The sequence below is a fragment of the Amblyomma americanum genome, chromosome 10 (assembly GCF_052857255.1).
Source record: "Amblyomma americanum isolate KBUSLIRL-KWMA chromosome 10, ASM5285725v1, whole genome shotgun sequence".
Taxonomy (NCBI): domain Eukaryota; kingdom Metazoa; phylum Arthropoda; class Arachnida; order Ixodida; family Ixodidae; genus Amblyomma; species Amblyomma americanum.
The window spans coordinates 101,296,063-101,366,887 of NC_135506.1; the positions used below are offsets into that span (position 1 = coordinate 101,296,063).

Here is a 70,825-nt window from a genome sequence, read left to right on the forward strand (position 1 = left end):
CGTCTACGATCGTTGACTCATCCCCACTGAGCGATGAGGTCTCGCTGGACGGGTGGTCGTCTCCATCATAACGCTTAAAGTTATGATTTCTTGACATCTTACGAGCTGAGCACCCGTTATCAGCCAAAAAGCGGTAGCATGTCGTTTCTGCATCTGAATGCTCGATCAGCACGAAACAAAAGCGATGATATATGTGCTTTTCTTTCCAGCTTTAGCTTTACATTTGACGTTGTCATGATCTCTGAGACATAGTACGAAAGCCACTCTGCTGTTCTTAATCTACCTGAATACTCCACATTTTGGAGCTCTAAGAGAGGTGTGGGTTGCGATGCTGTCTAAAACGTTTTTAAAATGTGAAATACTTGACAATTTCTGTTTTGTAACCGATGACTACGAGGTACTTACCCTAAAATCTAATTCCTTGCTTTTTACTGTCACATACTGCCCACCCAGAGGAAGCAGTAACAAATTCGTCCATTTTATAGACGAGTACTTCAGCTGGGTAAATGATCATAAATACACACTTATATTAGGCGGGGACTTGAACATAAACTTGCTTGAAAATTCAACACTTCAACAAGAGTTCTACACTACACTAGAGACCAACGCATTCTTCAATATCATAAATCAACCAACACGCACTACGCCCGAAATATTAACGTTACTAGACACCTTCATTACTAATGCATGTGATGGATTGTCAATATCCGGTGCACTGGCAGCTGATCAACAATTTATTTAATTACAAATCTCACAGTCCCCCCTAACAAACCTGCAAAAAGGTTTGCTATGCATGTTCAAGACATAACCCCGACTACTTTACGAACGTTTTATGATAAACTGTCGCAAGTAAACTGGAGCAGCGTCTATGAGGAAACCAATGTTGATGACGCTTATGGTATTTTCATTTTCACCTACAAGCAGCTCTATTGTGAGTCTTTTCCATACAAAACAAGAGTCCGAGCTTCGAAGGTGCGTGAGCCGTGGATAACTAAGGAATGCCTAAAGGCGATACGAATTAAAAACACACTTTTTAAGCGCTTTCTTAAAACAAAAGATATTGACGATCTGAAGAAGTTTAAGGCTGCGAGAAATAAAGCTAACAGTATCAATCGGCAAGCCAAAAGAAACTACATGAGTAACCAATTTAACGACGAAGTAATGAAGCACTCAGATATTGTTTGGGGGAGGCTCAATAATTTGCTGAACCTAAAAAAGAAGACTGTAGTAGATGAAATAGTCACACATGGCACTCATTTGTCCGGTTCTCAACTAGCAGATGCTTTCAATAATTTCTTCGTGTCCATTGCAGAGGGCACTCAGCCCAACCAATACCTCAACAGCATGAGTCAAAAGGTTAGCGAAACCGCATTTTTAACCCCTGTTACAACTAACGAAATTCTGTCGGTCCTACAGTCGCTGAAAAATAGTAAAAGTAAGAACATTGACGACCTCCAAATATTGCCAGCGAAGTACAAATCCCACATGCTTGCACCGATATTAGAATACATAAAAAACTTGGCATTTTCCTCAGGAACTTTCCCCAAAAAGCTACAGACTGCCAAGATTACCATAATTTTTAAAGTAGGAGACGAAAACAATTTCTCCAACTACCGACCTATATCGATCTTGCCAGTTTTTTCGAAATGTTTTGAAAAGCTTCTACAAGTGCGCATTACAAGCTTTATTAACAAACACAAAGTCATATCAGCTTCCCTGTTTGCTTTTGTCACAAGAAAATCAACAGAAACAGCATTATTAACCATGAAGGAAATTATACTAGAGTCATTTGAAGAAAAAGAACTTACTGTCGGGGTTTTCGTGGATTTTTCCAAAGCATTCGACTCCATAAATCACAAAATATTATTCCTTAAACTTGAGCACTATGGATTTTCGTGGCACATTCCTTCAGCTTTTAATAACATATTTAGAGCACTGCCAGCAACGGGTTGTAATTAACAATTCTTCATCGCACTTAAGATCCATTCATTCCGGCGTGCTGCAAGGCAGTATTCTTGGACCTACACTGTCTAACATCTATATTAACGACATTGTGAACATTGACAACAGCGCTAAATGTATTATGTACGCAGATAACGTCAGTATATTTTTTAGGGCTAAAACAGTTAATGACTTGAAATTAAATGCTAGTGAATATCTGCACAAATTGGTCGAATGGAGTGCTGAATATTTATTGAAAATTAACGCTACCAAAACTAAAGCTGTACTTTTTAGACCTAAAAATAAACCACTAGAACATTTACCTACACTAACGCTTGGTTCTCAAAGCATTGAAATAGCGGCGTCAGTAAAGTGTCTAGGTGTGACACTGCAGTGTAATCTTTCCTGGGACGTACACATCTACAATCTGGCTAAAAAACTTGCAAAATGCGTAGGCATGTTATACAAAGTACGCTCTTTACTACCTCTGAGTGTTAGACTTCTAGCTTATAATGCACTATTTTTACCTAACCTTACATATTGTCATCTGGTGTGGGGTACAACATGGTCAAATACATATAGGTTACAGAAAATACAGAAAAAGGTCATTCGTATCATTGCAAATGCCCCGTTTACTGCTCACACTCAACCTCTTTTCACATCATTAAAAGTAACTCCAATTAATGACCTATATAATTTATTGCTAAGTAAATGATATGAAAGAAAACAGAAAAATCATGATGCATTCTTTGATGGCATAGCTAACTTACGGCCCAAAGCTAATTACTACCCAACACGTAACGACGACGTCTCGTATGTGCGAACCTTTCGTACTAATTACGATCGTCAAATGCTCCGACATAATTCCAACATTTCTTAACCGGCGCAATGAGCCCTGAGGACCTGATGATACGTTTTTTTTTCTTGCTGCTAGTTTTCTCCTCCTTTCTCCCCTTTTCTTTTCTTTTTGTTATTCTTCGTTTTGCATTCTTCAGTGCTCCTGAGCGTTTCGTGTTAATTCTGCCGACTTCACTTATTTATTATTGCAAGAGGATGTTCACTAATTTCTTATTGAATATGATGTTTACCTATGCACTGTAGTCTTTTTTTTATTGTTCTGTTCGTGTTCTATTGCTGCCGGTTTTTGTGTACGGGGGTGCACCCCTCTGTCAAGCCAGTCATAGGCTTTTTGGGTGCACCCCTAACATCCCTGATGTTGAAATAAAGGTATTTGTATTTGTGTTTGTATGTTCTGGTCCCTCCACGGCCTGGCAAGCCATGGCCGCCTCTTCCGAGCCAGCCTCCTTAGATTGCCGCAGTCCCGTTAGACATACCGGCGTCGGAGCTGCCGTACTCTTCGCATAGGGACAGTACTGCTTTGAAGAAGCAGCCATCCTCGAATATTCAAATAAAACTAGGTAAAGTAGACAAAATTAGGTAATGAACCAGAGCTGAGGCGACAGTAGGTCGATCAACGTCTTCGTCTTCCCTCGTAAATGAGGGGCTCGTAATGACATACATACAAGAATGCCAGTCACTGAAACCAAGGAGCTCAAGGTGATGCTTCTGTCTCTTATTTTTAATTGTGGCATTTATCAATGGTAAACTATACTACCGCTGAAAGATAATTGATTAGAAAGCAGAAGGAAGAGCAACCACAAGATGCCGGTGGGATCCAAACCCATATCACCTCCGAATTTCTCGTCTGGTGCTCTTGGTTGGTAGTTGGTAGAGCACCAGACGCCAAATTCGGAGGTCGTGGGTTCGGATCCCACCGGTGGCATGTCTTTTTTCTGCTTTCTAATAAATTATCTTTCAGTGATAATATAGTTACACTATTAATTTACCATTGAATACAATTAAAAAAGAAACATTCCCTTGGATTCCTTGATTTCAATGCCTGTTGGCATTCTTCAAATATACATTTTGTCACAAGGAAAACAATGCCTTTGAATCTAAATGCATGCCTTTACATAGATGCAATTCTCTGCTGTAATATTGTGAATCTGTGCCCTGATAGTGCAACAGAATAGATCCCAAAGGAAGGGAAATTCATGAATGGCAGGCAGTCAGTTAAGGACAACATTACTTCCATTGGTTAATGATACAAGATAAGGAAATTTGATAGGATAGTGTGTGGTCGTGACAAATGCAAGAGAGGGCTTACTGGATATCAATGGAACAGGCACTTTTCTCCTGCAGTGGACGAAGCCTCAGTGGTGTTTTAAATTACCTAAGCTCCTGTGCAGAAGTATGAGGCTATACACACACCATTCCTCGTTTCTGTCATAGTCGGTACGTGCTGCTTTGGGTGGGTTCAATTAATGAGCAACAAAATGCAGGATGCTTGCATAGAGAGGTAGACCATCACAACTATAGTCAGATACAAATTAAGAACGAAGCGAATTTTCTCTGTCAAAGGAACCCCTTGCAGCCAATGGCATCAGCCGATTCTCAGGAGCCTGCTAACGGGACAATGCAGGGAGTGGCAGATGAAAGGGGATAATCCTCTCCCTGCATTGTCACACCAGCAGGTTCGTGAGAATCGGGAGATGCCATTGGCTGCAAGGGGGGTCCTTTGACGGGGGGGTGGGGGTGGGGGAATCTGTTTCGTTCTCGAGTTGTAAACGACTGTAGCATTCTACACTTTCTGCATAAACTCTACTTGCATAATTGTTCTAAATAAAAACCCTCAATTCAAAAAAACACTCTTCTTCATATCTTATACTTCAGGCATCCACATGCCCCTGGCAATGCCCTTGCACACACATAGGTTACCTGGTATAAAGCCTGGCTCAAAGTGTTTGGAAGAGTTTGTACTTGGTAGTGAAGCTGCACAGTGTATGAGAAAAGGCACAAACAGACTAGATATAAAAAAAGTTCACTCTAAATACTGAGACTGGGGAGCGCTACAATCAAGACAAGGGGACAACACCACATAAGAACACCAGGATACATGAGCGCAAAACTTTCAACTGAGTTTATTTTCGACATGGCACATAATTATACGCATCTAATCATGGGACACACAAACATAAAAGCGTTAGAGCCAGCCAAGATATCAAAGCAATCACCTTCACCATGCGAGATATAAGCTATCCTCGCAAGTCATGAATGTCACACATGACCGGCTAAAACAATTTTTCTTTTTTTGTTAAAACCACAGACGGGTCGCTAACGAACCCAGCACCTTCCTTTTCCGAAGCCATGCAAAATGCTTCCCACAATTCCCTTGTGGTCTTGTCCTTTGATTTTAGAAGTACAGTTGTTTTATCCAGAAGAGGTTTGCACTTGTGCTCAGCGCAGTGTGCTGAGAGGTTGCCAGGGCCACTTACCAGAGAGTTGTTGTAATTGTGCTCCCGCAACCTCTCATTTAAGCACCTTACTGTCTGGCCGACATAGGCCTTGCTGCAAGACAGCGGTATTTTATACACCACACCCTCAACACATGCCACAAACGATGTCCTGTGCCTCACGTCACAAGACCATGTGACGTGCTCTTCTTCTTGGCCGGAATTGATTTTCGCACACATGCTTTTGAGTTTCTGAGGCGCGGAAAATACGAGAACTCCTTACTTTTTTGCCACTTTTTTTAGCCTGTGCGACAAGGCATGCACATATGGCAAAACAACAGGTCTCTTATCTTTTTCGTTCGCATTTGCAGGCTTCCCCTTAATGAATGTCTTCAAAACTTTTTCCGCGACCGAGACCAGCAACAGTTTTGGGTATCCAGCAGCCTTCAGTCTTGCAGCCTGTAAGTTAACACTGTCAAGCATCTTGTGATGGCAACTTTTTTAGCGCATGCTTGAAACATGCATCAGCTATGTTCCGCTTTATCAGCTTAGAATGCGCGGAGCCGTAAGGAAGCAAGCCCTTTTCGCTCCTTGTTCTGTACTGCCAGCAAGCGTAGGGGCCGATTTCAATGGCCAAGTCTAGAAATTGTAGGCGGTTGTCCGAGGGGGTTTCATATGTGAATGAGAGTCCTGGATGAGCTATCTGGAATTCGACCAGCGTTTTTTCCACCAAATCATTCATTGCACATCCCACTTCGGCACATATCAGAAAATCATCGTGATGAATGATTTGTTGGAAAAAAACGATCGAATTACAGATAGCTCATCCCGGACTCTCATTCACATATGAAACCCCCTCGGACAACCGCCTCTAATTTCTAGACTTAGCCATTGAAATCGGCCCCCACGCTTGCCGTCAGTACAGAACAAAGAGCGAAAAGGGCTAATAATAATAATAATAATTGGTTTTTGGAGGAAAGGAAATGGCGCAGTATCTGTCTCATATACCATTGGACACCTGAACCGCCTGAACCACGAAGGGAAGGGATAAAGGAGGGAGTGAAAGACGAAAGGAAGAAGAGGTGCCGTAGTGGAGGGCTCCAGAATAATTTCGACCATCTGGGGATCTTTAACGTGCACTGACATCGCACAGCACACGGGCGCCTTAGCGTTTTTCCTCCATAAAAACGCAGCCGCCGCGGTCGGGTTCGAACCCGGGAACTCCGGATCAGTAGTCGAGCGCCCTAACCACTGAGCCACCGCGGCGGGTTCGAAAAGGGCTTGCTTCCTTACGACTCTGCGTACTCCAAGCAGATAAAGCGGAACATAGCTGATGTATGTTTCAAGCATGCGCTAAAAAGACTTGCCATTCACAAGATGCTTGACAGTGTTAACTTACAGGCTGCAAGACTGAAGGCTGCTGGATACCCAAAACTGTTGCTGGTCTCGGTCGCGGAAAAAGTTTTGAAGACATTTATTAAGAGGAAGCCTGCAAATGCGAACGAAAAAGATAAGAGACCTGTTGTTTTGCCATATGTGCATGCCTTGTTGCACAGGCTAAGAAAAGTGGCAAAAAGTATGGAGTTCCCATTGTATTTTCCACGCCTCAGAAACTCAAAAGCATGTGCGCGAAAATCAATTCCAGACAAGAAGAAGAGCACGACGCATGGTCTTGTGGCGTGAGGCACAGGACATCATTTGTGGCACGTGTTGAGGGCGTGGTGTATAAAATACCACTGTCTTGCAGCAAGGCCTATGCCGGCCAGACAGGAAGGTGCTTAAATGAGAGGTTGCGGGAGCACAATTACAACAACTCTCTGGTCAGTGCCCCTGGCAACCTCGCAGCACACTGCACTGAGCACAAGTGCGAACCTCTACTGGATAAAACAACTGTACTTCTAAAATCAAAGGACAAGACCACAAGAGAATTGGGGGAAGCATTCTGCATGGCTTCGGAAAAGGAAGGTTCTGGGTTCATTAACGACCCGACTGTGGTTTTAACAAAAAAAAAAAATTGTTTTAGTCGGTCATTTTTGAAATGCATGACTTGCGAGGACAGCTTATATCTCACATGGTGAAGGTGATTGTTTTGATATCTTGGCTGGCTCTAACGCTTTTATGTGTGTGTGTCCCATGATTAGATGCGTATAAATGCCGAAAATAAACTCAATCAAAAGTTTGCGCTCGTGTCTGGTGGTGTTGTCCCCTTGTCTTGATTGTTGCGCTCCCAAGTCTCAGTATGTACAACCAACTAACTAGCCCCCTACAAAGCTTCACTCTGAATGTGGAGCAAGTACTGATTTCCGTGCCACTTTTCATGTGCCGTACAGGTTGGGCTTTTACACTTTTATGTATAACATCTCATTCAGTACGAGACCCATACTGAGCAACACGACAACTTCAAAGCACACTAATGAAGGAATGACATAGTTTCCTAACAATGGTTCGGTTTATGGGGGTTTAACGTCCAAAAGTGACTCAGGCTATGAGAGATGCCATGGTGAAGGGCTCTGGAAATTTTGATCACCAGGGGTTTTTAATGTGCACTGACATCGTACAGTACACGAGCCTCTAGAATTTCGCCTCCATCGAAACTTGACCGCCGCAGCCGGGATCGAACCCGAGTCTTTCAGGTCAGCGGCCGAGCGTCATAACCCCTGAGCCACCGCGGCGACTGCTTCCCAACAATGATCACAAAAGTTTTACCACCAATATGTGAAGGGGCATATTGAAAATTTCAGAATACACACAAAGAGAAAATTTCAAACAAGTTCATAGTGATGTTATTGCTAGCTTGTGCACATATCAACTGTCAAGACATGTGCATCTAAACAGAAACACTGCAGAAAACTGTATCTGCACGCTGCTAAAAATCCCTTTGTACTTCATTGCCCTAGGACAAATGCAACTCTTAAAACACCCATGCAAGAAGTAAAACTGGGTAGTTATTACAGGTTTAATCGATTTAAACCAATACAGCATCTGTTCAATGGCAAAAACTCATTGGGAGGTCTAATTACATCATGTGTTGGCAATGTGATCGCATTAATAACTGCTCATGCTTTTACTGGAAATCAGCAAATTTTATGACACGACTTTTTTTTTTCTCCTATGAGGCTTCCACTGTTACCACATTAAAACTTTTCATTCATTGTATTAGGCATGTGTACACAGCAGAAAGGGCTCTCCTGGCACAGTAAACCAAACACAATAGTATCCTTATGAACTCTACCACCTTAAATTCACGCACACACAAAGCCAGAGGGGGCCCCACGTACTCCACCCTAAAACAATAAATTACCTCCCCCCACAAGGGAAAAAAAGTTCTGGCTATGTGCCAGCACCCATAAGCTTGTCTTCGCATTATAATGTGTAGAGCTAAGAAAAAGCCATAAATGAAATGGCTGCAAAAAATGGTTACATCTGGGTGAACAGCCAATAATAAAATGGCATGACAAGCTTTAAGAAACAAAAGGAAGCGCACCTGTACTTGCGTTTCCTGCTGCTTCTAGCAAGACAAATTTGCATCCATAACAATGAGATACACTATGCATAGTAGCTGAATCCAAGAATGTGCATCTCTTACAGAAGTGAAACGAGAGGGTAAAACTGGATAATTCATGCATACCTACTTTCCAAAATGCACACCATAAATGATGCCAACAGAACGGCAATGAAACATGGCATCACCACAGTTTTGACGCCTGAAAGAGGTCACCTGTGTACATTTCAGTGAAACTGTCGCTTTGTAGAATGCATTTCCTTACCTCATGTCCTCGCACCGCAACCCATCCCCCACTTCTTCCCCTCTCACATCACCTCTTCCCTTGCCTCTAGTGCACAGCACCTAACAGGAGCACTCTTCTGGTAAACCTCTCTGCCATCCTCCCTTCGAGTTAGACGCTCCCCTACCACTTCCTTATTTCCAGCCAAAACGGCAAGCACTGGTAAGCGTTAGACGCTCCCCTACCACTTCCATATTTCCGGCCAAAACAACAAGAAGTGGTAAGCACAGTCGCTCGATTAAAAATAATACATAACGACAACTACAGAAATACACTCTAGCTGTGCATCTAAGCCACACAAAAATTGGCAGTTTACCCTCCCTTTCGCTCTAATCACCTCTGGAAAAATTTTCAGGTGGAGCTCTTCTCTAAAAGAATGTTTAACCCCTGAATTACACTTGCTGAAAAATGACCAAACGTGCATCAGTGGCATTTTCCAACTAAAACAATTTGGCTGTGCACACTGTGTTGTGTTTATTTAGTGGTGGCTAGCACACTTGCAAATGCTCTTTCCAATTCAAAAGTTAGCAGTACTGCATTTTGCACATTTCTAGGGACGCACATTCAGACTGTTGCAAGCCTGCTTTTTTGCTGCATGCTCATGATAAACTTGCACAAAGCATCTCCCTTCTCACATTCATCCATCCCTCCTGCTAAGGTAGGCTATACATGCATACAAGAAACAGTACATAGACTATTCAGGTTCCAGTTTGGCAACTCCACAACACTGTTTCCTGGGGTGTCTCGGGCAACTTGGCTGGGTAATAACTAGCAGAGTTTCCTTCTGTGCTCCTCAGAACATCAGACACAAACCATGAAAGTGTCCTCAAATATTGTACGCTCAAAGAACTCCACTCACAACCCTCACATTGCACAACAGCTTCCACAAGTCACAGTAGCTGCTCAACAGTCAATGAAGAAAAAGAGATTTCGATGAAAACGCCTTTTCATCCCTTTCGGATCAGCAGAGCAATGATGTGCATCCAGGACTCTGCACAGGCACCATCACTGGTAAACGGGAGACATGCACAGGCACAGTAAAAGCCATAAAGCTTAAGAAAAGAGATATCCCTTGAGATTCAGCCCTTGTTTTAAAGGAACATGTCTGCCAGGTAGGTATCAAACTCCTCCTCCTGGCTCTTCTCTTCATCAGCAGTGCTCGGCTTGCTCCAGACTGACCCTTCATCTTCTTTTGCAGCCTCTCTTTCATTGCCGGCCGGCTCCTTGTTAGTCTTCTCATCGCTGGCATCTTCAAACTTCGACTTCTTCTCGGAACTGCCCTCAAGCTTAGACGATGATGATGCCCTCTTCGCAGCCTTCTTCGTGAGCTCCTTCCTCTGAAACCGGAAGTTGAGCTTAAATGAGCACTCAGAGCAGAGTCTCAGTTTGACTAAAGCGTTCTTCTTCTCGTCTTTCTCGAAGTAAGCAAAGTTCACCTCCCAGGTACGCAAGCCCGAGCTCTCCTTGCAGTGTCTGTCACCACAACTGAACTGCCCCTTGCCCGAGATCACCTCCTGCTCCGTACGCCAACGCATTGCGATCTTATTCGCCTTGTAGAAGGTCAAGTCACAGATGCAGTACTCCTTGAACAGCTTGTCATAGTACCGCTTGGCCAGCTGTTTCTCCCAAGTCGGGGGTTCCTCGTCGTCAGACTCGTCCCAGAGGAACTGGTGGTTCTCGCGAATGATGTCGAGGTCGGTGCGGTCACGGCTCGTGTCGCGCTTCAGCTTGGACGTGGCACCGGAGTAGCAAAGCAGGTAGTCGTTGATGAGCTTCTTGTGCCTGGTGTAGGCGTCCAAAGCCAAGAAGCAGTTTCGCTCACGGCGCTTTTCCTCGAGGCTGTACTCGGATGCCACCACATCCCAATGGGCCTTGGGCTCGCGCGGCCTAGGAGCTGGTGCGACCAAATCTTTCTGAATGCGCTCGTTGACCACCGACTCGGAGTCCGTTTCGAAGTTGGAGTCATACTCGTTGCTCCCATGATGCCGCGCAAAGTCCACGACGCTGTCGGCGTCCTCTTCGCGTCCGTCCTTCTCCATATGGCCGAGTTAGAAAACGCAAAAGCACAGATTTATGAAATGCACCGGGCAACAGCGCATCGCACGACGCGACGCCAAACGTCAGCGAGACGCGACGCTTACTTCAGCAAGCTGCTCGAAACCTCAGGTCAGCGGCAAACACAAGTGCCCACGACGCTAAGCGCACGTTAATGTCCCAGCAGCCAGCACGACGTGCCTTGAACAGTGGCTTGCGAATCTGTAGCTTTGGGCTTAGATGACGAGCATCAACTAGCCCAAACGCGTTCGCTTTCAACCCAAAGCGTCTCACGTGAGCTGCACCCAAAACACTGAGTCACATCTAATAAACGCTGCCCACATGAGAGGCAAACAGCGGCACGCTGCAGGTAACTAGTTAGTAGATCTATTTGGCAACACTCTGAGCACCGGTCACACTATATTCAAGCGACTTAAGAGGCAACAAGACCCATTCTCCAAGGTAGGTACTTGGCAAACGCGCAGCTAGCGCAGCCCGTGCCGCACACTGGGTGGCCCGATTACTGGCTTGGCTTTGTCTACTATCAGCTATTGCTGTTGGCTGCTCCCGTGTCTGTTAATTGAAATAATAAAAACAAACGAATATGTAAAGCTATTTAGTGAAAGTCTAACAAAGGAATCAAATTAGATTACAGCGTTCGCTTAGAGACTTGCCGATAAGGCTTATTAATAAGTTAGAAGGGACTGACTACCACAAGCGCGCGAAATTCAAACGTTTTGAAATCAACAAACGGTAGTTGCATATTGACTTCCCGGCTCGAGCCATTGCTGAATTGTGCAGCAGTACGTTTTGTTAGCTGAAGAAGTAGCGAAAGAGCTACGCTTCCGGCTGGTAGGGCTCGCCCACACCCACCCATACACGTGTGTTCTCCGCGAAGGACTACGGCGAAACGAAGGAAATCCAGCAGCGGCTGCATTTCGATGGAAACCAGCGTCCTGTGCGACGTCATAGCACGTTAAAGAACCACAGGAGGTCCAAATTAATCAGTAACATCCACTACGGCGTCTTACATAGCGTAAGTAAACTCGTACGCAAATAAACCCGACATACCGTAACATGCTAATTTATTCCTGAACTTTTGCACCCGTCACTCGGATATCATAGGTCCCTTATCACCTTGTCACGCGTCTATAGGTTCTTTCTGCTACCGGCGCCCCGCCTTCCGTTTCACCTCTCATTGTTTCTGCCCCCTTTTCCACAACCGTTCTTAACTCAGAAAAATTACCTCTCACCACGCGTGCTTCAAATGTTGACAGCCTCACATACGTATAACCTTGGATTGGTACATTATACCGTATTTCTAAATGCCATGCGCACTGCAGTTAGTCTGCCAATTGCATTCTGCTTTAAATATGTCAAGCATGATATCTGTGTCAGGCCCCATGCGCACAGCACAGTTTAAAAACGGTTACAAACATATTGGGTCGTTTCCAGGTTTCCAGACAGGAAGCGGGCAGAGTGCGTCAGGGAACTAACGCGGGTTAATGATATCCTAGCCGAAATCAAGAAGAAATGGGCTTGGGCAGGGCATGTAATGTGAAGGCAAGATAACCGATATAGTCGTTAAGGGTAACGGAGTGGATTCCAAAAGGAGTCAAGCGTAGCGCGGGACGCCAGAAAGTACTTTAAGTGGGCGGATGAGATTAAGTTTGCGGATATAAGGTGGCTGCAGCTGGCACAGGACAGGGTTAATTGGAGAGGTACTGGTGAAGCTTTTGTCCTACAGTGGACGTAGTCATTGGCTGATGATGATGATCGATGGTTTATTTTATCGAATTTCACGCCTGCGATTGTTGTAGTTGTTGCTGTTGCAATGGCGCATGCCCTCAGGTGGAACGATATTCTGTAACGATCCATTTCCTTTCCATTCCATTGATCCTCTCCTCCCCTTGCCATAGGGCTCTAGAGCAGACATCACGCTGGTCGTGACAGAAGCATACCCATATAATGCCACATGCTCGCGTAAACGCGTATCGTGCCCATGTCGCGCCGACGCCCACGACGACGCGTTTGACACGCATGATGAGCATATCGCCGCTCATTCAGTCTCGCCGAAGAAACGGCGTCGCTTGGACGGCGAATAGGCGCACCATATGCGTAGCATGGTCCGTGTGACTCAGCCGGACTGTATACGGCGGCACGAGGCTGGCTAGCTGCCCTGTGTATGCGATTAGCCGTTTGCTTTCCTACCTAATATTGCTACTTTCGTCACACTGACGTCACGGCCAAATGTAATAGAAAATAGAATGGACCATCACAGATTACGGCCACTGCAGCCTCTTTCTCGCCAATCGCTTCTTTTTCACTTCTTACTTCATCTCCTTATCTCACATGTCGTCCTTTGCATCATTTATCTATGTAATGATATTGTCACGTAGTGGTGACGGCAGTCGAAGCAGCGATGAAGACGGACGAAAGGGTCTTCTAAAAGAACTGTTTATTGGGCTGACTTGCACCCAAAATGCACTGAATCACTCGGCGGCGGCGAAGCGACAAGCGTGCTCGGCGGTCGTCGAACAGAATGCCGGCCACTGTTGGCCGTGCTCAATTTAAAGTTGATAGCGAACTTTCGAGATAAAGAGCGCAAAGTTACCAGAACATTCCGGAACAACGTAGAATCAGCTCTGCCTGGATGCGATCAATCGAGATAAATCTAGTCGCGTCTTGCGTCGCAAACAAAGCGATAAAGTGATGTGGCGGCAGATTTGAAAAACGAACTCACTGCAAATATTCGCGGCATTACTCCCCTCTCAAAGAAGCATCGACCCGATGCATTAAAACAAATAATGCGACTAGTAAGGAAAAAAAACGGATCTTGTAAAAATAGAGCATGGAAATGCAGCGGCCTTTAGCGCGCATAATACGGATGACTGGATGACTTCGTAATCCAGTTCACCCAGCCGACGAAGAACCTTGCACGGGCCGAAATAGCGGCGCAAAAGCTTTTCACTCAATCCACGGCGGCGAATGGGCGTCCACACCCAGACTTGGTCTCCTGGCTTGTATTCCGCGTTGCGTCTTCGCAGGTTGTTGCGTCTGGCGTCGGACCACTGCTGATCTTTGATCCGTAATCGGGCAAGCCTTCGAGCTTCTTCTGCGCGTTGAAGGTAGGCGGCAACGTCGACGTTCTCTTCTTCTGTGACGTTGGGCAGCATGGCGTCTAGCGTGGTCGTGGCCTCCCTGCCATGGACGAGCCTAAAACGCGTCATTTGGGTGGTCTCCTGCACTGCGGTGTTGTAGGCGAAGACGACCTAAGGCAGGATGACATTCCAGGTTTTGTGTTCGGCATCGACATACATAGCGAGCATATCGGCGATGGTTTTGTTCAGGCGCTCGGTCAGTCCGTTGGTCTGTGGATGGTATGCAGTTGTCCTCCGGTGGCTGGTTTGGCTGTAGCGCAGGATGGCTTGCGTTAATTCCGCCGTGAATGCTGTTCCTCTGTCCGTGATGAGCACATCGGGGGCGCCGTGTCGAAGAAGAATGCACTCCACGGAAAATTTGGCGACTTCTGCTGCTGTTCCGTTCGGTAGGGCTTTCGCCTCGGCGTAGCGGGTCAGGTAGTCGGTCGCTATGATGATCTACTTATTTCCAGATGTTGACGTTGGAAAAGGGCCAAGCAAGTCCATGCCAATCTGCTGAAAGGGCCTTGAAGGAGGTTCAATGGGGCTCAGAAATCCTGCTGGTCGTGTGGGAGGAGTCTTTCGTCGCTGACAATCTCGGCATGTTTTCACATAGTGTGCGACATCGGCAGACAGTCGGGGCCAGTAATACTTGTCTTGAATGCGGCGGAGGGTGCGAGTAAACCCGAGATGTCCAGCTTCAGCTCGTCGTGTGAAGCCTGTAGAACTTCTTCGCGGAGACAAGTAGGTACAACAAGGAGGTAGGCTGTTTTATTCGCTGTAAAGTTGTTCTTCACAAGGACCTCATTCTGCACACAGAAGGAAGACAGTCCTCGCTTGAATGAAGCGGGGGGTGAAGAAACCTTGCCATCCAGGTACTCGATGAGGCCTCTTACGTCGGGGTCCGAGCGTTGCTGCTGAGCAAAAGAACTGGGGCTGATGGGTCCCAGGAAGGCGTCCTCATCGTCGTCCGGCGGCGGTGTATCTAAAGGGGCTTGTGAGAGGCGATCGGCGTCAGAGTGCTTGCGTCCGGACTTGTAAACGACGGTGACGTCAAACTCCTGGAGACGCAGACTCCATCGAGCGAGTCGGCCAGAGGGGTCCTTCAAATTGGCAAGCCAGCAGAGCGCGGGGTGGTCGCTGACCACCTTGAACGGCCGTCCGTAGAGGTAGGGGCGGAATTTTGACGTAGCCCAGATGATGGCAAGGCACTCCTTCTCAGTTTTCGAATAGTTAGCCTCGGCCTTGGAAAGGAAACGGCTAGCGTATGCGATGACTTTCTCCAGCCTGTCGCTTTTTTGAACGAGGACGGCGCCTAGTCCCACGCTGCTTGCATCGGTATGAACTTCAGTATCTGCGTTTTCATCAAAATGCGCAAGGATCGGTGATGACTGTAATCGACGCTGAAGTTCCTTGAAGGCTTCTGCTTGCGGCGCTTCCCATTTAAACGGCACGTCTCCCTTCGTCAGTTGGGTCAGGGGCTCGGCGATGCGCGAAAAGTTTTTCACAAATCGTCGGTAGTATGCGCACAGTCCGAGATCTGCGCACTGCTTTCTTACCGGCCGGCGGTGGAAACTGTTCAATAGCAGCTGTTTTCTGCGGGTCTGGGCGTACTCCTTCCTTGCTAACGATGTGGCCTAGAAACAGCAGCTCTTCGTAAGCGAAGTGGCATTTCTCTGCTTTCAAGGTTAGGCCAGACGACTTGATTGCGTCTAGTACTGTTCGAAGTCTTTTGAGGTGCTCTTCAAAGTTCGAGGCGAAGACAACGACGTCATCTAAATATACCAGACAAATTTGCCACTTCAGGCCTGCCAGCACTGTATCCATTACTCGCTGAAACGTCGCTGGTGCGGAACAGAGACCAAATGGCATCACCTTGAACTCAAACAGCCCATCCGGAGTTATGAATGCTGTCTTCTCGCGATCTCTTTCGACGACCTAAATTTGCCAGTAGCTGCTCTTGAGGTCCATCGATGAGAAATATTTGGCGTTGCAGAGGCGGTCCAGTGTGTCGCCGATGCGGGGGAGGGGGTAGACGTCCTTCTTTGTTATGTTGTTCAAGCGGCGGTAATCCACGCAGAATCGAAGTGAGCCGTCTTTCTTTCTCACTAGAACAACCGGTGCCGCCCATGGGCTGTTTGAAGGCTGGATGACGTCGTCGCGAAGCATTTTTTCGAACTGGTCCCGGATGGCTTGTCGTTCTCGCGGTGACACACGGTAGGGGCTTTGACGGAGAGGTCGGACGTGTTGATTCGTTATAATGCGATGCTTGGCAATCGGCGTCTGTCGCACCTTCGGCTATGTCGAAAAACACTCACTGTAGCTTTGAAGCAGATTGCGGATCTGGTCTTGTCTGTTCCGGTGCAGGGCTGGGTTGATGTCGAAGCAGCGATGAAGACGGACGAAAGGGTCTTCTAAAAGAACAGTTTATTGAGCTGACTTGCACCCAAAATGGACTGAATCACTCGGCGGCGGCGAAGCGACAAGCGTGCTCGGCGGTCGTCGAACAGAATGCCGGCCGCTGTCGGCCGTGCTCAATTTAAAGCTGATAGCGAACTTTCGAGATAAAGAGTGCAAAGTTACTAGAACATTCCGGAACAACGTAGAATCAGCTCTGCCTGGCTGCGATCAATCGAGATAAATCTAGTCGCGTCTTGCGTCGCAAACAAAGCGATAAAGTGATGTGGCGGCAGATTTGAAAAACGAACACACTGCAAATATTCGCGGCATTATGGTTGCCTTCAAATTTTGTATTTCAGTCATGCTCACCTCGTCACCTCGGGCTCTTATCTTCCACTTAGCAGTGAACTATTATGCAAGATTTTTCGAATGGTATATTGATCGTAAAGCATTTTCAGAAAGACCTTGGTGTTAAGAGGTCGCAGGGGTCGAGAGTACATATATAGCCCTCGACGACTTTGTCAGCGCACTCCATTGCTAGAACTTGCGTTCTGGGGTCAGAGCTCGCCAGCACGGTCTCCCATCGCTCGAGAGAAGTATCGGTAAATAGGTCACGCGGAAGTGGCTCTATTTTGCAATTCCATATAGGATGTGAATAGTAGTTGGCTCGTTGGTAAATTTGTGAGAACCATTTTGCATTTGAATTACTCGCGCTCGAGGACATCGCAATAGCATCTGCCTTATTTAACCTTACGTGTGACGTCACTGTGACATCATAAAATTTTACTCCATTGGCTCGTTGCGCCGATCAGTTTGCTTGCGTGCTGCTTGCGCCTTGCGCCGCCTGAGCGGGTCTCTCTGCTTCAGACATGGCGGGCGCGGCGGACGACGTGATAGCTCAGGTCAACGAGTCGCTTCAAGAAGCTCTCAAAAATGAAACAGCCAAGTTCCAACCGACTCCCGCTGGTCAAGCGGTCGCCTACACAAGCATCATGCTCATGGCTTTCTTCCCGATCGTCTTTGGTTCCTTCAAATCTGTCACGCACCAACGGAAACAAAAGGCCAGTATACTTGCTCCTTGCTCGCCGCAACATATGTCAGCGTCGAGTTACACGTAAGCAACGAAACTAGCGTCATTTGACGCTCGCAGCCGGTACAGCGGGCGCCTGAACTTGGCACGTTTTCGCTCGCATGGCAGTGAAACCGGTCAAATCTTTCGATTGTCGACAGCGCCGTAGACCGGAGTCCGCACCGTGATGTTAAGGAGACGTGTCATATAGCCTCACAATTCGCACCACTTATTCTCCAGTCTTTTCGCTCGTTTACTCGAGTTACCCGTTCTGTGCATGCCGGTGGAAAACTTTAGCGACGCAGTGCTTTTTTTTCTAGTGCCTGGTTTCGTCTCGGGCCCCATTGAACGGTGCCATGTGCTATAGCGGATTCATATGCTTATAGCGGTTAACTACACATGTGCCCCCTTGGAGTCAAGAAACTAAGACCTAAAACATGTGCCCAAGATCAACACGCATAAAATTGCATGCGGCAATTTTAGGCGCAAGCAATGGCTGAGGAGAAAGTTCGGCGCCGGCGAGAATGTACTACTTTCTTGGTGAATTCAGTCAGCTTTACGTCAAAAAGCGCCTCAAACTTTAAGGTCAGTATATCAATGCGCGTATTGTCGAAGCCGTCGTTATAAGTGTTCAGATGCTGACGCGAACTCGTCCCTTTTGCAGGAGTCGGGTGAAAAACCCGAAACCATGACAAGGAAAGACGCTGCCATGTTCCCTGTCATAGCCAGCGGCGCGCTGTTTGGGTTGTACATTTTTTTCAAGGTAAGCTGTAAAAGTTCTGCAACGCCGGTCCATATGTCACTTTTAGGCCTGCAACAGTGTAGTGCAATGTGCGTGTAACGCTGGAGGTGTGTGTGTGATATTAAACCTCCTCAGTGCACTCGAATGACTTGTTTCAAATTACTGTGTTTTCAGAGCACAACAGAACAAACGTATGCGGTTAGTCCATGCACGCCTTGAGGTGTTCTTTTTAATTGGTATTTCATTTATTTGCACACTCCAGGATAAGATGCTCACATATTACACCGAACCACATGAAACCTTGAGAACAAACATTGTTTATCTGCGATGTGTTTAGGTTGGATTCCGAGAGAAGGCAGGTGTAGCAGGGGGCAGCTGTCATAAAGTTTGTGGGGTTACGGTGGCTGCAGCTAGCAAAGAGCAGGGTTAATTGGAGAGACGTGGGGGGGGCCTTTGCCCTGCAGTGGGTGTAGTCAGGCTGATGATGATCATGATGTTAGGTACCCTTGAGCTACGGGTGGGCTCCTGTCTCATAAGCAAATTGCTTCATACTGTTTCCATCTGTATTTTGCAAGTCAGTTATCAGTAACATTCATTATTGCTGTGAACTACTTTTTTTGAAATTGATAGTTTCAGACTAAATAGTCGATAACAGTCTTGTGTTCATATCATTATGTGCAGCTCTTCTCGAAGGAATATATCAACCTGCTCCTCACTGGGTATTTCTTTTTGCTTGGAGTTTTAGCATTGGCTCACATATTAAGGTGAGTTGACTTGATTTTTTTTACTTTCAAGTGCAGTTCCTGGTTCTGCGAGTAGCATTTTTGTTGTATAAACTATTATGCACCTTTCATCTGTACACAAATGTCTGCAATATGGCTTGGCATAATTGCTGGTAAAGCTAAAAGTGTTTCTTGTCGTCATTGGTTGGTGCAAAAAATGTGGAACATTTTTAACCATAACCACTCTGACTATACATGGGCATACCCTGTAACTCTAAACCCTAAATGTTTTTCAATAGTGAATTTGGTTCATTTGCAGTGCACTGCTTGGAGAAACATTAGACTCGCTCTTCGCTCTTGTTCGGCATGCTTTTTAAGCGATTCTGAAAGCTTCCATTGACTTCCAATATTTGCTTCCATTTACGTGCAATATTTTGTGAGAAAAACATCGTTAGTGAGGCCTATTGCATTTCCTTTGCACTCTGCTCATAATGACATCTCTAATGTCTTTAAGAACGCTCTTTTGGAACAATTTCAATGGGAATTAGTTCTGTGACTGAAATGGTATGCAAGCTATTGCTACGTTATACACTGAAGTTAATGTAAGCATCAGTACACTCAATGTTGTGCACTTTGGAAGCGAATTCAAATTCTGGGAGCACTACCAAGGGCTCTGAGAGGGTCGTGTACAGCTTGGAAAGCAACATGCAACCACAAAATTTTAGTCCTTTTAAGTGCACATATAAATTGTGAGCCGTGGCATTCTTGGCAATATTTCTGGGCAGCAGCTTTCTTCCGTTCCATTCTTTTCTTTCTATCCTCCCAGCTGCATTTATTCATTGTTCATATAATCAATCTCTTTTTCGATTCATTCTTAGCAGTTTACCTTTTGTGTAGGGTTAATGCTCTGATTTAAGCTTTGTTGCTGCGATGTTTACTTTGTGTAGGCTTAATGCTCTGATTTAAGCTTTGTTGCTGCGATGAATTGATTTCACAATGCCTTCTCTCCACTTATGATGACTTCTTGCAGTGTGGTTTAGTAAGTGTTGATACTGCACGAGTGGGCATAAAAAATGTCAGCTATACATTATTTACTGCAGTTGGTTCTGGGGATTACAAGTTCTTCTCAAGCCAATTTGAGTGACAATACTAGGACGATGACTTGACAATGTCAGAATGGAAATTTGCTTTGATGGGTTCATGTTCATTGGGCAGATTTAATGGATAGATAATTTAAGCAAATTTGACAGATTTCATGTTCAGCAAGCGTTCAGGCAGTGCAGCATGGCGCAAGGTATGGGCATGAGTAATGCCTAAATGCCACTCATCGTGGCATGAATGATGGCTGCCCTTGGTGACAATTTTGAGAAGCTGCAATGCGCTGAAAAGGACAGAATAATTGCCGCAATCTAAACCTTGGTCTGCATCTGTCCTGGCGCTAAAGTTTTCCTCTGACAGAGTTGTACCGTGCTTTGTTTACACTTTTTATCCTCCTTTGCAGTCCGTCGTTCAGCCGCGTCATGCGATGTCTGCTGCCCAGCCATTTCTACCGCTGGGAGTACAGGATCTCTTTCCAACGGTGGTCAACAACACAGAGTGACGAATGTGAAGGTGACTACAGACAGTGCACTAAAAAGCTTTGCAGAGAACTCTGGCTGCAGGGCATAGGGCCTTCCTTCGTGAGAAATAAAAAAAGGGCTGTGGGGGGTGTCCGGGAGAGGTGGCTGGGGGTGGTTTTAATAGCCCTGAGATGAACTTTCTTGTTTCTCATTCTTCCATAGAGTACACTTAAGTTTCATGAAATTTCTTTCCTAGAAACACTTACAAATGATGCCTTTAGGTGTAATCGGAGTGCTTCAATACTGTTTTAACTGTGCTTGAAGCTTCAAGCGTGTTTGATTCTGGAGGCAAAAGTCACCTCTAGGGGTGGCACTGCTGAATGAAGGGCTATGTATGAGTGGTAGCCTATATAGGCAATGTGTGGTATCGGTTGTGCAGCGAAAATTCGCTTCAACCCCTGTGTTGTTTTTTTTCTGTGTCTCGGCTACAGTTTTATTACAGTAGCTCGCTATTTGCATACAGCAGGAACGAATGGTGACACGGCTTTGTTATACCTGTGTATGCCTGGCCGTTGTGTGGAGAGGCCTGTCTGGCTTAATGCAGTCATCGAAAAGCTCATAAAGCACGCAGTATGCTCATTAACATATAGAGTTTTGCAAAATCACCAAGAGAGAAAAGAGCTGCTGCTGTTTTTATCCACTGCAAGAATGCTGGGAAATGTACGCTCCACATCCAGCTTCGTTAGTAGTCGGCCACAAATGTGGATTTAGTTGCAAAAATACAAAATTTCCTTGAAGCAAACTGCTCAGAAATGCTTTGCTAATATTGATATATGGCTAATACCAAACACATACTTGCAATAGTTTTATTAACATGCTGAAAATTGCGCTACTAAAGGGATTTAATCTGTGGGAACTGCAGAGCATTGTGGAGAGGCTGTCTTTTAGATGCTGCATCTACATCTTTAGCCACACCCTAGCTAATCCATGTGCACAAAGTTTGCAATTCCTAACATTCCTGTGGTAGACGAAGCACTCTTTGAGGAACTCTGATGCATAGATTCCGGTGCCTCATTTCCCTCTAGGTATTTTTTTTAATCTATGCATAACGGAAAGTACGCATTTTGTACTAAAGTATTGGGCGTTAAGTTGTGTCAATAGATGGCATGTGGGTCGTTTTTGTTGTGATTTTTCACTGTCCTTAGTTTGAGATGCTTGCAGTTTTGACACACTCCTTCCTTCACTGTTAGTTGCATAGCACTGGGGGGCTATTATTTTTTATCGACTGAGAGATGCATGGCTGATCACCCATGGCAGAGCAGAGGTGGCAGGCGGCGAGCACGCCAATATGTTGTGCCCTCAACTGCTGTGTACACTATCGCTTCGTTAACCTTTGGACAACACTGTGTCTGTGGCTTTCAGTTCTGGTAGCCATGGGTACTTTCATATTGCATGACATTGTATGTGTTCTCATTAGTAGTGGCTAATGCTTATGGTTGCGGTACAGGTGAAATTGATGTCTTGTTTGCTGTTCTGCAGAATACTTCGACTACCGCTTCAGCTACGATGATGTAGCCTGCTGGATCTGCTGTTGCCTGTTTGGCGTCTGGTACCTCTGGAAAAAGGTACGCACCATTCCTTTTCAAGAATAAAGAATGGTAATTCGTTAAATTAACATTATAATCTTCAAGAGACATGATGAGAACTTAGCAAAGCCCCCCCGTATGTTTGAAAGACTAACTGATGGTGTCTTTCGACCATATAAACGAGTGATCAAGGGAGATACACACTCTGGGATTCATCTATGGAGTACACTGGTCTTAAATGGTAGAACTACCATTTAATGTACATTGTGATGCTCGCATTGTCATTGTTTGTACAATGCGATTGCTATAAGTGAGCTCGACTGCGTGTCCAGATGAAAACTACTCTGACAACAGGAAATAGTATGCTCATTGATTGAATTCCCGTACTGTGTTCCCTTTTATAAAAAGCTGCCTGTACACGTTTTAGCTCCGCTGTAAACACATGTGGCGCTGCCTCACTTATGCATCAGATATTAAACTGCGTCCTCTGCTTCTCCTTTGCATTTCACAGCACTGGGTCGCAAACAACCTTTTTGGGCTTGCCTTTGCTATCAACGGGGTCGAGCTGCTGCACATCAACACGGTTGCGACTGGCTGCATTCTGCTGGGCGGACTTTTTGTCTACGACATCTTCTGGGTGAGCGGAAATGCTGTGATAGTCACCCCGCAAGTTTGGGCGGGGGGGTGGGGGTGCCTGCACTGTTGTGCGGGTACCATGCCTGGCCTCATGAGCTAAAGTATTTTTCTCTTTTTCTTCTTAATCTCAACATGCAGGTCTTTGGCACTGACGTCATGGTGACCGTTGCCAAGTCTTTTGAGGCACCCATAAAATGTGAGTTTTAGTAGTACCACACCTCCCAGTTCTTTCTTAACTTCCTGGTTTTCTTTCTTTCGAGTAATTTCTTCCAAGTATGGATCTCTGGCTCCTCCTGTTTCTGGTATTCTGTAATAAATGTATCGCTGAAGCTTACTGTGTTCAGCAAACTTCCTTCAAATCATGCCATAACAACTTTTCAAAGGCACCCCTTCTGGACAAAATGGCTGGTTCGGGCATGCCGCTTGGTATATCTATTCAGAATCTTTGGTAATGCAGTTTCTCCTAAATTTCCAAAATAGGTGTTGTATGACATCTACCCTATTATCTTAAAAAAAAAAAAACAGTCTGTCTGTCTTATTGTGTAGACCAAAGAACATTGCTGTAGACATGAAGCCTGCGCCCATGTTTTCATGGCTATGGTGAAGGACTGCAAAAATTGTTAACAGATTTTTTGAGCTTCATAGGGAGGAAAAGAGTAACCTGTTTAGATTTAGAGCGAGTAATGGTGTTGTACTCCAGGGCCACATTAGTTGGTAATAATTTCGGTTCGTATCGAAGTTAGAGCAATTGTACTACTTCCTGCATGGTTTCTGTTGTCATGAACTGTTATGTACCTCTTAGGAATGAGAAGAAATGAGCAAGGTATCCAGGCAGGCCAGTTATTACCAAGCGGGGATCGGCAACATTCGATTAGCAACCAGTGGCAGTGGCACCAGAGACCTGCTACCATCCAGCGTGTCCCAATTATGAATTGTCTGGGACAGGTTGACTGGGGCCAAAACGAAGTGAAAGCATTTGATTCCATTTGAACGCAACATGAGACCACTCCACTTTGGTTCCATCTAGGGTGAGGTGAAAGAACCAGTAGGATACTGTCAGCACGAGAATCCATTTATTGTCTCAAATATAGTAGAACCGCGCTATAGTAAACTGTTATTGTAAAAACTCAGATATAGTAAAGTGAAGCTGTGGTCCCACTTTGTATTCCTTAGACGACTGTAGATTTTTTTTGGTTATAGTAAGGATTTTTTTCGAAGAAACGGCAATAGTAAAGAGTGTCTGGCCATGGCGATCTACTTCCCGCTGAATGATGACATCGCGGCTCGCGCGAAGTCTAGGATCGCGTGGCATATGATACTACCAGATACGATAGAACGGCGCTCTTTAAGGTAGCTTCACCACCACGCTCAAGAGCCGTGAGGGGAAGCCAACTTTTTGAAGACCTTGAGGTGGTGAGGCAAAGCGCGCGGCGCGCACGGGAAAAGTAAAGCTGCCTATGAACGTAGAAAGCAGGCAGCGCAGGTCGCTGAGAAAGGAGTGCCAGTAAACGTGCAATGAGGACTAGAGAAGGGAAGGGGGTCTGTTCATAGCATGGGTAAGCTGCAGCAAGAAGTGGAGGCGCGGCGGCACTGCTTAGGCGGTTATGCTGCACTTGGCAGTGTTGCATGCGTTTAACTACTGCCTCTTAAATGACGCTGAGGCCACGGAAGACAACGTCATGATCTTGCAAAAGCTTTTGATTTTTGCATGGAATCAACCTAGCGTTATATTCATGCAGATGCAGTACTTCCACAAGACGTAAAGCAAATGGAAAAAGTGATAACATGTGATTACTGAAAATAAAAAATGATCACATAAATAGACAAAAAGTATGGTGGAGCTGCCATAAAAAAACGTAAACCAATAAGCTCCTGCCTGTGCCAGTAAGAGCAGGATGTAAGGTATTTTTTTTTTTTTTATAAACCAACACTTTGTGCTTAGTAAGCAGCCAGAGAGCACAGTCAGAGCCATGCCATCACCAACAACTGATATGATAAAGATTTAGTAAAGGCTTTTGCTGGTCCAAGCTACAGAGGGGTTTACTGTACTAATGACTGGCAGCTGCTGCGGTGGCTCAGTGGTTATAGCACTCGGCTACTGACCCGAAAGACGCGGGTTCAATCCTGGCCGCGGTCGTCGAATTTCAATGGAGGCGAAATTCTAGAGACCCGTGTACTGTGTGATGTCGGTACATGTCAAAGGTGGTCGAAATTTCCGGAGCCCTTCACTACGGCGTCCCTCATAGCCCGAGTCGCATTGGGACGTTAAAACCCCATAAACTGAACTAAACTAATGACTGGCTCTACAGTGAACCATTCTGCAGTGAACAATTGCACTGTGATTAGTCTCTAAAAAAATAGGATGAAAGAAGGGGGGGTGGGAGAGGGTTTAGGGATGCATAGCTTTAGGAGCTTGGGGGAACCCCGAAAGGCACCCCAAGGATCCCTGGGGTTCTGTGGAACAAAGTTTGAGAACCCTTGCTTTAGACAGGTACCGCATGCACTCAACTAAGGGTTGCACTTGTGTATGGGTTGTGCTCCCCCCATACATAGGTGCCAGTAAATTGTAAAAAAAAAAAAAATATTCACAGAGCAACTGAATTTCATGCGTGCATAAATTGCTCTGCGAGGCATGCTGCTCTAGGAGCTGTGTACCATTTAACACAGGAATCGAACGCCTGTACACAGCGTGGATGGCAGGAACCTACCACGAATTGACTCGGACAGGACAGCTAAGAACATCACTGCAGCTTGTCTGCTTGTGGATTTTGGATTTTTGACGTGCGGTGTCCCCTGACATAATTGAAGCGGTTAGTCTTAATTCAATGTATGAAACTGAAGAAGACTTAATGAGGATGGCGGGGAGCTGGGTCTGCAACTGGGCGCCAGCTATAACATGATTCTGTGGTGCAATAAGTGGTGCAATAAAATCATTTCCCTGGAATGTAGTTGCGAAACTGAACTGAATAAGGCTGAGTTTATGTGAGGGCTGCATGCCGCCAAAACTGCAGAAAGAAAAGTGCTGCTATTAGTCAAATGTTTATGGCCTTTGCAAATTGACCCACAGAATGGAACAAGAAGCTTATTGTGGGATGTTACTATTCGTTATACCAGTATGTCCAAGTTTAGTCGTCCCTTTTGTGAGCATCCTCACATATATACATTATCTTGTTGCTTACTGAACTGAGCCCGTTTGTCAGCAAATTCCAATTCCCAAAAATGCGTAATCAAGTCAAGCAGGGTTAAAGTTTAAGATGCTTCAAGGTGACCATAGAGAAGCACTTGATTTGTCCATCCTGACCGTCATTACCTCAAACATGATTAGAAGTGCTTGTGTGATAGGAGCACGAAAGACTTTGTGACAAAGTTGGCATCACAGGTGTTTGCACAAAGTACAAATACAGGGAAAGAAAAAAAAAGCTGAGTCCCGCCTCTCGTACAAAAATAGGAATTCACTGTTTAGGAGAAATATTAATTCTAAGAGAAAAGATGCTCCTCCTAAGTATGGTGCCCCATTTTTCGTAAGTACCTGCAATGAACACAGCTATAATATGAAAATTCAAGGGAGATGGTAACTTTGCGATGAAAGTTGTGTTAAGCATTAAGCAGTGGGAGGCAGTTTAGCCCATGCCTGTTTCACTTCTTGTGAAATTCATTTGCATTTACTTTTTTGCGTTTTTAATTTCATTGAACTCCTTCCTCCCTCTCTTTCTTTTTCCCTGCCAGTGGTGTTCCCCCAGGACTTCCTGGAGAGTGGGTTCGCAGGCAGCCACTTTGCCATGCTTGGCCTGGGCGACATCGTCATCCCCGGCATCTTCATTGCCCTGCTGCTGCGATTTGACTCCAGGTACTTTCTAGGCTGCACATGTGTGATTTCAGATAAGTTTGCAGTACTGATGCACTCTTCTTTTTTTTTTTTGCTTCTCTCATGCTCTTCTCGCCCAAATGGGTCCTCTTACCGAGAAGTGAAAACAGTGGTCTCTGGCATAATGCTGCAGCGTTTTAGGCGCTTCGAATACATGTTGAAAATATTTTGTGCCTTAGTCGCAAGGGTGGATTTTGTCTATGAGCAACTCTTGGGGGGGGGGGTGGTGGGTGGTTGGAGGAGGTGGTTGGCACCCCTGTTCGCACTATTCATTTCTTAGTTTCTGTAAAAAAAAAAAAAAAGCGATAAGGGTCATTTAAGTTTGTTCATGCAAAATTTTTTCTTGAGGGCATGCGGGGGGTGACCTCCTACACCTACGCTGCCCTGCTTTGTCTCAATAAAGCTGGTTTGGTAAAATACTTGATTTGTCTCAGCCACTGTTTGGTAATGATTATGCTCGAATAAATGGCAGCGGAAAGTAAACGAAGACATCGAAGAAACACACAAACGAGGACGATGCTGCACTGGACAACTGAACGTTTATGGAAAAGGCCGCATATTTATACTTAGAGACCAGCCAGTGCTTCGAATGATATCTTATCGATTCCTGCTTGCATCCCGGCACAGATATCTCACTTCTTTTTTCGATAGGCAACCGATGGCGTGCTGACGCATTGCTCTCCGGATTCACGGATGGCCCAGGCTTCCAGGATTTCTCTTGTCAGCTTGTCTTTGCTCTTTTTCACTACCTGCACGTGGTGAAGGTCGGCAGGGCTTGTTTGTTTTTTTGCAAGTTTCGCAATCTCTGCAGTGTATCGCAAGGTTGGTGCCAGACTTGCCTGCTTATGGCTGTTGCGTTGCTCTCTTTGCTCTGTCGTTGACGCATCTCCCGGTTTGGGCCTATGTAATGCTTCCCGCAGAATAGAGGGATACCTGGGCCATCCGTGAATCCGGATGAGAGCAATGCGTCAGCACGCCATCGGTTGGCCTATCGAAAAAAGAAGTGAGATATCTGTGCCGGGATGCAAGCAGGAATCGATAAGATATCATTCGAAGCACTGGCTGGTCTCTAAGTATAAATATGCGGCCTTTCCAATAAACGTTCAGTTGTCAGTGCAGCATCGTCCTCGTTTGTGTGTTTCTTCGATGTCTTCGTTTACTTTCCGCTGCCATTTATTCGATCATGCACCAACTAGCTCAACAATCCACCTTATTAGCCTTAATGATTATGCCTTTAACTTTCTTTTTTTTTTTCTTTTCTCAGCCTCAACCGGCAAAGGAATCTCTACTTTGTAAGCAGCTTCGTGGCCTACGTGCTTGGCCTGGCACTGACCATCTTTATCATGATCTACTTCAACCATGCCCAGGTAAGCAGGCGCTTTGTCAAGGCTGCCCTCACTGATGTCCCCAGGGACTGGCAGTTCTTGTTATTGCTGCACACAGAGAAGACTGTTAAATGTCATCGGGTTTTGTGTGGGATGCGAGGCATACCAGGAGAATATCTCTGCGACATACTTTGACCACAGTGGGGCTTCAACTTGGTGCGGGACCTCAGTACACAGGCGCACGTTATCATTTCACTCATGTGAAAATGTGGTGGCTGTAGTTGGCGGTGCTTCCATATGAGCAGCAACATGTGTCAGGGGAGATTTGCTGCATCATGTTGATGAAAGTGGCCTAAATTGCACAAAGGTGCTCCAAAGTGGTTGTCTTTGGCAACAGTGATGATAATGCCAAAACCTTCTAGACAGGACTACAGTGGGGGATGCACCTGGCATCACTTTTCGCGGTTGAATGCAACCTGATGTGCAAGTGCTGCTGCATAAGCGTCCCCAAGAATAGAAAGGAAAGTCTGTTGGACTGAGTGAAATACCGTATAAATGTGTGTAAAGGCCGCACTTTTTCTTCCAGATTCGAGGGCCAATTTTTGGGGTGCGGTCAGTACACGCGGTGTTCGAAATTTTTTTTTCATGTAAAAACAGACCAATCAGGGAATGAGCAGCATTTATTCTACGTTCAGTCGTCACTCGCGGGGTCTTCAGACTCCGAGCTGGTGCTGTGCTCTGGTGCACACTCATCCCACAAAAAAGTTGCGCAGCATGTCTATTGTCCACGCATAGCCGTTGTTCCACACTTCCATCACTTAGCAGAGCAGCTCTTCTTCCATTTCGGGAAACTTGCACGGCTTGCCTCAGAAACCGGGCATTTAGCAGCTTGTGTTCTTCAATGCGTCTTTTTATGTTGCACCATCGTCGGACGCACTTCTAGGCCCTGTTGAATTTCCTGCCTAGCGCACACTTGCCGTGTTCGAGAGCAAATCCTGAGCCATGTAGCTATTAAGGTCCTTACCCATCAAGCTAAAATTGTGTCGCTCGGCGGAAGCACACGAAAGCCACAACTAAACTACGATGAACTAACACCGCTAACACGCTACCGCAAATCCCGTGCCTTTGATGGCCACAAAAAGCTGGAGCTGGGGATACTGATGGCCGATAGGGACAGTGGGAGCTTGTGGCGGAAGAAAAAGTTGACGATGATGATGATGACTCGCGGCCTCGTGCGCCATCCGTGGGCCGCACCTGGAAGCTCCTGTGCGCGTGAGTGGGTTCTGATATCGAGCGCACTTTTGCTCGCAGCTGGGTTGATCGCGGAGGCCACGGCGTGTACATTTCGGAGGCTATACCCTTGTGGGTCGTGGAAAGTTTAAAGGTACACTGAGGAGAACCCAATCAAAATATTTTTGTTAGCAAAATCTGATAGTTCGGCATTTCATGGCTTTGTTGCCGCTTGTCCGGGAGCGAAAGATGGAATTTATTTCAAAGAAATTTGGATTCGAAGTTGAAAAAGTTTTTCCCGCCGCTCCGATTCAAACTCGAGAACTCTTATGACATCACGGAGAACCCTTATGATGTCACAGTACGGAGTGACGTGAAACTTGACGTAAACAGAGACTCCGTGATTTCTGACAGCTAGCGGTGCAGTCTAGCAGCTGCCGAAATGAAAGCTACCGCCGCCGCACATTTAAGGCATCTATCGGGGGTCGCTACCGTTGCTTCATTTACGTTTGCACCGCCATCTTTCCAGCGTTACAATGGATCCCGTTCCCGAACCGGACGACGTAGTTCTCGCAAAAACTCCGGCCTGCATTTCAGCGACCTCAGCTCCACAGAGTGTGCGACGCGTTTGAGGGAGCACAGTTAGGTTAGGCGCCGGCGGATCGTTTCCCCCTTTCTCAGTGAGCGTTACAATGGATCCCATTCCCGAACCGGACGACGTAGTTCTCGCAAAAACTCCGCCCTGCATTTCAGCGACCTCAGCCCCACAGAGTGTGCAATGCTTTTGAGGGAGCATAGTTAGGTTAGGCGCCGGCGGATCGTTTCCCCCTTTCTCAGTGAGCAGCGGTTGCAAACTAAATATCATAACCCCAGTGCGGGGAGTTGCGAGGGGCCAGGAAAAGGTCGGCGCCTTGCGCCCATTGGAAGCTTGTCACGGATCTCTCTGGAGAACACTCGGACCGAAAGAATGGACTAGGCGACAGGTGTACCCACAAAAACGCACATTTAATACACTCTACGTGACACACACACTCGAACACCAAACTAACAAATACAATACACAGACTATTAATACACACGACCCGGGCACACTGCTACCAGCGTCTACTACTAGTGTTCTACTATTAGCGGTCGGCGTTCGTGCTCACGGTTGGTTCGGTGCGGCTGTGGCGCTGTATGGATTTAGTATCCGGCGTTGAGGCGGCGTTCGACGTACTTGGGCTGACGTCGCTGGCGGCATTCGACGCGCTTGGGCTGGCGTCGCTGGCTGCATCGTACAAGCTCCAGGTCCAAGCGCCCGTGGAGGTGATGCCGGTGTTGTTGGCGTTGGGGGCACCACCCGGATGGGTGGCAACAGCGCTGGAGACACCCCTGGCCGTAGCAGGTGGTAGCGTCCTCTGTTGACTCCCCGGAACGGTCTCAGGCACGGCACGAAGTCCACGATGCAATGCTGTAGAATGCGAGCTTACCGGAGCAGTAGCCGGCGTCGCTCTCTTCCAGTTGATGTGTCCCTGACCCACCGGAGCCTCCGCTTCTCTGCTGTTCCCCCCCTGTGCCTCGCTCTCACACGCCCTTTTATAGCCTCGGTGTTAGTCCACGTAAGCCTTGTCGTCTTCTTCTCTTCTCCACCAATCATCTCTCTCCACCTCATCGAATGCTTCTTCTTCCTCTTCTTTACTATTCGGTTAATCCACTTCGTCTTCTTCACACCTCTTTCCTTCAAACTTTAATTTAGGCTCCTTAATATATGTGACAAAGCTGGCCGGGGTTTGGGGCCAACGGATTGTGATTCCTTGACCGGCACGGTTGCACGGTGCAGCAGGCAGCGGCGAGGTCTCCCACGGTTGCAAGGGCCAAGTTATTTATTTATTTTTTTGCCACAGAAAACGGATGGATGCTCAAGGGCGGTCGCATTTAAAGTTGGCGGCTTGAAACTAAAGTCGGCCTACGACGCTTCAACGGTTTCCGCTAGATCCAACGGGTCCACTGGATCGGGCTCCCTCGCCCACTTGCATGTACCTTCAGATGTGTGCCGTGAATGGATTAAATTAGCCAAGAGCTCGAAAAGAACAGCTCCCCCCAACTGCCGAAGCTATTTAATTACGTCACAACGCGCACCTCGCCGCGGTGCCAGAATCAGTCTGGCCGGGCCGGCGGCGGCTGGCGCACTCGGCGCGAAATTGAGACATGCTCCAAGTCTCCCTGCCAGTGCGGTCAGAGTGCGCCGAAGCCGCCGAACGTGTCGGCGGTCAAGCGCAGTTGGAGTAGAGAGGGCCTCGCTTTGGCCGATGTGATGTCGCCGTGCAGCGCGCGCGCACGCGCGTTACACCGGAGCATAAACGCGCCTTCACAAAGGCTACGCTTAAGCACTAACCAATGTATTCGCTGGCGTCATCTATGGGAGCCACTGAAAACCCCGCTCACTGAATAAAAAAAAAATCCTGTGCCGAGGCTCAGAATCGAACCAGGGCCTTTGGCGTTTGAGGCGGAGACGCTACCACTCCGCCACGATGGCTCAACCTGTAGCCGTCAATAAAGGCGCATCTAGTGAATGCAGTTTTCTGATGCAGAAATCTCCGCGCTTTCGCTACGTATACCCTGGCATAACAGAGCAAGGCCATCAGCAATTTTTCTGAACTGCCTTGTACCTTGTCTCAAATTTCTAATAAACAATTTCCGTTAAGTAGTTTGAAGTTGACTGGCACAGCCGGGAATGTTTCGCCAGGTGAGCGTGCGAAAGCGGAAGTGCTTTTTATACTGCGAATTGCCTTGTACGATCACCGACCATCGTGCCATCATAGTTTTTCATCGACCGTGGCGATCATCTGACAAGCCTTAACGGGCTCCTTCAAAGGTTAACTAGCACTTGAAGCGGCACTTGGAGTTCCCCTGCTGTATGGCGCTTGTAAATCGAGGCGCTTCAAAAACAAAACCACGGGGCACACAAAGTTCATAGACGCGAAGTGCCACAAAAAATCGAAACTCCTGGTCGCCTGTGGCGCCGCCAAGCATCGGTTTTCTTTGCATCCAACATTCAGGTTGTATTTTGTCTGCCTTCCTTGTGTGGTAAAAGTGCACTATCGGTTTTAAAACAAAACTTACTTCAATATTGAACCGCGCAACCTTCCTTTGTCATCCTCAGAGTTTCGCGCCCCTGTGCAGGAAGGAAAATTCCTCCAAGGTGGCGTCTCTTGTCGTACGACGTCAGCACGCTTGTACTTTCGAGATTGGCCTGTGGCGGCGATACCTGTATTTTGGTTCTTGATATTTTCTAGCTTATGAGAGCGTTGTTTTCAGTAAGAGCGGCGTTTTTGTGATCAGGAGCTGGTATTCTATCTATACAAGCCAACTTCAATTTCTCCTCAGTGTCCCTTTAAGTGCGGCCCTTACACGGATCTTTTTTTTAAAAATATTTTCTTGGGGGAAAACAAGATGTGGTCCGTACATGGGTGTGGCCCTTGCAGGCCTTTATACGGTATTCATATTGAGCTGGGCTTTTGGATTCTCTGAAAAGGAAGGAAAATGGGAAAAATAAGCCAGCCAGTGCAGCTTTCCTTGAGGTCCACCACCATCGGGGGTGACACGGCATGAAACATTGAAGAGATTACTAGAAGTATATGTGCCTTAAATGCCTAACTCTTTAGCTTCTAAATTAGGTGCATCGTTAGTTCTCCATTTATTTAAAGCTCTGTACTGTTGTCATTTTCCGCACACAACTCTACGAGGCCATCAAAAGTCTCCCGAGATGAGTGCCGGCATGCACTTATCTCAGCATGCACTCTCGGCATGCACACAACTCTTGATGCTGGTATTGAGAAGGACCCCATGATCACTGTTGGGAAAAGAACGGTGTAGTGTAGCCTCAAAACGCACAAACAAAACTCTGTGCTGACATCATCGCATTTTTCTTGCAAAAATGGCTAGTGGTGCTGGTACATGCGTTTCACTATTCTTGGCCTTTTCTAGCTTATAAAATATCCATATTTGGCGTAATTTTGCACCTTTAAAGAGCCCCAAGTGGTCAAAATTAATCCGGCGTCCTCCGCACATGTGCAGCTTCAAGGCATTGAACCTCACACACAGCCAATCAGTTTGCCTTGATGGCGGTGTAAGTCTGTGTGAATGACAGTAATTTGCTTCACATTTGGTTGCAAGCTTTGGTACTGTCACTTTAAAGGTAAATCTCTCCTGCTGCTCTTATGAGCTGGTGCTCTGGTGACAGGGTGTGACGTAGTGGCGTTTATTCACTTTTCTTCCACTTGCAGCCAGCACTGCTGTACCTGGTGCCGGCATGCACAGGGGTTCCGTTGACCATTGCGCTCATCATGGGAGACATCACCGCCATGTTCAAGTGAGTGTCTCGGGAAGCAAACTGCGGTTTATGCTCTAGGGCACAGCACTGGAAACAATGCAGTCAAACCCAATTATAATGAATCTGGATAGATAGAATTACGGTTTATATCGAGCATCCGAAGCTGTTTTGTACTGATATATAGTTTCTACACTGGGCTGCACCTTGGGTATATAGAATTTTGAGCGCATGCAACCGATCAGTACCCGCGTGCACCAGCGCCACTGGTTCCTGGTAATCACTGGCACCTGTGCCTGGTTGTATCACTCCAAAGGGTCGGCAGTATGTGAGGGAGCCTTCGCCCTGCCTTGCATTACGGGGCTCCTATTTGGTAGCTAGTGCCCACATGCCAAACTGTGTGTAAGCACCTCCAGGCGTATGACATTTTAGAAAAGAGGAGGAACTGGCCAGGGCTGGCGTTGGGACGGCAGAGGGAAGGGAAACGTGCCTTGCAGAGGCAATGTGAAGTGGTGCTGGAGACACCGGCCGCACTTCAGTTCGTTGTTTTTTTTTTTCTTCATGCTTTCTTCGCATTGGGCACTGCAGCTGTGCTAAGGGTGCCACGATTCCGGCTGTTTCTGCGCTGCTGCTGGTTCAGTACCGACTGCTTTCTGGCACTTCGTCTGGCGAACGCATGTTGTATTCAAGATGATGACGGTGCAGTTGCAAAACCTGCCGCTTCCCGACAAAGTGGGCATTATTCACCGTGTCGTGTGCAGTGAAAAGAAACCCGTTGTTGCAGTAGCTCGCTCAGTAATTTAATAACAGGCCAGTCAGTGAAGAGAGCGCGCAGTAATGGCCAAACGCTGACAGCTGTCACATCCGCTAGGTGGCATTTTCACAATTCTGTTCACCATCTCATGAATAATGAACTTGGTAATGAAATTGGTGACACCTAGATTCGGTTATACTGAACCACTTCATATATCAAAGAAATTTCTGTGGCTCGTGCTGTTTTTTAGAATTGGGTTTGACTATACAAGCAGTGAGCACTCGCAGATGTGTGTCGCTTCCATACCTACAGGCCTTTGTGGGCGGCCATATGAAAAATAAAAAGTTAGAACCATGTTGCGACTAAAAAGAAATGAGAAACATTGCACTTGGTTCTGCAGACAGTCACAACTGCAAATGTATGCACCTTTTCAAGATGATGATTTGTTACACCAATGCTTGCTGTGACTCGGTGAAGTTCACTGCCTTGAACAATTCTTGATGTTTCTTTTTCCTTTATCTTTCTTTTTTTTACCGTAAGCATGTAACCAGTGCATATTGCACGTATGCCATTTAGGGATGCTGGCTTTTACATCTTCTTCCTCTTTTCCTTTCTTCTAATACACAGATTTAAATTGGCTCTGCATGTAAGTTTATTAAGGGTATGGACTTTGGCTCCTTTGTAAAGAAGTCAGTAATAATTGTAAAAATTGTTTGTACTGTTTCATGGCACTCTGATGCAACCAGTCCAGTGGAATTCCCTTGCGGTCCTTAGATATGTCGTTTTGTCTTACAGTAGTCCAGTTAGTCAAAAGGAATAGTGGAAAAATTTTTTCTTTTTGTGGAAATAACCAAGAAAAACTCCTGCATGAAATATTGATTTTGACATGCATTCCTGTGTGCTACAACAGCGCAAGGAACAAAGTGCTGGAAGTAGGGTTTTACTGGTTGTAAATTTATGGTACTATAAGTAAACTGTCTTGCTTGCAATAATTTTTATGACCTGTTGTGGAGGAAAATTTTTTTACAGGATAGTAAGTTCAGAACTTTACGACAAAAATTCTGTTTGCTTGCTCTGTTGGCTGGAATGCTGCTCCCACAAATCTGCTGCAGCCTAAAATTAAATTGTTTGCAGGAAAAGCCACGAAGCTTAATTTCCAATTGATGTAAACGTTTACACACCAGTATTAAAGCAAGAATGCCAATTCATAAAACGGAAGCATTACAAAAAATTAACAGTAGTATAAGTTTCAAGAAGCGGTTTTTTTTTTTTAAAGAATAATTTTTCTTCAGTCGTTTCTTAACCTTTTGTGTGATCTCTTCTTGAACCTATTTTTTGTGTATACTGGCTTGGACAGTGCAGCTTTCATTCTACTGCATGTAACTGATTAGGTTAGGGATTTCTTCTGTGTGTTAACCATGTCATTCATGGCAGGTATGAAGATCACCCCTCCGAAGAAAAGACATCGAGCGCCGATGAACGGCAGGAGCCAGAAAGGGAAGAAGACGGTGTTCAGAAGACAACACCAAAGGCATCGCCAGCGTCCGCAAAGAAGAACACACGGAAGGACAAATGAGCAGTGCTATATGTCTAGGAGGACTTGTCATTGGAATCATACTGGATGCTAGAAAATGTTTAAATTAAGAGCGCTTTTTTTTTTTTTTTCAAATCTATACAGTGCTTGAAAGTGCACCCTTTGGAAAGGACTTGGCGTGAACTACTTTTGGACTACGCAAAAGTATTAATGCTCCTTTGAGAGCAGGCTTGACTGAGTTTGTGAAGTTAAAATTTGTTTTTGCGGGTACGTGCGAGAGAGCATGCCCTTGAGAGAGCAGTAAATACACAGTCATGCGTAACTGTCTTTGTTGAGTATGTCTCGAGCTTTGTGATGTTATATTGCGGAGTTTTTTTTAATCGAAAGGCTAGAAGTCATCGGTTGCCGTTATGTTGCATTGGTCATGGTAACATTTTTTTCTTCAGCATTTCTAAACGTGCCGGTTAAAATCTCTGCTCTCCATGAAGGAGCTTTTCTCACTGTTGCTTCCGTTTTGAGTTCAGCGATTGAAGTTGCTGACACGCAGGGTTCAGCTGAGGTTGTGCAAAAACCAGCAGAAATTATTTTTGAAGTGAAAAGTTTGAAATGATTTCGCAGCACTTGCTCAAGCTGCTGTATTCTCAACTGGCTTCCTCCTTTTAGGTCCAAAGTTGGAAAATGAAGGTCTAGTTTCTAAGAAAACCCGGTGGCTTGCAACCGTTTGTGTACAGTGAGGTTATGGCTGAACACTGTTGTAAGTCCAAATGTTCCTGGAATTGAGATTCATTACTATGCCTGTAGTCTGCAAGAGGACCTGCCGTTGGACTTGGATGTTCTTATAAACTGTTGTGATGCTGCACCACTTGTGAAACAATAATTTGGGCCACAGGGCGTATGGTTAAAGCATTCATTTCAGTAAATAAGTATTTCAGTGATGTATGCTAATTGTGCACTTTGTTTCAAAACCCACGGCAGGAAATTTTACCATCAGGGTTGCAGATTTTCTGTTGTCAACATGTTCCCACCATTCACGAAGGAAAGAAATTTTGGCGAAGCAGCATATTTTTGTACCTCAATCCAGAGTCCAAATGAAAGTGATGGTTGGGATGATCGATACCATTTTATCAATTGATTTTATATAAAAGGTGATGGTACCTTTTGTCTTTTTTGGTTGTGTGCTCTCCAGCCAAAGAGAATAAAATATCTTTCACACCTCATTGCAGTCTCATGCTAGCAGGTTTTTTTTGCTTGCCGGAATACAAAAGTGGCTTGTAAAACAAACTCTGGCCTGGCACTATTGACTCTTGCTGCCTTTTGTTAAGCCAGAATGAACTTTTAAGGCTATCATTGGCACCTGAAGATGGGAGTAGGGTGGCTATGATAACTTGGGCTCAGTTGGTCAAATGTTTACGGGAATCCCCCAAGGTAGAGCAGATTTTGTAATACGGTAGTAATTACTCACTGGCATCCACCCAAACGCAGCCATACGGCTAGAAAGGAAAGCTATATAGCTTCCACCAAAACTCGGTAATTGAAGAAAAAGTCTTCCTGGTCTGGGATTTGAACCTGGGACCACCGCTTCACTGGAGCTGTCAATTTAGCAACTGAGCTAACCACGATGGCTAACATTAAGGCAAGAGTGAATTGAGCATTAACTCGAAGTGAGGGCTCGGTTGCCGAGGACAGAGTACTGATGAGCGGCTGAAATTGAGCTGGGTAGTTCTTGCACCACTGCCATCTTGGCAAAAAGCAGGCGTCTATTGGCATTTGAAATAAGCGTCCGCCATTCTTGAGATAGGCAACGTAACATAAGCAACAAAAAAAATCCGCATACTGCCTGACCTACAGCTTCCGCATCACTCAATGTCATCGACCGCGATCGGTGGTTATGGTGCTTGGCTGATGACCCGAATGACGCGGGTTCGGTCCCGGCTGCGGCAGTCGCATTTCGATGGAGGTGAAATGCTAGAGGCTTGTGTACGGTGCGGTGTCGGTGCATGTTAAAAGAGCCCCAGAAGGTCGAAGTTGTCTGGAGCCGTCCACAATGGCGTCGCTCATAGCCATAGTCGCTTTGGTACGTTAGAACCCCATGAACAACAAAACTTAATGTCATTGTTTAATTTCCTAATTTACCATGCATCTTTATTTTGGCTTTAAACGTGGCTGCCTTTGTGGACTGACTCGTTGGTTCAGCCTGTTGTCTCGTTCTCTCCTAGTGATTTCCTCTGTTTTGGGTGATGCGAAACTATGATAATTTACTGACTTTCCTTCTGGTTATTGTGGTTATGTGTGCATGTCGATGAGAGTGTAACTAACCTGTTTACAAGAACTACAATATGTCCTGGTCGTGCGTCATCATAAATGGTATCCAGTGTAGTATGTATAGTGCTGACTATACAGGTTCTATCAATAATTCTGCTTTAGAGGAGGTTTTGCAGAGGACTCCTTTCAAGAAAATATGGCATGTAGGCCCCTTGTTCACTGCATGCTCTTGAATTTCATACATGCCTGCTCCAAAACGACACATCACACAAGCTGCCTGGTTGCCTACTATGCCAATGAAGCATCTCTGAAATTCTGGTTTTTCCAAGAGAATTAGCTGAAACTCTGAAGGCTGACCCCCGAGTTGACTCGATCTGCTGTATTTGAGTGACGTCGCACAGCTAATGCATGGTAAAGACCGTTTCTTCCAGGGATTCCAGCAGGGCTCAGAGCTCAGGCCCATGTGATCCTCATGCTCAAGTCAGACGGACCGCCTGAGTGTTATGCAGATGTTCCGCATCATAAAAAAAAGCTTCGAGCAGCTCGGTGCAGAAGCGCATTTGAAAACCCCGCTTTGCTTTTCCACAAATTTCCCCGCGCGAGCAGTTGCGCATCAAGTGACCTCAGATCGCATGTTATGAACGCACAAACTTCACCCTATGGTAAAATAGATATTCGTTGCATGGCCTGCTATTTTTGTTTTCGGCGCAGCTACTTCTGGCGAGTATATAACATGGAATCCCTCTTCGCTACAGCGTAGGAGCTATCGTTATCAGCAAGATGGCGTCATCGCCGGTGGTTTTCATCCGTCGTCGACCGCAGCTGGCAAGGCGGCAAGCTCCTGCAGAGATTGTACGCTCCGCCTCGCCCCTCCGTTTAACACGTGGATCGTTGCCGTGGCAGGGGGGCAAAATGCTGAGCTGAGCACCGCTTCCGGTAAGTGCCGAACCCCACCTTCCTCGTCCCTCCGATGAGGTCGCGTGCCGAAACGTCAACTTCGCCGCCTCACTCCGAGCAGTTTCGGCGGTCTTGTAATAAACATTGACGCTCTCTAAACTCAATAACTCAGTGGGCCTCCGTGGCAGCGATCAGTATTGCGTGCACCGAGCTTGGGATGCGGACGTGGAACACGATAATGTTGTTGTTGACAGATGAAAAGCGGTGATGTGTCTCGGAGCTGCTGCCGTCGGCGCATATACTGCTGACGTGACGAGAGTCACACCGACAGCGTCGAAGCACCTGCTCGTGTACCTCGTTTGACGTGGTACGGGTGATCGAGGTTTTCCGAGCGTTGTGTTGCTTGTGCTAATATTCCCCAGCTACTGGTTACAGCTCATCTCCGCCTGTGTGGTTTGCTGTGCGTATTTCGTAACGTAGATCAAGACGATTAGTGCAACCTGCCTGATGATTCTGCTTGATTTCCCTCCCTGCTAAGGTCTTTAAAGGAGCAAGATGAAAGCGCTTATCTTGGTCGGAGGCTACGGGACGCGGCTGCGGCCGCTGACTTTAAGCAGGCCGAAGCCGCTGGTCGAGTTCTGCAACAAACCGATGATGATGCATCAAATAGAGGCACTCGTCGAGGTGAGATTATGAAAGTTATGTGTCGAGTTGCACCCGATCGTGTGTTGCTACTTCATAACGTCTGTTGCAGGCCGGCGTGAACCACGTTATTTTGGCTGTGAGCTACCGCGCCGAGCTCCTTGAGAAAGAAGTCAAGGCAGAGGGCGAAAAGGTAAGAAAGAAGTGTTTCCAAGGCTTCCAATTCAAAAGCTCAGTCTTAGTGCACTCGTAGACATTCATGTATTTCGACAACATTTTTAAACAGGCCTTTTGGTTCATTCTTCGGTTGGAAAACCGTAAAACAGTGCTGTGGTGTCTTGTCTTTCTTCGTCCTTGTCTCTGTTCGCGCTGTATCGCATAACGAATTACCAACTAGCCCGATCCGCCACTCTTGCAAACTGTGTTTGTGCAAATTTGCCAGAGGTGCATTTGTCGCTGATGCATATTTTGCTTGTTTTGGTCCATTCAGGTGTTAAAGCGGCCTACAACACTCATTTTTGAAATCTGCACTGTCTGGAATTAATGTAAATAGGAAACAGCTGAAATAGAAAGCGATTCACCAGAATCTATCAGCATTTGAGTACTAGTTAAAATTTGCTCCCTTCAACATTGAAGTTTTAAAATTTTTTTAAAAATATCATTTTTATTGAAAACTGCCTTCTAATTTAGTGGGCCCACATGCCTGAATGAATTTCACAAGCAGTATGGGGTAAATTAAAAAGCATCTTTAATTACGTCTGATGCAAAGTAGCCAGCATTGATGTTTATAATTAAGTATGCAGGAAAGCAGTAATGCAAATTCATACATGAGAAAGGGAAAACTGAATAGAGAAAGAAGCAGAAAACTGACAGTATCAAACTGAACAATATCTGTGCTACAGTGATAAGTCGACATTAGTAGAACAGCATATCTGCTGAAACGAGGCATCTTGCATGAGGTAGGCTTCTGCCTAATGTTCCAACATACAGTGGCTACCCTTCCTTCTGCAGGAATTAAAAGACCCTGGTACTTCCATTTCATCTGGTTGCCTGCCTTCTCATGCATCCTGCATACATTCCCAATTTCTTAAGTGCCTATCTAGGTGCACTGCTCATAAGTGTCCTCTGTTACTGAGAAGCAGCTGTGCTTGCTTGCGCCTGAATACATGTCTGCGGGTTCTCATTCCAAAACCCCTTCTGAGCAGGGTCTGCCTGAAGCGATTCTGTGCATGGGATGCAGTGTTGTCATGAAAGCTTTGGGACACAGTTTCTTGCCCCCTGAAAGTTTCTCACACACTTGTTGCAGCTGGGGGTGAAGATAACGCTCTCCCAAGAGGACGAGCCTTTGGGAACGGCTGGGCCACTGGCCCTTGCCAAGGACCTCCTTGCCGGTGAAAGTGAGCCCTTCTTTGTCCTCAACAGTGACGTCATCTGCGACTTCCCTCTCAAGGAGATGGTGCAGTTCCATAAGCACCATGGCAAGGAGGGAACCATTGTTGTGAGTTCCTTGTTCACTTAGTAAGTAAAGTTGTGGATAACTGTGCAATTCTGGTCCCATACTCCCAGGTGCGGAGTGGGCAAAGACACGACCACACACTCCATCAACCATAGGTAGTCTGTTTTTTTTTTTTGTAACAGTTTGTGTGACACATTAGCTGGGTTCTTTGGTGGTGCCATTTACTGGATTTTAAGGACACAAGGTGCTTAGGATACACTGTGCATTTGCACATGCCAGAAGATTAAGCAAAGCAAGACATTGTTTCACGCTATTTGTGCTGTTTTCCTAGATAATATTTAGTATGATACTTCCTCCGTTCGCTTCGCCTCAATTGGCGATTTGTGCACCCAGAGCATTTCTCACTGTCTCCATTAATAGATACATTTAGCATAGTGTACACCGCTACTGCTTACGGTGTACCGCGCTCAGCCAATGCACACACGCTTATTAATCCTGATGCAACAGGCTTACGGCCTGTTAATGGGAATGTGGCGCCATCTGGCACCCTCGAGGCGATTTGCACACGCACAGTGGCAGCTCGTGCTAAGTGGTAGCAATGTGCACTAAGCTAAAGGTATCTAGTAATGAAGCAATCAGTGTGGTGTGGTCGTGTGGTTATTTACATCTGGTACTTCTTTATTGAATTGTTATATATTCATAGTATAAATTTCTTCATAGACTTGTGCAGAAGCGGACAGAATGCAATCTGCTCTTCTAATTGCATTCATGCATGTGCTGGCAGAAATTAAGGGACATGTTACCTTCTTGTGTGACCATGTTAGCGGTAATGTTGTGAATGCATGCATTCCTAGTTTGGAATGTGCCCCCCTTAACAGTGTTTCAGCAAATCTAGATTGTCACAGCTTGACTTGTTCACATTTGTCCATGGCTGTACTGTAATTATGTGTTTGTCACAGCAGAAAAATTTGTAATATGAATGAGTGGAATATGTTCTTTTTTTGCAATAGGTGACACGTGTGGAAGAGCCCTCCAAGTACGGTGTGGTTGTCTATGACGAGGTGGGCTGCATTGAGAGGTTCGTCGAAAAACCGCAGGAGTTTGTCTCCAACAAGATCAATGCTGGCCTGTACATCTTCACACCAGACATACTTGATCGTATCGAGGTCAGTTGCCACGTCGCTTTCAGAATCGGAACGTGCTGCACTCCTCCTTTTGCCACATGAGGATGTCTGCTTTAAACAAAGGACTTTGGGTTTCTAAGGGCACTGGAGCCATTGGCCTTGTCATAGCAGCTGGCAGCGTGTGTCTTGCTAATATTGCTAACATTGAGCTCCTAGCCTCTGTTCCGACTGATTAGTGCAAGTAGCATTAACTGCAAATGTCATTCAGAGCCGGTGTACAATACAGCTGTGGAAAGGATGTCGGTAGTTATCAGACAGGTTCGGAGCACTATTCTGCCCTTGTGGACTTCATGGCACCGGTGGTGAGAATGTGCAGGCGGCTGCCTTAACTTTTTCTAGGAGTAAGTGGCCAGTCAACTGATTACACATGACATTATTCAGCACATGGCGAGGTCTCCTTCCATCTTTTCCTCTTTTATTGGAATGGAGCGTTTAATTTATTCTGATGTTTAGTTATTGAGTCGAACAGCATTGGATGAAGTCCTGTGGGTTAAGCTATCATAGTTCACGTGTACTAAGGATGACTGTATGTGAAAGCCAGTGTTGGCGGTAGCGCGCTATCGGTAACGCGTTACTTTTTTTGGTAACTTAGTAACATACTCGTTACCATTTCGGAACTGTAACGGGTAACATACTTCCGTTAACATTTTTCGGTAACGTGAGGTTTGGTTTGGTTTGGTTTATGGGGGTTTAACGTCCCAAAGCGACTCAGGCTATCCCGTATTGAAGGGCTTCGGAAATTTCGACCACCCGGGGTTCTTTAACGTGCTCTGACATCGCACAGTACATGGGCCTCTATACTCCGTCTCACAAGATGTTTGCAGCACTACGAAAGGTACAGCTCTCTCGTCCAATCAGGATGGCGCGCACTACATTAGTGTGTTCCTACGCGCCTGTGGCTCGAGCTGTGAGCACGCGCTGATTGGTCCCGATACGGCAGGCTCGCGCTTTGCTGCTGGGCACCTGGCGCCATCTGGCGCCCTCAGAGCGACCTGCGCCTCCACACTTAAAGCCTCCGAGATTATAAGCGCGCGCTCGCTCTTCATCGGGTGATCTCGGAGGCCATAGTTTTGCCGTCCTCTTGATGAGCGCATTTGTACTCCAACTGCCCCCGCACTCGACGCGAAGCGCTTCAAGAACATTTAAAGCCACCTGCTTCGCCTGCTTGGGGAAACAGCGCACTGTCGGTGTAGAGCACACAGGAGACACAACAGACTCGTCCGACGCCATGTTGGAAAGTGGCGACGCATCACTACCTCGCAGCAGGCCTCCGCAGAGCTGTGTCCGTACGGGCTTTGTCTGGTAATTTCACCAGTGATTGAAACACTCCCTACCATTTAAATATACCTGTCCAAATCATGTTTTTAGTTGCAATGCTTATTGTTTTGATAAATAGTCATACACTCCTCAAATATTCGAGGGACTATTTTCTGCGTTTCTGCAGCCCTGATTGGACGAGAGAGCTCTACCTTCCGTAGTGCTGCAAACATCTTGTGAGACGAAGTATAGAATTTCGCCTCCATCGAAATTTGACCGCCGAGGCCGGGATCGAACCCGTGTCTTTCAGGCCAGCAGCCGAGCGCCATAACCACTCAGCCACCGTGGCGGCTGGTAATGTGAGGTGTCGCGTTACTAGTTACTTTTTAATCCAATTGTCCCCCCCATCCGCCCTGTTTTTTAGAGAAAAAAAGTGCAGAGCACCTAAAGTGATATTGCAAATAAACAAAACGTACAGGTGCTCTCATCGACCCTTGTTGCGGCTCGCATGCATGCCAGAAAACACCTGCCCTTGACGACGCACCCAACTAAATGAAATAGAATAGCCATAAGGCATGAAACATGTGCACAAACACGCATTCACACACTTGCCTTCACCTACCTCCTCTTTGCAAACCACACACACACAACTCTCTAAGGAGTGGAAGTATGCGAGCATTTTGGAACATCACATTTTTCAAAATTACTGTAAATTTGTTGAGACATCAGCGATGATTTCTTTGTGAATTTAGAATTAATGATGAAGTGCCATTTTTTGTTTATAATGTCAAATTCAGAAAATGGCTTCACCACGTGCTACAGAGTTATAAGTGGGATAAAACTTTAAAAAAGCAGCAGATCGTAACACCGGGCCGCCGTCCTCTGCGTCCTGTTTTTCTCCACTAGCTGAACATTAAATGTTTGGCTATATCAAAAAATTCACATATCAAAATTCTAAAGCTCATAATTATTTTCTTGTGATGAGCTTATTGTTTAGGTAACGAGAAACGTTTCAGCAGCGGACTACTTTTTCGTCGTGGAGAAATTCTGTGTGCAGCGGCTGAATGTGGGCGGAGCTTCACTGCAGACTTAAGTTCTATCCTACTCCTTTAGGCCACTGTAACATTTCTGAGCTCCAGCACATTTGTGCAAAGTATTCTCGTTAAATCAAAATTTCTGCTAAAATTGTTTTTTTGGCTAGAAGTTTTATGTGAAATATGAGCTTTATAAAATTGTTATCGTGAGTTCTTGCAGCGAAGAATCACTGAATAAAATTTATGGCCATAGAGTAACAATAAAGTAACGTGCGGTACTTTTTTTCAGTAACAGTAAGGCATTACCTTTTTTTGTCGCTAACGTAGGGCACTAACGTGTTCCCTTTTTTTGTTAGCCTAACGAGTAACGTATTTAGTTACTTTTTTCTGGTAACGCCTACAACACTGGTAAAAGCACAGCAACATGTCTGTGTGCATTTATAGATAGGAATTAGGGGTGCACAAATGTAAAAATTTTCGATTAAGGATCAACTACAAATATCAGTTCGAATGAAGTATCTGTTCAGTATGAAACAAAAATGATACAAAAATGCCCTTATTCTTTTCCAAATTCTTTATGGCGTTTCCAATTGAAATAAACAAAACTTACTGACCCAGCAGCATACTTGGTAATAATGATATGCACTGAAATGTACGCTGCTTGATATGATAGCAATGCAGTATGCAACCTGTATTGTATTCATACAAAATGGGTAATAAAATGAAATCCATGAGTGACACATGACTAGCAACTAAAGATAACATAATGGGTTGCAACTCCCCCCCCCCCCCCCCCCCCCCCCTTAATTGAGAACTTTTACATAGGAAAATTATTCTGGACCCCATTTTTTTGACCAAAATGTCCAAGAGAAAAAATGAGAGATACTGTTTACAACATTCATATGCATGGTGTAAGATGGCAGGTGCTGCCACCGGTGGAATTTGTGCAATCCAGGTTGTTCTCAGCCGGACAGACTAACATTCGGTAATTTTGCTCGGGCCGGAACCGTCGGATTAGTGCTTTTGCACTAATACATGGCTCAGATGGGACCGCCCCTCCATGAGTGAGCCATAAATTCGTACGTGCCCCTTGATACCCATGGAGGTGGGCGGCCTTCCCCAGCACCACCCCGCGAGAAGCATAGTGTAGAACTATAGTGTAGAACTAAAAGAAGCATAGTGTAAAACTATATCAATACTGGAAACAGCAGATCAGGAAGGAAGCGTTTCATTATAACTCAAGAGGCTTTGAAGCTAGGTCAGGACGCGCAGCTATAAAAAGAAAATTAACCAAGAAGATGACACATGTATTTAAAGATATGTTTAAAGACATGTATATAAAAGATGACACAGGTATGTATTTAAAGAAAATGGCGAATTTTAATAACTTACAACGCAGTCAAATAAAAATAAAGGAAAAAAGCTGAGCATGGTAGTAACGGCCATCACGCCATTTCAAAGGGGATGCTCCTACCTTCCATCCATCCATCCATCACCCTCCCTAAGGCCTTAGGGTTTAGAGATAACAATGGTCATGTGAATGAACCTGCGGTGGAAGTTAACAAGAAAGCAATTGGAAGAGTGTTGGCTCAAGAGCAGAGAGGTGATGTAATGTTGGAATTTTAGAATTAAAAATGTATTTAAAGAAAATGGCGAATATATAGACCAGTTTGTACCATCGTTACTGAAATATAAAGAAAAAATGAAGAAAAAAGAAAGTCGAGCATGGTGGCAACTGCCACCAACCCGTTTCTAAAGGGATGCTCTTCCATCCAACCAGCATATGCCTAGCAGGTGTCATGGAGTCGCCACTCAAAGGCAACAGGAGTACAACGACGCAATCGTAATTTAGAACAGCAGCGTAATTAACAGACCCCACATATATGTCTCGCACTCCGCAGATTTGTCAGCAGCGCATGTAATTTGGCACCCCAAATTTCTGATGGCAAGTTTTGCTGAAAGTTGACACAGCATAAATGAGTGTGACATAGCTTCAATGCATTTTTTTCTTTTTTCATGTATTGGCCTTGCATGTTCGAAAAATACATGATTTTGAAAATGCCTGTTGTGCCATTCTACCTTTTTTTTTTGTCCCAGAGGTATTCGAAATATTCGCCTTGAAATTATTCGAAGAAAATTACTGCTCGCTACGAATTTGCTTCGAACCAAAAAACCACTATTTACACATGCCTAGGTCATAAGCCGTAAACAGTCAAAAAATGAAATAAAGTTGACGCCACCATCAGCCGTTTTATAGGCAAACTGGTGACGTCATGTCAAGGTAGTTTTTAGTATGGGCATCTCTGGGCCTAAGTTTCACCACCTTCAATTTCTTCACAGTCACCACGGAGCCCCCTGTTAGTTTTGATGTCATGAGTTTGATTCAGATGGCAGATAGAAATGTTCCATTTTTAATTGCAACTTTCTCGGTGGTACATGCGTCTTTTGCTCCCAAACAAACACCAACATGGCCACTGAGATCCAAGCAGCAGGCTTTTACTGTGTACAGAAATTGGCCGGAACAGTCTTTTGTCCCTTTAGTAGCGTTGAAAAATGGCCCGCTTGTGCCCAGGTGAAGCCGACCTCCATTGAGAAAGAGGTGTTCCCCGCCATGGTCTCGGAGCGGCAGCTGTACGCCATGGAGCTGCAGGGCTTCTGGATGGATGTGGGCCAGCCCAAGGACTTCCTCACCGGCATGTGCCTCTACCTGCAGTCGCTGCGCACCAAGAACCCCGGCTGCCTTCTGCCCCAGGGGCCGGGCGTTGTCGGAAACGTGCTCATGGTATGGCACATCTGTGCTGCAACTATGCTCTTCTCTGCTGTCATTTCATTCGCGATTAAGTGAAGACTCAATTGCAGTGTAGTTGTTGTTTATCTGGAAACTCAATTGTTTGTACTCTACATAAGCTATTGAGGGTTGTGGATGAGGATGGCCTGGTCATCTTGGAGACTTAAACGGCACGTTGGCAGTGTACTGTGCTTCACATTTTTGGGCCATGCTTGACTAGAAATGCTTGAAATTAGATTGCGGACAATGCTGAAAGCTGTGGAAGGGGAAATGTTACGAGTGATATCAAGAGATCAGAAGAGAGTAGTAGATTGGGGAGCAAGTAGGGGTTGTTGATATTCAATGTGGAATAAAAAAAGAAAGGAGTAGGTATGGGATGGAAATGTAATGTGGTGAACAGAAAACGGATGGTCTCTTAAAGTAACAGGATGGATTCCAAGAGAAGGGAATTGTAGCAGGGTGTGGCAGAAAGTCATGTTGGCGGATGAGATTTGGAAGTTTGCGGGGACAACGTAGCTGCAGCATTTACAGGACAGGGTTAATTGAAGAGATGTGGGAGAGGCCTTTGCCCCGCAGTGGTCGTAGTTAGGTTGCTGCTGCTGACGATGATGGGCAGCGCAAGCGGCACATGGAAAAAGTATGTTTTGATTTAGTTATGTTGAACAGGTGTGGGTCATTCCACGCCAAACGTTGCGCTCGACCATCTCCAATTCGTTCAAGAAAATTCACGGACACTTATCCCAATGTACGTAATGAAAGCCTGGCACATTTTTGCCGAAGAAAATTTATTCGCATGGTGAGCGCAATTTGAACATTTAGAAAGCACGAGAAACTAGGCACTGCTCAATAATTAATAAAAAATAGAATATTTGAGAAAACACTCCACAATTTTTTCAATGATATCTACACAGATTCCGGCTTTCGATAAAAATCTGAGTATTCAGCTTTATTTTGCACAAATATTTTAAAAAAACTGAAAGAGTTTGTGAAAATGTTTCATTTTTGTCGTTCTTTTTCTTAAATATGAACTTCCTCTCAGAAATTCTGAAATAGCCTTTTTGCTTCTCTAGATGTCTAGTAGCTATAAAAAAATGTTACAGGCGACGAAACTTTGAACATAGAAGTTAACAAAATACTAAAGTTGCAAAAAAGTGCATTTTGAGCCAAAAACGCTCACCAATTTCACCCTGAGGTGGTCCTAGTAAAAATACAAAAAATAGCGGGTTACATAGAAGGGTTTATTGCCTTCCCTTTCTGAAAATTTAATCGAAGTAATTTTTGTTTTAAGTAAGAAAATTTTTGAATTTCAGCTCTTGCGCTGCAAGCTTCGTCGTGTCTTAGCGCCTCTTCTCCACAGAGCACGACACTGTGGCCAGACGAAACGCAGAGTTCTTGTTCTCAAGTGAGGTTTTCACTGCAGGCAAGCATGGGAACGTTAAGTAGTCTTAACAGGTATGCGAGAGATAATATTTTTTTAACGCTGCCGGGGCGGGACATACTCCAATCAGCTAGTTGTTAGGTGTGGTCCTCTCGCAGTCAGTCATTTTTGTCAGCGCCATGACAGATGTAAGCACCCGCATAAGACCTTCTGAGACGCCGATCTGGATATGACCAGAACCATCCGCTGTTGAAGCAATCCGCGATGTAGCAGCACCACGTGGAACCTTACCCTTGCGGCCGTCAGGGGCTCATGCCGGATTGTTTTCGATGTGATGTCTGGGTTTTATTTGGTTTAATTGTTGCGATTTCTGCCTTACTCCAGCGCAGGAATGGGCTTTATAACTACAAATTCTCTTGTACATGAGTAGGATGTAAGGCCAGCTTGCAGCCTGAAAGGTGATGTTGGCTTGAAGTAAAAAAAACTCCGTGTTCCTTTGACAGGGACTGCTGAACAGAATCTTGGAGCGAGCTGAATTCATTTTTCTTCAACCATTTCTTTTGGCATCCAAAGGATCACAACACCTTTGATGTTATTTTTGGCCCAGCTAAATAACTCATAGGGTGTCATGATTTGATTGTTGTAGGGGCTTTGAAGGCTCGCCCTTGCTGCCAAACGCTTCACGGTGCCCCCAACTCCATCACAAACACTCTTCCCGTGGGAAGTTGCAAAAAAATTCCACTGAGCGCAAATTCCGAAGTCATTTTCGTGCTGACAGAGGTTTGCGAAATTCTTCTTGTTCTTGTACTACGATGATGCTCCATCAGAGAAGTAATGAATATTTGAAATTTGTGGAAAGTCTTCCTTCAGTATCCTAATTACTTCATTCTGAAATACAGAAACGGCCACCGTGTCCTGGTCTAGACAATCAGAAATAAAGCTGAAAGATTTTACAGAAATTTCTGCAGTGTCTTCGTGCTCACGAAGGTAGATTACAACAGGGTGTACAGAGGCTTGAGTATTCACCCAGTGATAGGATTGTGGAGCGTCCTGTACAACGAAGCTATAATTTTCGGTGAAGTCCATGAGGACAATTGCCTCATGTGTCCCGATCTTCCGTTTCAGCTCCCGCAAATAGCGCGCCTGCTGTTTGCTTACAAAGTGGTGGGCCTTAAGCTCCTTAAGCATATCTAAGAATTTATCACAGAACTGGTCTGGTGTGAGTAGAATTGTCTCCAGTTGGCAACGCACCCCGCCAATCCACTGTTGCACTTGGACGCAGTCTGTTTGTTCCGAGTCGAGAACTGGAGCGCTACGGAGCAAAATATCTGCACAGTTGGTTCCCGGACATTTGGCACACGCTCCAAGCATGCACTCCTCTTTGCCCAGTTCACATACAGAAGTGGCTAGAAGTTCTTCGGCACTTTCCTTTAAACCCACAGCCTGTATCATTAGCTTGAAGTTTTGGTGCTGCATGCACACACAAACTGTGTGAGTGCCGCTCCCTCCAGCTAAGACGCGATGTAAAGGTCGGAGACTCGCAAATGTCGAGAAGCCGCACCTTAAGTGAGAACTTTTTTTCCACTCCTCATGCATTTCCTTGAGGTTTAGCAGCAAGAGGCGCTTCTGACGACCCTTTAGCGCGTCCTTCTTTCCTTGAAGACAGTACGAAACAGCGTCATCTTCATAAAAATTGATGATGGATGCCTTGACTCCTTCACTCAACGGGCGGCCTCTACGCTTTGGTGGGGTGCCTAATACGCCGCCTTCTGTTCTCATGTTCAGAGCTTGACGCACGTGCCGTTCAGAGGCCCCGAAAAAGTCCATTATTTTTTGCCGAGACCAAGACGAGGGAGCCAACGTAAGAAGTTGTATTCGTGTTTCTCGACTTTCTTCTCGGCCAAACTTCTCTTTGACATCTTGCATAAGCTTCACGTAATCGCTCAGAACAAAACCTTCTCTCCGGTCACACTGGAGGATTGATTTGTGGTGCAGTCCTAATGATTTAAATATCCTTTTTTCCGCATTCGCTTTGAGCTTTCGAACCTTCTTTTGCGCGTAGGTTTCCCGGTCTTTTCTCCCGCATTTTCGTTGAAGGGGGCTTTCTCCAATGGCTACAAGGGCCTCGTTGCAAGCCTCGAATGCCAGCACGACGTCATCTTGCTCGCACTGGGCATCGCGAGCCTGATGAGGTGCGCCGCCGATGCCACTCTTCTTCAAGTATAAGCAATGCCGCCAGCATGCCTGGCACAGTCGGCTACCAGGAATACGATTAAAATCGGGGTGTGCGTCTGCCAGAGCTAATGTTATGTTGTTTGTTCCACCGTAGTTCTTTCTGTGTTTAAAGAAAGGGTTAGAACACCACTTCGATGCAATCAGCGATGAATACTTCTTAAGGAAAACTTGATAGTGATGAGCACACACGGTACTGATGTCTTCTTGTGGGCGCCCTGAGCGCAGAGAAAGAAGTCGCTTGTGTGTGTCTGTCAGTTTTTCATAAATGATGATGGAACGCTTCTTGGTCTGTCTTAGCTTGTGGCACCCACTTGGACCAAGCGAGCACGGAGGAAGTTCGGCTTCTACAAACGAAACAGAAATTCATGCGCATCTATAAAAACGCCTTGACTCATTGACATCTGACTCATGCAAGTTTTACACATACACAATTCAAATAGGACTCCACAACTCAGGTGTATAATGTAACTGCACTTGTCTTTAAATAGTTGTTTGCGTTGGTTAATTTATGCCCATCTGTGTCTCATATACCACGAACTAACCTTCATTCTACAGCGAGCATCATTCTTTTTTTATGGTCTCACTGAAAAGGCAAAACAAAAAAAAAGATAATGCAGGAGCTAATACTGACAGAATACGTAGACCTAAATTTAAGCAACGGATACTATCACCTCAATTTAGCAAAACCAAACATTAAGACTTCTTTACTTACCCGCATCGACATCCGCAGGACCCGCAAAACTGCTAGATGGGCCTGGTTCCTCCATGAGATGAAAACAACTTCCGTCCTTAGCCAACAACCGACTGCAACTGTAGACGAGCCTCCTGGCTAGGGTGTCTAGAAGGGGAGGTGTGTAAACCGGCCAGGAAAAGCTGGCCCCTTCTGCGTGACTGCCGCGCTGACAACAGCCGCGCCGCTGTTCACACAAACATGGAGAAACACAACAGTATCTTTGGGAATCTGTATTGGAACAGTATCTTTGGGAATCGCACCGAAATACACAATGACGACTGACCAAACGACGCTGTAACAACCGCCACCCTGTCGTCTGCTCCGGAATTCTGACCGCGCCCCAGACCGCAGCGCTCGATTTGGCCCTGGCGGCCGTCACGCGCAGGGGACCACACCTCTCTATGGGTAGAGCGCCGCGTTTTTCACACCTCCCCTTCTAGACACCCTATCCTGGCTGAAGCTCCTTCATGCGTGCGACGAGCCTACACACTAGCGGGCTGCGCTCACCGCCAGCGAGTCTCGGGTCACTCGCTGCAGTGGTGCGCACTTCGCACCGTCATGTGCGCTCCGCGATCTTATTCGGATAAAAAAATATGGATGTGGTTTAGCTCTGGTTAAACATGGAGTGACATGATAGTTACAGCTGGCTGGCCGAGTGGAACTCGCTCAGTCGAATTGCATAGTCATTTTCGCCGCGCCGTTTCGCTGGGCGTTCCTTCATCTGTGTCCCACTTGACACGGCGCATGTGCACAGCTTTTCATTTAGCTCTATCCCTAAAAATGCACGACAGCAAGCGACGGCAAACTGAAGCAGTTATCTCGCCAAAAGGATCGTGCCATGCCAGGTGTCGTGTTCTGCGGTGAAGTGGCGTTAAGACACGACGAAGTTTGCGGCGCGAGAGCTCCAATTAATAAATTTTTTTCTCGCTTAAAACAAAAATTACTTCGTTTAAAATTTCAGAAATTTAAGGCAATGAACAGTTCTACGTAACCCGCTATTGTTTGTATTTTTACTAGGACCACCTCAGGGTCAAATTAATGACTGTTTTTAGCTCAAAATGCGCTTTTTTGCAACTTTAGTATTTTTTTTAACTTCTATGTTCAAAGTTTCGTCACCTTTAACATTTTTTATAGCTACTAGACATCTAGAGAAGCAAAAAGGCTATTTCTGAATTTGCGAGAGGAAGTTTATATTTAAGAAAAAAAACGACAAAAATGAAACATTTTCACAATTTCTTTCAATTTTTTAAAATTATTTGTGCGATATAAAACTGCACACTCAGATTTATATCGAAAACCAGAATCCGAGTAGATACCACTGAAAAAATTGTGGAGTGTTTTCTCAAATATTCGATTTTTATTAATTATTGAGCAGTGCCTGGTTTCTCGCCTTTTGTAAATGTTCAAATTTGCCCTCACCATGCGAATAAATTTTTTTCGGCAAAAATATGCCAGGCTTTGATTAGGCACATTGGGATAATTGTCCGTGAATTTTCGTGAACAAATTGGAGATGGTCGAGCGCAACGTCTGGGACGTTTGGCGTGGAATGACCCGTGTATGAAAGGACACCTTGTGCAGGTATGACTGCCAAGGCAAGTGATCGTCAAAATGGCCGTACGCAAACTTGAATTGCATGCTGAAGAGTTACCTGTGCACCTCTGACAGGGGCACAACAGGCGGCATGACTAAAGAGAGGTGACCCTTGCCTTCGAGAACTGACCAACCACTTAGTTTCGATTTTGCTTTCGTGAGCTTTGCTCCAGTTTTCAGCGATTGCAGCTGATTGGTTGGTTAAATCTTTATTAAAAAATATGCAAAGGCCTCGCTGCTATTGGCAATGCATCAGTCAACTTAGTGACACACAGTTGCATGCCGTTTAGGACGTTAATTTGTGCTTCTGCACGATTCTCTCTTCCATCTGCGTGGTTCTTCCAGTGCGCTGAAGCTGTGCACTCGTAACATGCCATTTGCTGTTTGTATGCGAAGCATGAAAATCTGGTACGCGTTGCATTCGAAGACAGTGCACTTCTTTTTTTTTTTTTTCAGACCATGAAAAACAGGTGCGTGTTACAGTTTCAGGTACATTAGAATCAAGTAAATATGTATTTGCTGCCTAAATTGCATGTGAAATTGTGCTACACAAAATTCTTTATGTGACCTTCCAGGGCAGTTATCGTAGTGAGTGTAGAATTTTAATGTGCTTTTCGTGTCAGTGCGGTCTTTGTGGCTCTGCACTGAATTGGTCAATCAGGGCAGCAGAGTGAATTCTAAGGGAATGCAAGCGTATCGGGAAACTTCGAACGGAGAGTCGGGCAGAACTCGTTAATCATGCCAGTTGAGAAACTGCTCTTCGAAACCTGTCAGCAATCGCCGACCGATTTTTTGGACTCGAAGGGACGTGAAAATGGTCCGAGTAATCGAACACTCCGAAAAATCCGTTAAGTACAAAAAAATCAATTTATTGAGATGAAATCGACTTAAAAAAGTCACTGATTTTACCTTGCGGAAAATTTCTCTTGCTTGAGGCGATTTGCACCTGTATTTGCGCCAAAATTGCGCTTTCACTGTACACGCTAGACAGCAAGGTCACGGCGTTCAGTTAAATACTTCGCACACTTCTATGACGGTACCGGTGGGGCCATGTTGTCCACAACCCGAGTGTGCACCACACCGCTCGTCAAACACACGCAAAGACAAGGCACTTTTCGTTCAAAGCGGTGGAACCGCTGGGCGCAATCACAAAACGGCGAACGGATGTAACTTCGTGAAGCCGGAGCGTTACTCTGTCGACGCGGTGGGAGAAACGCAAGTGACGAATGTACCCTGTTCGAACCCGACTGCGGTGGCCGCGTTTTGATGGAGGTGAAAAGCTAAGGCACCCGTGTGCTGTGCGATGTCAGTGCACGTTAAAGGTCCCCAGTGGTCGAAATTATTCCAGAGCCCTCCACTACGGCACCTGGACGGCACTCCGGGCTCAGGTGTTGGCTGCTATGCGAGACAGATACTGTGCCATTTCCTTTCCCCAGAAACCAATTTTCATTTTCAAACGGCGAATGGCGAACCTATGAGACAAGCGATAACTGCCCGCGACAACGTTGGCGACAAAAGCAAATTGATGGCGATGACAATCCGTCTGCCACGTCGAAGTGGCAGCGATCACACAAATCTCTACTGGCAAAAATGAGGTACCAAAAGTATGTCAAGCCAATCCAACTGTAGAGTAAATCCACCTCAATCCAAGATGGCGTCTTTTGCGCTGGTGAAAAGGTGATAAGATGGCCGATTTTGGCCCGCAGGCGACTGAAATTAGTCCGAAAAAATGGAACTTTCGAATTTTTAAAGTCTGAAATATTCGTTGCGAATATGTATGCGCTTCTATGGGGTGACTGATGGTGCCTCATCAAAGTCCGAAATATACTACAAGTCTGAATTATTGGAGTCCGAATTACCCGTCGGCTACTGTAGTTTCTGTGGCCACATTGTGGAGGCTGGGAGACGGAATTGCCAGCTAGGAGCAGCAAATAGAAACTGTTGCCATCCATCATCATTTTGCCTTCGCAAACACTGAAATGTATTGCTTGTTTTAGTTTACAAACACTGAAATGTATTGCTTGTTTTAGTTCATTTTTCTACGCGTTTTTGTTACTGCATCGGTTTCATCGATTGTGTTGCCAGGAAGTTGTGCGTTTATCAACCATCTCTGAGTTAACCTGAATACAGTTCACGAATACAGTTCACGCTACTGCCCACAGGTGTTGCAGCATCTGCTAACATCTGAGTTCTTCCCAGTCAGACCACTGGACTTCGATGCGTGGGCCCTATGAGAAGTTCCCCAACTGGCATGAGCAAAGAGCTCTGATAGTCAGTTGGGCAGTTTTATGCGGATAGGGCAGCCACAGCTGGCGAAGCACAGGGTTAATATTGAGCTAATTGGATAGTGGATATAGTTTGGGCTGATGATGATTTGCAAAGGGACTGCACAGTGGAAATCTGGGCTTGCTGGTTCATACTTCGGAACAGTAGCGCAACAAGACAAGGAACCGGTGAACGAGCTGTGTGTGTCTACTCGTCCACCGGTCCCTTGTCTTGTAGCACTACTGTTCTGAAGAGAGACACTGATTAGGTTGGGGCGACCTAAAATAATGAAAAATATTGAGCCCCTGCCTGCACCGAAGAGAGACAGTGTTCATGGCATTGATTGTCTGGTCATAGCCACCCACCTTGAGCACTCCTGTCCTCCTCTGTTCACATACACCAGGATCCCACGGCCAAGATAGGCAAGAATTGCCGCATTGGCCCCAACGTGACCATCGGCCCCAATGTGGTGGTTGAGGATGGGGCATGCATCAAACGCTGCACCCTGCTCAACGGGGCTACCATCAAGTCTCACTCATGGCTCGACTCCTGCATCATTGGCTGGCGCTGCACCGTCGGCCAGTGGGTCAGTCTGCTCCTGCCACGCTCTCAGCTGCTTGCTGCACAACTGCCTCCTTGGCACAGCACATTATGGCCAAGCCCTGTTATGATAATATTCACATAATACAGTGGCTTTGTCAGTGTATGACTTAGCGATGCACGTGTCGTAATCTGTACTAACGAAGTCTTCTCAGGCGAATTCATGCCTGGCCATCAGTGCATCAACAATATACTGCTACAAATCCACACGTGTTTAATCGCGCAGATGTTCAATAGTTCTCAGTTGTTCCTTGGCCCATAATGCATGCTTTACAGAAACAGTTCCTAATGCACTCCACAGTCAACCCCACCCAGCTGGTTTTAATCATTTCCACAGCAGCGAGCAAAGATATCTGAACCAGAGCATTGACGTATGGTGTGTGAGTTGCTGTCAGCATGAACTGGATGATGCACCTGTGATAGGACATTTGGAGTGCATGACTGATGCCTATGTGTGGTGGCTGAATCTTGCACTTGGCATTTGTTGGTGAAAACAGCATTGTTACCACACCCAAAGAAAGCAACACATGATGCTTTGAAAAATTATCAAGCACGAGTAGAGCTTGCATCTTTTTGCCATGTCCTTGTCGAACTCTACAAGCTACTCGGCGAGCAGATTGTGCACAGTAACCATTGCGCGAGTCGAACTTGTGCCTGGTTGCTTACTTGGCGCATGAAAACAAAAAGCCACACATTATCCAGGCCTTTGTATATGCTATGTAGCATACGAAAACTTAACTCCCAAATCACTGCAGTGCATGAGACTTGCCAATGGCAAAGGCAACTGCCGGTCACTAGCAGTCACTACCATTGCTCCTCCTGCATTGTAGGGTCTTAATGCAAAAAGCTTGCCATCATGCACTAATACATGTGTCGCCTTTAAAGGCATGCATTTTCGACTGTAGCATTTGGTAAAATTGTGCCGTTTTGTCGGCAGTGTCTCACCTTCTTTAACTGTTTTTCGGCCCGCACATTCTTTTCAGGGGAAGGTGTCATGGGCACCCGGAGGCGCTCTTCTATAAGCATGAGTTTTTTTTTTACTGTGGGCTGTGCTTACGGCACATCCACATTCATTCTAACATAGTTACACGGCCACAATTGATTGTTGTATCAGACATGCAGTCCCATTGCTCTAATGCAAATTTCGACCGTAGCACTGCCCTTGTTATAACTGTGGCCATTATAAGTTGGTTCGACTGTAATGCAGTGAACATGTTTGCAAATCAAGTAATCGCTGCCCTTACCCTGTGCTTGCAGGTTCGAATGGAGAACACCTCAGTTCTAGGAGAAGATGTGTTTGTAAAAGACGAGATATACATCAACGGTGGCAAGGTCCTGCCTCACAAAGCCATCTCGGACTCTGTTACAGAGCCCCAGATCATCATGTGAATGCAGTTTTTCATTTTTTTTACATCATATTTTTTTACTTGTAACTTTCTTACTGCAACTTTTTTGCAATAAATGTTCCAGGATCAAATTGCTGGGATGCATATATGTGGAGTACTTGATTGGTTTGTCTGATGCACCAAATAGAAAGTGCGTAATACTAGTTAGGCTGAAGAAATAAATGTGCACAAAGTTGATGAACACGTGAGAATGACTAATTTTGTAAACACGTGTTATCTTTTCGCAGTCGTACGTTTGTCCTCTGCACCGCTTTTTTGTTTGCGCATGTGTACATACAGTCGCGTACAGAATGAAAATGGCTGTGGTTTGGCTCTGGTTAAACCTGGAGTGAAGCAATAGCTACAGCTGGCCGAGTGGAACCAGCTCAGACTGATTGCAATGTCAGTCTTTTGCTGCTCCGTTTCGCTGGGCATTCCTTCATCTTCGTCCCACTTGACGCGGCGCATGCGCACAGCTGTTGTGCGCCGTGCCGTCGGCAGCAGCAGCTGTTCCGCACCACATGACCAACGGCCACGCGACGTGATCAACCTACGTGACCAATGGCGCCGCCACGCTGAAGGCTCGAAATGCTAGCGTAATGTAGCTATCGCTAAAAAATAGACCATGGCTCCGGTTAAAAAGCGCGGGTCAGCGCCATCTAGTGGAAAAGTTGCCTGGTGTAGAGACCTTTTCATGAGCATGTGGACCCTATCTAACTCGCAGCCTCTCCAAACTGCTCGCTTCAGCTCGGTATGATCTAATCATGGCGACTAGCGTGAGACGCCGCCGCTGAAGGCGCTGCGGATGACACGCTGTCAAAATGGCTTGCCAACGCACAGTTGTTCTTCCGTGTCCAGCCTCTGTGGCTGCTGACTGCTGCTGCGTCGGTGCCGCCGCCGGCAGTGTTAATTTTTCTCTACCTTGTGTAGATAATCCCGCATAGACTGCGGCAGAATGGTGTGGTGTGCCCCCTGCTGGGTTCGAAATTCTCGGTTAGCGACGCGTCGCGAGAATTACGGCGCGCCATCTACTGGTGACACTAGCCGCACGGTGGCTTACGCTGCAGGGTTTTTAAACTGTAGATGTGGTTTCTTGCGTCTGCTTTCTCCAACGATAAGTGCCATAGTCCACTCTGCACTCTTTTCTTTCATGGAATGTAGAGTGCTGGACGCCGTGCAAACCATACGTCCGGCTTGAGGCTCTACCGCCGGCAGCTAGAAATTATCAGGCTTTCCAAAGAAAGCCATGGCTGCCTTGCCTTGAAGCTCTTTGGTGGGTTGTCAGTGCGCCGTGCAAGCATAGCAGGATCCGCTGGGAGAGCTCTTAAACCGTATTTCTTTTCAGTTATTAGAGAATATCAGGTCTCAGATATCAGCGCACAATTTCAAAGAAGTAAAAGTTAGTGAGCTAGTCAGCAATGCGCTACTGAACTACGGGACTACCCCACTACAACAGACCATTGTATGCGTCTTTTGCTAGAGTTTTATTGATATTGTCACGTAGTGGTGACGGCAGTGGAAGCAGCGATGAAGACGGACAAAAGGGTCTTCTAAAAGAAAACTTTATTGGGCTGACTTGCGCCCAAAATGGACTGAATCACTCTGTGGCGGCGAGGCGACAAGCGTGCTCGGCGGTCGTCGAACAGAATGCTCGCCGCTGTCGGTCGTGCTCAATTTAAAGCTGATAGCGAACTTTCAAGATAAAGCGTGCAAAGTTACTAAAACATTCCGCAAAAAAGTAGAATCAGCTCTGCCTGGCTGTGATCAATTGAGATAAATCTAGTGGCGTCTTGCGTCTCAAACAAAGCGATAAAGTGGTGTGGCGGCAGATTTGAGGAATAAACAAACACTGCAAATGTTCGCGGCATTACTCCCCTCTCAAAGAATCATCGACCCGATGAGTCAAAACAAATATAGTGAATAGCAACAGATAAAACGGATCTTGCGAAAATAGGGTATGGAAATGCAGCGTCCTTTAGCGCGCATAATACGGCTTCAGACGGACTACATGAACAGCTTCTGGTCGTACGCGGCGTCGCTGGGATGCAGCCATTGCGTTAGGGATGACTTCATAATCCAGTTCACCTAGCTGACGAAGAACCTTGTACGGGCCGAAATAGCGGCGCAAAAGCTTTTCACTCAATCCACGGCAGCGAATGGGCGTCCACACCCAGACTTGGTCTCCTGGCTTGTATTCCGCGTTGCGTCTTCGTAGGTTATACCGTCTGGCATCGGTCCGATGCTAGTCTTTGATCCGTAATCGGGCAAGCCTTCGAGCTTCTTCTGCGCGTTGAAGGTAGGCGGCGACGCCGACGTTCTCTTCTTCTGTAACGTTGGACAGCATGGAGTCTAGCGTGGTCGTGGCCTCCCTGCCATGGACGAGCCTAAAAGGCGTCATCTGAGTGGTCTCCTGCACTGTGGTATTGTAGGCGAAGACGACGTAAGGCAGGATGACATCCCAGGTCTTTTGTTCGGCATCGACATATATGGCGAGCATATCGGCGATGGTTTTGTTCAGGCGCTCGGTCAGTACGTTGGTCTGCGGATGGTATGCAGTTGTCCTCCAGTGGCTGGTTTGGCTGTAGCGCAGGATGGCTTGCATTAGTTCCGCCGTGAATGCTGTTCCTCTGTCCGTGATGAGCACATCTGAGGCGCCGTGTCGCAGAAGAATGCACTCCAAGAAAAATTTGGCGCCTTCTGCTGCTGTTCCGCTCGATAGGGCTTTTGCCTCGGCGTAGCGGGTCAGGTAGTTGGTCGCTATGATGATCCACTTATTTCCAGACATTGACGCTGGAAAAGGGCCAAGCAAGTCCATGTCGATCTGCTGAAAGGGCTTTGAGGGAGGTTCAATGGGGTTCAGAAATCCTGCTAGTCGTGTTGTGTTGTGTGTTGTGTTTTATGGCACATAGGCAACTGAGGCCATCATGCGCCAGGAACAAGGTATAGGAAGTCTTTTGTTGAATATTATAGAAATGTAAGAATTATCCCTGCTCTAGAGGCCCTCTTACATTAATATTACCCGGCAAACACATACACAAATTTTATAAATGGCTACAAATAAAAGATTTAAAGAGGGCCGGGTAACCTCAGCAGCCTTCCTTGGCTGCAGAACGGTATCGAGGCTCCCAACCAATCAAAATAAAAGCCTCAGCTTTCTTCTCAGGCACGAGAAAGTGGCTGAGGTGTACTAAAATTCAAACAAACCAGTGGGTAAAAAATTTAGTCTCTTGAGAAATCCCGTTTCATTAAGAAAGCTAAAAAACACATGATATATCAACAATTGCATCATCTCCTAAAAGCAGTGCGGGATGGAAATGAATGCATTTATTATAAAATTCAGTCAAATACGTTTTCCTTAGTTTTTCCAGTTCCACACAAGAGAATAAAATGTGGTTAATCGTGAGTTCATCTCCGCATTCTTGGAAAACAGGTTTGTCTTGTTTTGTTAGTAGGAAGTTGTGCGTAAGGTGCGTGTGACCTATTCGGAGACAGCATAAGATCACTTCCTTGAAATGTTCTTGGTGCACACACGACTTAAATTCACCTAAAACTGGTTTTATCAAGTGTAGTTTATTTTTGACCTCATTGTTCCAAGCCGACTGCCATTTTTTTCTTAGTTTTGTTGCTACTAATTTCATGCAATCATTAAACGGCATATTTACTTTCTTTATTTCCTTGCCATGAGCTTTAGCAGCCCACACGTCTGCTCTCTCATTGCCTTTTATTCCCACATGACTCGGGACCCAGCACAGTTTTATATTTTGTCCTTGAGCTGTGGCAGTTACTATGTTGTGTATGATGTCACCAAGCAGAGGGGAGCTCGTATTTTAAGAATGGAGAGCTCTAAGCACACATAAGGAGTCTTTGTAAATAATGGCATTTTCGAGGTTCTCACTTAGTATTTTTTCTATGGCCATACGTACTGCGTAGCACTCTGCGGTGAAGATGGAGAAACACTGTGGTAGTCTTACTATTTGCTCCGAATTCCCTCGCACCACGGCGCTTCCTACTCAACTATCTGTTTTTGATCCATCAGTATAAAATTCTGTAAAACTACTGTATTTTTCTTCAAGGGAACGGAATTCTTTTATTATATGTTGCTGTGGAGTTCGCTTTTTACGGAAATATGCAAGAGTGAAGTCACAGATTGTAGGAAAATTGAACCATGGAGGCAGTGGACCACGTCTTCGAGCAACGCCAGGTAATGCATCCATTACGCCGATGTTTCTGCACATATCTTCAAAACGCAGGAGAAGTGGCCTTATAGCTAATGTTTTGTTGTTAAATAGTGTTCTAGATGGGCACTTTGTGACTATTTGGTGACAGATATGTTTAGGTAGTGAACGGATTTTTAGAACGTACGAGCATGTGAGCATGGTTCTTCTCTCTGTAAGTGATGGTTCGTATAAAGACTTTATCGGTGACGCCCTGTATGCACCGGTGGAAAGACGCAAGCCTAAATTGTGTACTGGGTCTAGCCGTTTAAGGTATGATTGCCTCGCTGATCCATAAACTATGCATCCGTAATCTAATGTAGGATATACTACAGAGCGATGAATCTGTAAAAGGCAAGTCCTATCGGAACCCGAATATTTTCGTGAAAGTACTTTTAGTATATTCAGAGATTTAGAAACTTTTTTTTTTAGTATGTTTATGTGTCGTAGGAATGTGAGCTTTTTGTCATAAGTTATTCATAGAAATTCGTGCTCATCTTTAATTGGTAGTGCGACTTCATTTAAATACAGGGAGGGATCAGTGTGCAGTCCTCTTCTAAGTGAAAAAAGAACAGCTACTGACTTTTTCGTAGAAAACTTGAAACCGTTTTTGTTTGCCCATGCTGTTAGTTTGTTTACTGTCATCTGTATTTGCCTCTCACACGATGTAACGCTAGAGGATGTGCAAGCAATCTGGAGATCGTCGACGTAGACAGAATACATGATAGACTTTGGAATTATTTTTGCTAGGGAATTCATTTTTACTATAAAAAGCGTGGTGCACGCCTTTTTAAACCCACACTGATGGATGTCAAGATGATCACGGGATTGTAATATAAACATTAATCTAATGTTAAGGACGCTTTCGAAGGATTTGGCAAGTACGCTTGTTAGGGCTATAGGCCTGTAATTGCCAGGGGAGGTTGGTACTTTTCCCGGCCACCCACCACGGAGCCCAACAAGGGGCGGGACAGCAACTTGCACTCAAGTCCTGCCCACGCCAGCTGTACACCTCAACTATAACCAAATATGACGAAGCCCAGGGTAGTTTGCCACACAAGGTTAACCCTAGCCGCCCATGAAGAAATGAAAAAAAACCAGGAAACGACGAGGAGACAGGACAGTAGTCAGAAAGAAGATATGAAAGTAAAAGATGGAGAGGAGCGCAGGAAAAGGCGACTGCTGATTTCCCCCGGCGGGTCAGGCCGGAGGTGCCGTCTACAGGAAGCTGGGGCTAAAGAGGTGTGTTGCCTCCGCTGAGGGGTCTTAAAGGTCCAAACGCTCGGCATCAGCTCAACCACCAGGATCCCCTTTTCCCCGGACATGGTGATGCCACGCACGGCGAGGCGCGGGTGCTCGGGTCCGTGGTGATGCACCGTTCACCATCATCCCCCTGCGGGGATGTCCCTGCGGATGCTCGGGAACCCGTGGTGTCGCCACTCACCAACGCTTGCAAGCTGCAGACGCCCCACTGCGGGGACCTGCTGGTCGTATGGGAGGGGTCTTTCGTCGCTGACATTCTCGGCAGGTTTTCACTAATGTGCGACATCGGCAGACAGTCGGGGCCAGTAATAATTGCCTTGAATGCGTCGGAGGGTGCGAGTAAACCTGAGATGTCCAGCTGTCGGCTCGTCGTGTGAAGTGTGTAGAACTTCTTCGCAGAGACAAGCAGGTACAACAAGGAGGTAGGCTGTTTTGCTCGCTGCAAAGTTCTTCACAAGGACCTCATTCTGCACACAGAAGGAAGACAGTCCTCGCTTGAATGAAGCGGGGGGTGAAGAAACCTTGCCTTCCAGGTACTCGACGAGGCGTTTTAGGTCGGGGTCCGAGCGTTGCTGCTGAGCAAAAGAGCTGGGGCTGATGGGACCCAGGAAGGCGTCCTCATCGTCGTCCGGCGGCGGTGTATCTAAAGGGGCTCGTGAGAGGCAATCGGCGTCAGAGTGCTTGCGTCCGGACTTGTTTACGACGTTGACGTCAAACTCCTGGAGACGCAGATTCCATTGAGCAAGTCGGCCAGAGGGGTACTTCAAATTGGCGAGCCAGCACAGCGCGTGGTGATCGCTGACCACCTTGAATGGTCGTCCATACAGGTAGGGGCGGAATTTGGACATAGCCCAGATGATGGCAAGGCACTCCTTCTCAGTTGTCGAATAGTTAGCCTCTGCCTTGGAAAGGGAACGACTAGCATATGCGATGACTTTCTTCAGCCCGTCGCTTTTTTGAACGAATACGGCACCTAGGCCCACGGTGCTTGAGTCGGTATGAACTTCAGTATCGGCGTTTTCATCAAAATGCACGATAATCAGTGGGGACTGTAAACGACGCTGAAGTTCCTTGAAGGCTTCTGCTTGCGGCGCTTCCCATTTAAAGGCACGTCTGCCTTCGTCAGTTGGGTCAGGGGCTCGGCGATGCGCGAAAACTTTTTCACAAATCGTCGGTAATATGCGCACAGTCCGAGAAATCTGCGCTCTGCTTTCTTATCGGCCGGCGGTGGAAACTGTTCATAGCAGCTGTTTTCTGCGGGTCTTGGCGTACTCCCTCCTTGCTAACGATGTGGCCGAGAAACAGCAGCTCTTCATAGGCAAAGTGGCACCTCTCTGCCTTCAAGGTTAGGCCAGACGACTTGATGGCGTCTAGTACTGTTCGAAGTCTTTTGAGGTGCTTTTCAAAGTTCGAGGCGAAGACAATGACGTCGTCTAAATATACCAGGCAAATTTGCCACTTCAGGCCTGCCAGCACTGTATCCATTACTCGCTGAAACGTCGCTGGTACGGAACAGAGACCAAATGGCATCACCTTGAGCTCAAACAGCCCATCCGGAGTGACGAATGCTGTCTTCTCGCGATCTCTTTCGTCGACCTCAATTTGCCAGTAGCTGCTCTTGAGGTCCATCGACGAGAAATATTTGGCGTTGCAGAGGCGCGGTCCAGTGTGTCGTCGATGCGGGGGAGACGTTAGACGTCCTTCTTTGTTATGTTGTTCAAGCGGCGGTAATCAACGCGGAATCGAAGTGCGCCGTCTTTCTTTCCCACTAGAACAACCGGTGCCGCCCATGGGCTGTTTGAAGGCTGGATGACGTCGTCGCGAAGCATTTTTTCGACTTGGTCCCGGATGGCTTGTCGTTCTCGCGGTGACACACGGTAGGGGCTTTGACGGAGAGGTCGGACGTGTTGGCCAGTTATAATGCGATGCTTGGCAATTGGCGTTTGTCGCACCTTCGGCGATGTCGAAAAACACTCGCTGTAGCTTCGAAGCAGATTGCGGATCCGGTCTTGTCTGATCCGGGGCAGGGCTGGGTTGATGTCGAAAGTGGGCGAGTTCTCTTAGGCGAATCTTCTGCGGAGGGGTCGGAGAGGGCGAAGGAGTCTCGTACGTCGAATATTTCGTCGAATAAAGCAATCGTCGTTCTTCTGTTAATGTGCCGGTATTCTTCGCTGAAGTTAGTCAGCAGTACTTCGGCATGGCCATCGCGGAAATGTGCGATGCCTCTTGCGATGCTGATTCCTCGGTCTAGAAGCAACTGTATGTTCCCCTTGATGATGGCTTCAGCGTTAATGGCTTTCGTGGCGCCAACGGTCACGATAACACTTGAACGGGGTGGGACGCTCACTTCTTCCTCCAGGACACTCAGGGCAACGTGATTTTCCCGAGTTTTCATCGAAGCGATGGCTTCGTCCGTCGAAAGCGGGTCGATGATCGCCTGATGCTCATTAAGGAAATCCATACCCAAGATCACTTCGCGGGAGCATTGCGGTAGCGTAACAAAGGTCGCAGGATAGGTATGTCCTTTGACAGTCACTCGCGCGGTGCATCGTCCTGATGGCGTAATGAGGTGGCCCCCCCGCGGTGCGAATTTGTGGGCCGTCCCAAGCCATTGTGACTTTTCTCAGATGCGCAGCGAATGTTCCATTTATCACCGAGTAATCGGCTCCTGTGTCGACTAGAGCGGTAACTTTCCGGCCGTCGATAATCACTTCTAAGTCAGAGGTCCTGGCTCTTGCATTGCACGTCGCTCTTGGCGTCGGGGCACGGCTTCGTCGCGTATGCGAGTCACGGGTGGGGCGTGTGGTCGAAGCTTTTCTGGGTGGCGGCGTCGTTTTGAAGGCAGCTTGCGTCGTTGTCGGGGTTCTCATTGTGTGCGGCGTCGGTGCAGCGAGTCATGCGGCGTCGCGGGTGCAGCGTCTTCATGAGGCGTGGTCGGTGGAGGATCTTCGGCGTTTCGCTCGTGAGCAACCTCACCTCCAGAGGTTGCTGTCTTTAGTTTCCCCTACGGGGGCTGGGAGACCTTCCTCGTACCGCGGCTGCGTAGCTGCGGCGTGGCGACTCAAAGCGCGAGGTTGACGGCAATGGTGAGCGCGAAAAGCGGTTCGGCGTGTGCTCTTCTCGACGCGGGTACTTGTCGATTTCCTGCGGACGTTGGCCGAAGCGTGGTCGCGGGGCATTAACAGCAAATCCTCGAACTCCGATACGTCGGTACGTGCAGTGACGAAGAATATGGCCTACCTCACCGCAATGGAAGCACAACGGCTGGTTGTCGGAAGTCCTCCAGGCGTCGCATTTCCTGGAGCTTGAGCGTCGGACATAGGCTGGGCGGGCGGGGGCTGGAAGGTGGCGTTCTGGAACAAGTGGCTCATCTCGGGGAGGACGTGCCGGTTGTCGTTGGGGCTGAGGAGTCATTACTGCAGCGGCGTAGGTCATGGCCTGGGGTTCTGTGGCCGTCGGGGTGCCAAGTGCCTGTTGCACTTCTTCCCGTACCACATCCATCAGAGTCGCTGCTTGTGGCTGTGGGGAGGATGGCAGTAATCGGCGTAGCTCGTCTCGGATGATTTCGCGGATAACTTCCCGCAAGCTGTCGCTGGTGGTGGCCGTCGTGTCCGAACGGATTGAACAGGCAGAAGAAGGGCGATAGTACTGCCCAGTTCAGACGTCGAGGGTCTTCTCAATCGTGCAGGCTTCTTGCATGAATTCCTCGACTGTTTTTGGTGGCTGGCGGACGAGGCTGCCAAAGAGTTGTTCGTTTACGCCGCGCATTAAAAACTGAAGTTTCTTTTCTTCGGTTATCTTGGGGTCGGCGCGGCGAAATAGGCGCTTCATCTCCTCGACGTAACCGCGGACGGGCTCATTCGGAAGCTGGATCCTGGACTCGAGGAGTCGTTCGGCTCTTTCTTTCCTCACGACACTGCTGAATACCTTGAATAGTTCTCTCTTGAATAGCTCCCATGTAGTAAGGGACGACTCGTAGTTTTCGTACCACGTGCATGCAGAGCGACCCAATGAGAACAACACATGTCCAATTTTTGCCGCATCATCCCACTTGTTGAATGACGCCACGCGCTCAAATTGGTCCAACCATTCTTCAGGGTCTTCGCCTAGGGATCCATTGAAAGTTGGCGGCACCCGCGGCTGCTGCAGTATGATCGGTGTCGACATCTTCGGCGAGGTTGCGGTGCTCGTAGCAGCGTGTTTTCGCGGTCTGGTGCGGTCCGGCAGGGTCCCGAACTCAGGCTCCTCTCCCTGGAGGCGTCGGCTGGCTCGCTGAACTGCTGGCTCGTCCTCGGGTGCGAAGCGCTGAGGGCTGGCGTCACGACTGGAAGGGGGCGTCCGGAACATGGAAGGCTACCCGGCATCTCCACCAGATGTCACGTAGTGGTGACGGCAGTTGAAGCTGCGATGAAGACGGACAAAAGGTCTTCTAAAAGAAAACTGTTTATTGGCCTGACTTGCACCCACAATGGACTGAATCACTCGGCGGCGGCGAAGCGACAAGCGTGCTCGGCAGTCGTCGAACAGAATGCCCGCTGCTGTCGGCCGTGCTCAATTTAAAGCTGATAGCGAACTTTCGAGATCAGCTTGCAAAGTTACTAGATATTCCGGAAAAAAGTAGAATCAGCTCTGCCTGACTGCGATCAATCGAGATAAATCTAGTCGCGTCTTGCGTCGCAAACAAAGCGATGAAGTTGTGTTGCGGCAGATTTGAACAAACACTGCAAATGTTCGCGGCAATATTCACAGACAGCTACCGCTCCCTGTGATCAACCCGTTATGCACTTCTTTCGTTGCGCTTATGTCCTGTGCCGTCACTTAGGAGGGCGACCTAGTGATCAATGGGGGCGGCAGAGAAAGCGCGCTTGCTGGCGATTGTTTACTTATTTATTTACTAAAATTCCCTAAACGCCGTCTGGGAGAGGGTATTACATATTACTCGCACTAGAAGAAAAACATCTCGAATTGCTAACCAGCGGCACTTTTTTCGTATGCTAGCTGCTCGTTCAGTGATATACTAAGTTTTTTTCTGCAGCCAAAGCTTGGGCTACACAGGTAGAGAATGTAAATTCGTCAGTGAGAACTTGTTCTCGCTAATTTTCGATGCTGCGCTCAGCCACCTTTCTTGCGTATTGCAGCCTTGTGCAGATTGTTGAAGCCTCCTCTGAACGATTTTGCATGGCACATGCAGGAAGAGCGCCTCTTTGATGTGTTTCGCAGAACGAAGAGGGTCCGCCGCAGCCCCGGCAGCTATCAAATGATATACTTTCGTTATTCTTCGTCACAGTGTGCGGCGTGCATACCCGAGTCTGGCTTCGTCTCGGTACGCTTGAGTTATGCGACTTACTGCGGTTCTTGTTCTTCCTGTGCGCCTACAGATTTCCCTCTGGCTTGCACCTTCGATGCAACGTCGCGTGATGGATCTCCGTTCCTCAAGAGGCACTCGAAGCGCCATATCGGGTAAAGTTTAAGTTCGTTCTCGTTTTTTGTTTCTCGCAGGCCAACAGGCGGCTTGCGATGTAGTGCTTGCGTATGCGAAAAACATGTTTTCATGCCTGAACGAAGTGCAGCCCAGAACGATGGTCGTTTCGACTACCGGCGAAAGAGAAATAAGTGAGTGTTATGCACCGCCGCCGTCACGCTCAGTTTGCGACAAGTTCGCGCCGGCTCCGCTGCCTGTCTGCTATTCGCTGTGGACTGCACGACGAAGCGACTGGATTCGAGCACCAGGCCCGCGGCGTGCGGCACTGCCGGATTTTTTTCTTTTCTGTTTACTGCTCTCACCATTTCTTCCACCTCATTTATCTGCACGGTGGCAGTGCTGCAGCCGGCGCAATCAAGGCGACAGTCCTAAGCGCGAGAGCAGAGCGCGAACTATCTAGGCGGCAAGCCATTTCGACAGCGCATCAGGAGCGGCGGCTAAAGCAGCATCACCTCGTGCTAGTCGCTACAATGAAAGAGCACACATAGCAAAAGTGAGCGATTTGTATAGGCTGCGAGCTAAGAGTAGAGGTGTGGGCCGAGGCATCGGCGCGCCGCCGCCGACGCAAACTGATCAGCGCTCCGCTGCCGCCGCCGCCCACGTTTTCAATCGGCACGATGGCGCGCCCTCTAGATATGAATATATTTTCCCCCGCAAATAGCTGCGTTTGAGATTTGGTTTTGTCTTGTTTAATTCTTTTCCCTGTCTGAGGCATAAAATCATGTCAAGTGTGTTGCAATGAATGAACACTAAACAAACAAAAGCAACCCTGCTCTCCGCGCGTCTGCACATGCGTACCGTAACCACACAACGCAAAGTGGCATTCCGAAACTTCTTCAAAAGCGCAACATGGCGCAACGAGAGGAAACAACGGTTTCGGAACGTCGGAATCACGACTTGAGGGTCGTGGGCACTGTGGCTACTGTGGCTGCGGGTGGAATCGGCGATATATCCCAAAACGGCATCAACGCATCGAAACAATCTCAGGTAGAAAAATGTTTACCTGCAGCAAAAAAAGTATTTTATTTCTTTTTTTATTCCGGGAAAAGGCCCTTATAGGAACAGTTACTTTAAACAAATGGTGATTGATATTCAGAACAAGTGATTTCACAAACTGTCCAGACGGAAATGTTTGTTTTGTAACATCTACTGATTGGTTGACAGGTAAAGGGCTGAACCAAGCAAAAGTTGGTCATAAAAGAGGTCTGTTTCTTTTTACGTAAAGAATAATGTATAACCAGAATCTCATTTCGAACAAGTGGAAGTAGGATTAACATATGGAATGTCACGCGCGTCGGTGCCGGCTTAACAATTCTGACGGCGCAATGGAAAAATACCTGTATAACCTAATGATAGCAAAAAGAAAATTGCGACGACGACGCAGAAAAGAAGAAAGGTTCTGCATGTTCGTGAGCGAGAAATATATAAACACAATCAACATACGCGCTTGAGATATGTGCCTAAGTTTTTCTTTAAAATATGGCGCCTAAGAAAGATTGACAGAACGTTTTGCATTTCTCTCATCCTTCAACCCCTCTGTATTCTGTGTTCTGAGCCCTTAGTACGAAAAACCCTAAAATTTCAACCAGTTTAGCAAAGAAGGCTGTAGCGAAATAGCTTTTTAAATTTGCAGTTCAGCTTTCCACGTCGCTGACGCCGCCGCCGACTAGAAACGACCGCCACGCCACCGCCGTTCGAAACCGACACGGCGCACACCAGGCAGCGCTTCCATCAGGTGGCGCTGCACTGCTTTTTTTTTTTATCGGGGCCGTCGTTTATTTCATTTTGTTCATGACTGTGCATCTTTATCCCCATTTATTGGCAAGATAACACGTACATTTGCCTTTCTGTCTAGCGTGCCACATCTTAGATACCTTCAGAAAGATTATTATTATTTAATGGTGTGGCGTGGCGTAACATATTTGTGCGGATATTTGTATACGGATCCTTCTTTAGCCAGCCAAGTTTTCCAACAGCTTTCCCTTAATGCAAACTACTCTGTCATACTTAATTTACAAACTAGGAAGTATCGTGAACTGCCGTGTTGTGCAAAGATTAGACTTGTGTAGTGAGGGTCACACAATGTGGGCTCTGTACAACCATAGCATGTTCAAGATTTGATTTCATTAGTGATTTATAGAGTAGTACGGTTTGTATTTGAAACGTGAGAGGACTTCAGAAACCTGGCACAGGCAACCCGTCAGTTTGGTGGAAACGATAACAGCAGATCAATTC

General features: G+C 46.5%; 3 protein-coding genes across 5 annotated transcripts; 2 read left to right on the forward strand and 1 right to left on the reverse strand.

The window, feature by feature from the left end:
- Positions 1 to 8,178: 8,178 nt before the first annotated feature.
- LOC144107987 (protein FRA10AC1 homolog) lies at positions 8,179 to 11,566 on the reverse strand. Its single transcript, XM_077641242.1, has one exon. The coding sequence runs from the start codon at positions 11,056 to 11,058 to the stop codon at positions 10,111 to 10,113; it is 948 nt and encodes a 315-aa protein (XP_077497368.1). The 5' UTR covers positions 11,059 to 11,566; the 3' UTR covers positions 8,179 to 10,110.
- Positions 11,567 to 17,383: 5,817 nt separating this feature from the next.
- On the forward strand, positions 17,384 to 37,141 carry LOC144107637 (signal peptide peptidase). Of its 2 annotated transcripts, XM_077640737.1 has the most exons (12): positions 17,392 to 17,654; positions 18,146 to 18,247; positions 18,327 to 18,425; positions 19,086 to 19,168; positions 20,628 to 20,737; positions 22,225 to 22,310; positions 22,783 to 22,908; positions 23,046 to 23,103; positions 26,634 to 26,754; positions 28,037 to 28,139; positions 33,593 to 33,678; positions 35,825 to 37,141. In XM_077640737.1, the coding sequence occupies exons 1-12, from the start codon at positions 17,463 to 17,465 to the stop codon at positions 35,964 to 35,966; spliced, it is 1,308 nt and encodes a 435-aa protein (XP_077496863.1). In that variant the 5' UTR covers positions 17,392 to 17,462; the 3' UTR covers positions 35,967 to 37,141. The 2 variants fall into 2 exon arrangements, with proteins under 2 accessions (XP_077496864.1, XP_077496863.1); XM_077640738.1 differs by lacking the exon at positions 18,146 to 18,247 and having other exon boundaries at positions 17,384 to 17,654.
- A 1,842-nt stretch (positions 37,142 to 38,983) lies between these two features.
- On the forward strand, positions 38,984 to 57,738 carry Gmppb (GDP-mannose pyrophosphorylase B). 2 transcript variants are annotated; one of them, XM_077641102.1, is made up of 8 exons: positions 38,984 to 39,122; positions 39,622 to 39,767; positions 39,838 to 39,918; positions 41,032 to 41,223; positions 42,192 to 42,347; positions 47,229 to 47,438; positions 56,050 to 56,232; positions 57,504 to 57,738. In XM_077641102.1, the coding sequence occupies exons 2-8, from the start codon at positions 39,639 to 39,641 to the stop codon at positions 57,633 to 57,635; spliced, it is 1,083 nt and encodes a 360-aa protein (XP_077497228.1). In that variant the 5' UTR covers positions 38,984 to 39,122; positions 39,622 to 39,638; the 3' UTR covers positions 57,636 to 57,738. The 2 variants fall into 2 exon arrangements, with proteins under 2 accessions (XP_077497228.1, XP_077497229.1); XM_077641103.1 differs by lacking the exon at positions 38,984 to 39,122 and adding an exon at positions 39,406 to 39,543.
- The last annotated feature ends 13,087 nt before the right edge of the window (positions 57,739 to 70,825 follow it).

Excerpts from the sequence above, each read along its gene's own strand:
- Gmppb (XM_077641102.1), top strand. The coding sequence starts at position 39,639 with ATGAAAGCGCTTATCTTGGTCGGAGGCTACGGGACGCGGCTGCGGCCG. Across the intron at positions 39,919-41,031 it reads TCAAGGCAGAGGGCGAAAAG|CTGGGGGTGAAGATAACGCT; the intron begins GTAAGAAAGAAG and ends CACTTGTTGCAG. Across the intron at positions 47,439-56,049 it reads TTGTCGGAAACGTGCTCATG|GATCCCACGGCCAAGATAGG; the intron begins GTATGGCACATC and ends CACATACACCAG.
- LOC144107637 (XM_077640737.1), top strand. The coding sequence starts at position 17,463 with ATGGCGGGCGCGGCGGACGACGTGATAGCTCAGGTCAACGAGTCGCTT. Across the intron at positions 18,248-18,326 it reads AAAGCGCCTCAAACTTTAAG|GAGTCGGGTGAAAAACCCGA; the intron begins GTCAGTATATCA and ends TCCCTTTTGCAG. Across the intron at positions 19,169-20,627 it reads GCATTGGCTCACATATTAAG|TCCGTCGTTCAGCCGCGTCA; the intron begins GTGAGTTGACTT and ends CCTCCTTTGCAG.
- LOC144107987 (XM_077641242.1), bottom strand. The coding sequence starts at position 11,058 with ATGGAGAAGGACGGACGCGAAGAGGACGCCGACAGCGTCGTGGACTTT.